Source organism: Scomber scombrus, chromosome 3, assembly GCF_963691925.1.
Source record: "Scomber scombrus chromosome 3, fScoSco1.1, whole genome shotgun sequence".
Classification (NCBI taxonomy): Eukaryota; Metazoa; Chordata; class Actinopteri; order Scombriformes; family Scombridae; genus Scomber; species Scomber scombrus.
This window is the reverse complement of record NC_084972.1, coordinates 31505939-31567671: the sequence shown is the minus strand read 5'-3', so window position 1 is coordinate 31567671 and position 61733 is coordinate 31505939. Positions and strand designations below refer to the sequence as shown.

The 61733-nt window shown below is 39.3% G+C and overlaps 1 protein-coding gene and 4 non-coding genes across 5 annotated transcripts; 4 read left to right on the top strand and 1 right to left on the bottom strand.

Moving 5' to 3' along the window:
* Positions 1-12302: 12302 nt before the first annotated feature.
* zgc:171566 lies at positions 12303-25327 on the bottom strand. The gene is made up of 9 exons (XM_062415899.1): positions 25120-25327; positions 23721-23835; positions 20682-20732; positions 19629-19713; positions 19111-19249; positions 17561-17667; positions 15447-15537; positions 14822-14959; positions 12303-13451 (listed from the first exon to the last, which is right to left on the bottom strand). Exons 1-9 carry the CDS (start codon positions 25229-25231, stop codon positions 13330-13332), a joined length of 960 nt encoding a protein of 319 aa, XP_062271883.1. The 5' UTR covers positions 25232-25327; the 3' UTR covers positions 12303-13329.
* Positions 17234-17305, top strand: trnat-cgu (transfer RNA threonine (anticodon CGU)). Its single transcript has one exon. It is a non-coding gene; the product is annotated as a tRNA-Thr (tRNA).
* Positions 18613-18669, top strand: LOC133978253 (U7 small nuclear RNA). Its single transcript, XR_009925013.1, has one exon. It is a non-coding gene; the product is annotated as a U7 small nuclear RNA (small nuclear RNA).
* Positions 21349-21404, top strand: LOC133978248 (U7 small nuclear RNA). The gene has a single exon (XR_009925008.1). It is a non-coding gene; the product is annotated as a U7 small nuclear RNA (small nuclear RNA).
* On the top strand, positions 22342-22398 carry LOC133978237 (U7 small nuclear RNA). Its single transcript, XR_009924997.1, has one exon. It is a non-coding gene; the product is annotated as a U7 small nuclear RNA (small nuclear RNA).
* Positions 25328-61733: the final 36406 nt, after the last annotated feature.

Here is a 61733-nt window from a genome sequence, read left to right as displayed (position 1 = left end):
CATATAACAAGTTCCACTGTTTAAGCTTAGACTCGGAATCTGACTTTGTGAGACAAAGATCAAGACTTTGAGGTATTTTTGGTAGTATGAGTTTCTATATAGTGGTGAACTTAAAGCCCCTGTCTATATACAGCTATTTATATTACTGGGAAGTTCTTAGAAAACTCTTTGTTACACAGTGTTTTGTTATTGGTTTTTTTAGGCATAGACTTTATGCAGCTTGTAAAATGGATAAAAGCAATCTACAAAAGGCTCAAAAGAAAGTGGAAATGTTATTTGACTTTCATGCTGAGCATCGGCCGGTTCAGTTCAGGCAATCAGGTTCTTGTTTTACTGTCAGCAGTGGATTCGCTTCACTCTCTCAGCTCCTACAAGTGCTCCTGTTTTTTGTTTATTTGATTTATTATTATTATTACTTATATTTGATTTCTTTCAGCATTCAAATATATTCACATTTTAAGGTAAGAAATGGACTAAAGGAGTTAAAACTGTAGGAGTGAGACTGAAAATCTGAAAATATCTCTACTCTGCACCACACACAATACACTGAAGATAACTAAAAACTGCGGTAAATGCGCTCACTTTGGACTTTAATTGTTCCAAATGTACAAAAGGAATCACAACATGGAATACAAGTTTCAAAATCCAAAGTTTTGTGAACCTTTTGAAGTCTGAATGAGGTCTGTGGGATAAGCAATGTCCAAATGTTTCAACTTATTTGGATTATTAAGCCCAAAGACAGCAATTATAAATGTTGATGTTAAAAAATGAATGTAATATAAGTGGAATATGCACGGAAACATAAAAGTAATAGCACACATCTGCTGAATGAGTTGCACAGTTTGACATTTAAAAGTTTGCAGCAATTGAAAACGTACGAAATGTGGAATAATAATAAGAAAGAAGTAGGCGGAATAATAAAGAGCGAGGAAAACAAAGTATGATTGCTTACAGCCATTTTTGCATGTAACTCTCTCCATGCATATATTAAACCAGTGTCTTTACATAAACTATTAATAATACGGGAAGATTTTGAGTTGGACATATTTGCAGTGGAGGAGAATCTGTCCATGATTGGATTCATTATACAGTTGAAGTTACCCGATAGAAAACAATGGCCTTTATATAACAGTACAAATTGAACAGATTGAGCCCTTGATGTTTATATCAGTAATATGTTGATTAAAAATTGAACCTATTTAATCTGTCCACTGTGTCCTTCACTTCCTGTTCAAATATGAATATTCTTATTAATAAAAAATGGCTGCCCATAAAGCATTAAAACTCTAGATTCCACTTTTCAAACATTCCTCCTGTAGACTTCCATTATACATTTTAATATTAAAAAAATTACTGGAATATGCTAGAGAAAAAGAAAAAAAAGTAATCTCCTGAAGAAGAGTTTCTACTCCAGACAGTGCTGAAAAATATAGATGCTTGTTACTGTATGTGCCGTGGTGTGTTGGGTGCTGTTTTTTCTTTTTCTTTCTCTTGACATGATCACCACAGCTGAGCCCCATTGCAATCAGCCTCAGTATGAAGGCTCCAGACTCTCCTTACCATGTGCCAGTGGGCCATCCGACAGTGTAGTTGTTGTTGTCTTGCGTGTTACTCTGTGATAGTGTTTAGTTGCTAGCAGTAGTGTTGTATCATATTAGTGGCTTTCTTTTTAACCCTCCTGTTGTCTTCAAGTTAAGGAAGGGAGGGAGGAAGAAGGAAGGAAAGGAGGAAGGAAGGGAGGACAAAGGAAGGAAAGGAGGGAGTGAGAGAGAAAGGGGGAAGAAGGAAGGAAAGGAGGGAGGGAGGAAGGAAGGAAGAAGGAAGGGAAAGAGGGAGGAAGGAAGGAGGGAAGGAAGTAAGGGAGGAAAGGAAAGGAAGGAAGGAAGGAAGAAAGGAAGGACGGAGGAAAGAAGGAAGGCAGGTAGGAGGGAGGGAGGAAAGAAGGAAGGAGGGAGGGAGGGAGAAAGGAAGGGAGGGAGGAATGGAGCAAGGAAGGAAGCTGGGGGGAGGAAAGAAAGAGAGAAGGAAGGGAGGAAGGAAAGGAAGGAAGGAAGGACAGAAGGAAGGAAGAAAGAGGGATGGAGGAAGGAAGGAAAGAAGGAAGGGAGGAAAGAGAAAAGGAGGGAGGGAGGAAGGACCGATGGAAGGAAGGGAGGAAAGAAGGAACAGTCAAAACAGACGGGGTCAATTTGACCCGTGAGGACGACACAAAGGTTAAGAGAAGTCCGTCCTTAGTTGATTATTGAGCCAGAGTTTTTGGTTTATTATCATTCTGAATTGTTAAATAAATCCTTGGTTTTGCCTTCGTAGTGCAGTTGTCCTCTTATATCTGTTATTAGTAATACCAGTTTTTACTTCCCTCCTCCCCTGGATGTTTTATTGGTCGTAACAATGCTGAAAAACAGCGACATAACAGCAAAGATAACAATATCACAAGTAGCTGAAGGCATGACAAACCCTGCTTTCCCTTCCTTGTATAAAAGTTGAACATGTTTCTCTGTGGTTTGATGTGTGAAGGTTGGAAGCTGGGCCTTTTAACATCTGTAGGAAACCAGTGCAGATGTTTTACCAGTCAGAAGTTGCCAGTGTTCTTGTCTTTGCTGTGCTGTGCAGGGAAAGGAGCATTAACGTGACGGGGGAAGTTGAGAGTTGATGCTCTGCTCTGCTTCTCTGCTTTCTATGATAGTCACTTTAATTACTGTCATAGTCACTTTATCTACTTTCAGGCACTTTATCACTTTATTTACTGTCATTGCACTGTTGTTTTTGCACTGTGGAACCATCCATCTACTGCATCTATAGTAATGTAACGCTGAGTGTATGTTAGCGTCACCTTAATTAAATCTACTTTGGGTCGTGGGTAAGAAACAACACGGAGACGGCTTCTTCAGAGAGCAACTTTTTAATATCTACCTGTAAGAAGAGAGAAGTGGCACCGACAACAAACTTGATACATGACTTCACTGTGCAGCGTATCACTCCGCCCAATCTAAACTAATGCATGCATTGTAAACTACAGAGGAGGAGGTAGTTCCCACTTAACATAAAAATACATCTTATCTTATATTAACCTTTACATACTATTCATGGTAAAATTTGACCCATTTTAACATTGTAAACCTGTAAAAACACCATATACATGTTTCCTCTAGGTGGATTTTTCCTAATGCGACCGAATTATATAAAATGGAAATAAAATGCATTTTTTTTGGTCAATTTTTGTGCAGCTGATACATAATTTTGTGTATAAAAATGTCCAAATTTGACTTGTTTAGTTTAGTTTAATTTATTTGCACATAAAAAAAGAAAAGAAAATACATAATACAAAAAAAATAATAAATAATACATGCAGATTTGTTGAGATTAGGAAAGTAAAACCCATAAACCCCCCTATTATAAAACCCATCAGGGCTTGTCAGGTGGCCTTCCTATAGTGGAAAAAACACCCTAAAAACGTAAAAATAAAGAAATACAGGAAAATACATATAAATTACTTGCATATACATTTGACTTGTTTTTATAAGAAAATTCAAACATTTTAAATTGTTCATATTCTATAAAATGTTTTCCTAGACCATAAAATAGTGATTGGAATAAATACAATCTTTCTATCTTATCTTTCTATTTATTGTAGTAGCTGCAGTATTGAAAGCACATCATGTTTATTACTATCATTCCACAGCACAGACACCATGATGTATAATGATGTTGATGGTGTGTTGACTAACTTACTATTATCCATGATATGGTACATGGATAATAATGGGTTGGGGGATTGCACATTTATGGATCGACACCGCTCTGAACGCTGCAGGTGTCTGTGTGTAGAAAGCTTTGGATTGTGTAGTCCACTTCATTTTTTATGACTGTGCATATGTGTTTCGCAAGAAGAGGTGCTTGTATACGTTACACATGTGTATATTGTGTATATTGTGCGTATGTGCATGTGTGTGTGCATGTGTGTGTGCACTCAGAAGGTCCTGACACCCTTGTCTCTTACTTAATGAGATGTGAAGATGTTGAAATGCTGCCAGGAAGATAACGATCATCATGATGATGGGAGGAATTACTCTGTGTGTGTGTGTGTGTGTGTGGTAGCGTGTATACGTATCAGGGTGGCTGATGGGAGATGCGGTATGTATGTATGTGTGTGTATCTATGTGTGTGTTTTGGATTCAGGAGGTAAAGTTCCAGCTGAGTGAAGCTCCGCTCTAATACATAAAGCATGTCTGATGAAGATTACCCTGCTTATAGTACCATCACAACCCACCACACTCAATCATTTAATAAACTCCAAATATTCTGATTGGATCCCATGTGTCCTTACGCTTCAATAATGCAGAGGGAAATTGAGTTATTTCATGAATTGATGAGAAGTAAGCTCTGTGTAATTAATGGGTCCCAGAGAACAAATATGAAGCTAGTTGCAGTCCTTGCTCCGATCCACTATTTAATTAAAAACACTGAGCATCATTCATCAAATACCGTAGTATTACATTTGTGTGGAAAGCATGTTTAATAGATACAGTACTGTGGGAGGGGGAGGGGGCGGGGGGGTGACAGAGCCTTAAGCCTCATATTAGACTTTGAGTCATTAGGAAATAGGCATAGACTCTTTTTCCATGTCCTAAATTCATTTCAGTTCAGTCCAAATATGTATTGAATTGTAAAGGACATAATCATGTATAATTTAAGGTCAAACACAAAGTCTGTCTCGATAGAGCACAACATTCATTCATCATTACAAAATAAGTTATGACTAAATCTCCAGAGGCAACGTGATTACATGTGCAAATTAAATCATGTAATTGCAGCGGGGGCTGAATGAGCTCATGGCTCTTCTTTTCGTTGTTGAATTTTTGAGTTTCAAAAGGAGCTCAAACTGCCCTGCAGGGAGGTAACCAGGGCAGTACAGCCTGACATTGTGACCCAAAGTCTCAACTGAGTTTGGACCCATAAACTTTTCAGACAATTTAGGTAAAAAAATTGAATTAATTCACAATAAATAAATCAATGGCTGAAATGTTGCTTACTAAATGATGCCTGCTGCCTGTGTAAAGGTGTGCAATGATGATTTTTTCATTATAATAATGAAAATAAGATGACCTGTGAGATGACTGTCTTGTATTCAATGTGTAACCTGTGATAATAGGCCTTAATAATGAGACTACTTTAAAGTTAGAGTTAAATTATTAATTATTTTTGCCAAATTAATATTTTGATAAAGGAAACAATCTAGGAGTTGGTTACGAACAAAATAGGACGCTATTGGCACTTTTCCACTACACAGCTCCAGCACGACTCGCCTCGGCTCGGCTCGCCTCGGTACGGTTCCAGAGCAGACCTTTTCCATTACAAAAAAGGACCTACTCAACGTGGGCGGGGTCGTCATAGCACGGCTCCGCGAAACTGCTGTGACTTTGTTTTATGAATTTAAAAATGGCGGGTTTGATTCTTGTGTGGGACGGCTCATGACTCTTCCAGCGACAACTACCAATCAGTGGCCAGCAGTGTGTCGACGTCACATTTTAGTACCGGCTTGGCTCGCTTGTAACCTCACCAGAGCAGGTACTTAAAAAGGACCAGGTACCAGGTACTTTCCCTAGTGGAAACGCAAAAAGAACCGAGGCGAGTCGTGCTGGAACTGTGTAGTGGAAAAGCACCATATGTAAAAAAGCAGCATTTCTGGTGAGGTTAATGTGCTAAGTGTGAAATATCAAATGTGTAAAGTTTCAGGTGACATTGGAGTGGAATCGCTCTGAAATCAGTAATTTCCTGTCATACACTCACAAAACTGGAACCACATACTTCACCGTCGTCAGAACCCTGCTTAATGTGTGAGTTAGCGTAGCCAGCTTTCCCCTGGTCTAGATTCTCCTGTTTTATAATCAGAGTCAGATGCATGTCAGATTAATTTATAGATTACACGGTCGATTACACAGAAGAACTTGACATTTTTCTCATTGTTTCAAAGCTGCAAAAGTGGAGAAATTCCTGTTTTTTTGGTACATTAGTCGAAAACCAGACATCGTGTGCAGTCATCCATGTTGTTGTGTGAAGTTAGATATTCAATTTGCTATCTCCTCTACTCCCATATCACCTGTCTTTGCAAAGTGGATGTCAAGTTTTACTGCTAATCATTGTGAGTGACTTATTTTGACGCATGCATTGGGGTTACAGAGCCTTCAGCCTCAAATTAGACTTTGAGTCATTAGGAAATAGGCATCGACTCTTCTGCCATGTCCCGAGCTCATCTCAGTTCAGTTTAATACGTATTGAGTTATAAAGAACATAATCATGTATAATTTAAGGTCAAACACAAATTCTGGCCGGATAGAGCACAGCATTCATTCATCATTACAAAATAAGTTCTGACTGAAGCTCCAGAGGCAACGTGATTACATGTGCAAATTAAATCATGTAATTGCAGCAGGGATAAATGAGCGTCTTCTTTACTCTTGCTACTTATTGCTTACTGCTTAATACTCATTTCGCCTGTGAATGAACCTACAGTCTCTGGCACGCTGGTCGATGTTGTTGCTGAGAGATGCACATGTCTATAGGAAGCTTGGAGCTGAGCCTGATCACATGTTCCTTGTGGCTGGTTGTGCGATTAGATGCATTTAGGAGAAAAGGGGGGAATCAACTGCTGATATAAATGTTTCAGTATTAAAAGGGTCAATATAGGTATCAAATTCAGGCTGGTAAAAAGTGACCAGATACAGTAGTTATGTTTACACCATAGTCATGACCAGAAAAATGCACTATGGCTTTCCAAAACTGAAAATTAAGAGTTTTATGACGATGGTGAGGTTAAGCTCTGGTTAGGTTTAGGTAGGTTAGGGTTAAAATGATTTTATACTTCCTTAACCCTCCTGTTGTCCTCGAGTCAAGGAAGGAAGAAGGAAGTATGGAAAGGAAAGAAGGAAGGGAGGAAGGAAAGGAAGGAAGGAGGGGAGTAAGGAAGGATGGAAAGGAAAGAAGGAAGGGAGGAAGGAAAGGAAGGAAGGATGGAGGAAAGAAGGAAGGAAGGAAGGTAGGGGGGAGGCAGGGAGAAAGGAAAAGAGGAAGGAAGGAAAGAAGGACAGAGGAAAGAAGGAAGGGAGGAAGGAAAGGAAAGAAGGAAGGGAGGAAGGAAAGGGAGGAAGGAAGGATGGAGGAAACAAGGAATGAAGGAGGGTAGGAGGGAAGGAAGGATGGAGGAAAGAAGGAAGGAAGGAAGGTAGGAGGGAGGCAGGGAGAAAGGGAAAGAGGAAGGGAGGAAGGAAGGAAAGAAGGACAGAGGAAAGAAGGAAGGGAAGGAGGTAGAGGGGAGAAAAGAAAGAGAGAAGGAAGGAGGGAGGGAGGATGGAAAGGAGGAAGGGAGGAAGGAAAGGAAGGAAAGAAGGAGGGGGAAGGAAGGACAGAAGCAAGGAAGAAAGGGGGATGGAGGAAGGAAATAATGAAGGGAGGAAAGAGAGAGGAAGGAAAGAAAGACAGAAGGAGGGAGGGAGGAAGGACAGACAGAAGGAAGGAAGGAAGGGAGGAAAGAAGGAACAGTCAAAACAGACAGGGTCAATTTGACCCGTGAGGACGACACAAAGGTTAAAGTTACTCCACCTTCATGAAACCCCATCTTTCTGTTGGAAACATGACACTCACAGCTGGAAACGGCACTATTTGTGTCTCCATTAACCCAACCGATCTCCTAATAAAATCATCTGCCAGTCATCTTATATTGACATCATCTTCCTGGGGTCAGGACTATTTTACTGGCCTTAATTTTAGATCTACACTGTTGTTTTCCTTGTGAGGACGGGCTGTTCGTGTAATGCAGCAGATATCCCACTTTCAAAAAATCAATTAGTCCTCACGTTAATGTAAGTGAACACAAACAGGGGCCCATGTGGGGTCTAAGGATCATTGCTCACACAGGCCCCACTTGTCACTCAGCTTAGCCCCATTAACCACCACATGGACAGACACGCATCATGTTTGTATGGAGCCAATGGATGAATCTGACCCATTAAACTCATGTATGTCCCATGTTGACATCCCGACTCGGTGCTTGATTCCCTTTCGCCTCATTCGTTCTTTCTTCCAACTTGCCTTTGTTCTCCTTTCTCCTTTACTTCTCTCTCCGTCTGCACCCTCACCTCTTGCTTCTGAAATCTACCCTACTTTTGTTTCTTCTTTCTGCTCCTATTCTCGCCTCTCCACTCAAGACATATATATAATAAATATATATATATATTTTAAAACCAACATATTTTTCTGTAGATCTTTGAAGCTTCAGCATCACAGATGAAAGAAAAAAAAATCCCACGACAATCCAACAAAGCCGTGAAACAGCAACCGAAGTGTGTGTGTGTGTGTGTGTGTGTGTGTGTGTGTGTGTGTGTGTGTGTGTGTGTGTGTGTGTGTGCGTGTGTGTCTGTAAGTCCATCTGGATATAAAAACTACCTCTCACTCAAGAGCTGCCTCGGGTGAGCATAAAACTGATCTCTCGTCTAGACAACTCCTCATATCTACAGTCACATATCTGAATAGCAAACACACACACACACACACACACACACACACACACACACACACGCACACACACACACACACACACACACACACACACACACACACACACACACACACACACACACACACACTCACTGTATCTAAGGACCAGTGTTCAAGGTTGCTATGTATAATGTATAAAGCAGTGGTGACCAAAGAGCAGTTTATGCCTCAATAAATATTTTATTTGATGTTCATGTCTCAGTGAAAAAGTTTCATCATCGCCGTTTCAACTCAGCAGAATATAACAGACTGACTCGCCAGAAACTGATGTATGAAGTGAGACATTGCTTGATGTTTGATAGCTTTTGGTTTTTATATTAGTTTATATCTCTTATCTGAAAATGCATGACAACAATAGTCAAATATTTGTGAACATCGGGGGGAAAAAAACACTTTAAAACTCAGCTAATCTACTTCATCAGGACTGTGTGGGTGTAGTTTGATTAGCTTTGACAGACGGTGGCCGAACAAACCCACCAGCTGTCATCAGATCCTGATTCACATTTTGCTGAACCCTGATTGGTGCATGAAAGTCTTTGACATCATAATATTTCTAATTGAATCCCAATACAATTCAAACCAGTCACAAGAGTGCAGATAAAAACAAAAATGTCTCATGTACAATGAAAAAAAAACTGGTCTAACTTTTGCAGAAAATACAGCGCTAATGTAGGATTCTCTCCCTCAGAGCACTTTCACGGCATTTAAAGAAACCACATGGTGAAAGTAGAGTTCATGTTTAATCATTTTTCATTATTAGGTCCCAAGCTAGTCCATCATTGAATATCTACACCATATAACTTGTTTTTGCACCAGTTGGTGGGCAAGCAGGCTCTCCACTGCCTTTAATTATCTGTGTACATTTAGTGGTATCATGATGCCATCTGGTGGATGTTGTGCAGAGGACAAGTGTATATTCTCAAAATTGTATTGATCAATCTCATTATACCTGCTCAAAGGTGATTACTGATGTGTATACATAGAAAATAAAAAGAGGAATGTGTCTGAAAACAAAATTATTCCAACTTTATGGGCGACCATGTATAAACTGGATACAGCATTGGAGGCAGGGCTCTATTTATTCATATGAAAGTTACTCAGTGTCCCATGAAGCCACACAAAAAAAAGAAGTTATTTTGCATGCTTCTGCATCTATAGGGCACATAGAGCAAACACATTTGAGACTTCTACCAGACTAACTGGCTACTTCCAGTTTAGCCATAAACTTTAACGGGGTTAAAACAGTTTAATCATACAACTCCTCTAGACTTTCCAAATGTTATTAGACTGAAAGGATCAAATTCTGATAGTGATGAAATGAGTCATTTCGTGGGGCATGTGATGCTTAACCCTCCTGTTGTCCTCAGGTCAAGGAAGGACAGGAGGAAGGAAGGAAGGAAAGAAGGAAGGGAGGAGGAAGGGAGGAAAGAAGGAAGGAAGGAATGAGGAAGGAAGGAAGGAAGGAAATAAGGAAGGAGGGAGGGAGGGAGGAAGGACGTAAGGAGAGAAGGAAGGGATGATGGAAAGAAGGAAGGAAGGAAGGGAGGAAAGAATGAGGAAGGAAGGAAGGAAGGAAGGAAGGAAGGAACGTAGGAAGGAAGGAGGGAGGGAGGAAAATAGGAAGGAAGGAAGGAGAGAAGGAAGGGATGAAGGAAAGGAGGAAGGAAGGAAGGAAGAAAGGGAAAGAGGAAGGAAGGAAGGAAGGAAGGAAGGAAGGAAGGAAGGAAAGAAGGAACATTCAAAACAGATGGGGTCAATTTGACCCGAGAGGACAACAGGAGGGTTAAAGAAATGTATCCACTGATTCAGAGATGTCTCTGGGAAAATAATTTTTGGGCCAAAGAGCATCATGTCATTTTATGGTTTGGACACTATGTCAAATTAGCTTCAAAACCCAAAGTAAATTTGACATAGTAGCAAAATGGTGGAGTTAAAAGCTTTGTATTTAGATCATTTTTTTTCCTTAAAGAAGAAACAAAGGATGTTGAATACTGAGGTTTACTTGACTTCCTTTATTGTCTGAACATCTGACACACGGTCGAACAAACATAACCTAAACAATCAGTTGTGCAATCAATGCATGTATCCAAAAGCCACTTAGCTGAGTCGGGAAATATAATACAGGAAATTCTGAAGCAGGATTTGGACAAGTATTTGGCTCATCATTTTAGGTTTCAATTAACAAAACAAAGCACTAAAAAGAAGGTGAAACTTTTAAAAATGGTGGTGTAAAAAAATCAATAACACACAGTGCCAGTCAAAAGTTTGGACACACTTTCTCATTCAGTGAATGGCAAGGTGTGTCAAAACTTTTAACATGTATAAATTGAAGTTTATAACATTGTTTTCATAGGTTGACTATGTTGATTATGAATGTTGGAAGGTGTGGAGGATCCAAATCGGGGGAAAACCAGTTCAAAACAAATCTGCTTTTGAAATAAACTTGGTATTTGTGGGGGGAAAATGATTAAAAACCTTAAATGATGAGCCTTTTTGGTTTGGTATTCTAGTTTTATAATGCTAGCTAATGATAAAAATGACAATTCAACACAGTCATGACATCACGCCACATCAATATTTAAAGTTACATTTTAAAGGCAAACAATCATACAGTGATTCACATGAAAATGATATACGTCATTCTTACAATCCTTCCCTTTGTAATAATGCCTACAAAAATATCTTACAGTGTAAAATTTGGAAAATGGGAGTAAATGTGAAAGCTATCGTTTCTTAAATCTTGATTATCTTAAGACATTAAGAGATCTGGCATTCTCTTGATAAACATGTTATACAAAATACTCCATTTCCCATTTATTTAGGAATAAAATGTTAAATAAAAAAAGAAATACACTGTATAGGAATGAATGAATGCTGTTACTACATATTGAGGAATGTGTTGTTTACTGTAGAATAAAGCCAAATATAAAGGAGAAGCAGCCTATGTTTCCATTTCTATACAAGGAAATGTTTAAACTCACATTCATTATTTCACACTGATACTGAAACAGCAGTTTGTTTGCGATCTCGCTGACGATCAAACTCAGCACGGGAACTGAGGCGAGTCAGTGTTTACTGGTTGTCCACGTTTAAGCTCAGGCTTAAGTGGCATTTCCGTCAGGCTTTGGCTATACTGACACCACAAAGGATTTTTTATTTCTCTTTCTACCCTCCTGGACTTTTAGGAGCCTAAAGGAGGTTCACACAATCCCTCCCTACGATGCAACGGGCGATTTGCAGTCCTGTTAAAATCTAAGCACACAGATTTGTAATGTATACCACAGAGAAGAAAACGTTTTTGAATTTAAGAGTTTTTAAAAGTGATATCTGCACATAAAGTTAGTCATCTCATAATAGAGAGATGGATTGTTTTTTTTTAAGGTATGTGATCGTGCTTAAAATTACATTAGGGAGAACTAAGAGGCTGGATCCTGATGCTGGTGTTTACTAAAGGGAACTTAAATGAACCAGATGTGCTGTTTCCAGAGGTTGGGTGTGTTTAACCCTCCTGTCGTCCTCCCGGGTCAAATTGACCCCGTCTCTTTTGACTGTTCCTTCTTTCGTCCCTCCCTCCCTTCCTTCTTTCCTTCCTCCTTCTTTCTTTAATTTTTCCTTTGTTTCTTTGCTCCCTCCTCCTTCCATCCTTCCTTGCTTCCTTCTTTCCTTCCTCCTTCTTTCTTTAATTTTTCCTTTGTTTCTTTGATCCCTCCTCCTTCCATCCTTCCTTCTTTCCTTCCTCCCTCCCTCCTTACTCCTTCTCTTCCGTCCTTCCTGCCTCCCTTCCTCCTTTCTTTCTTCCTTTCCTTCCTCACTGCCTTCTCTCCTTAATTCCTTCCTCTTTTCGTCCATACTCCTTTCCTTCATTCCTTCCTTCCTTCCTTTTTTCTTTCCTCCCTTCATTCCTTCCTTCCTTCCTTCCTCCTGTCCTTCCTTGACCTGAGGACAACAGGAGGGTTAATGTATCTGACAGCAAACTCAGAAGAATCTCATCACAAACAATGTTTACAGAGACATAAAAGGAATGGCAGTGATTTGGAAAATGATTGGATCTGGAGTGGGTGTACGCAAACTTCAGCTGTGATGTAATAGTTGCCAAAAAAAACAGCAAAGGTATCTATTTATTGTCATGGGTATGTCGGCGTTTAGACTTCATAAGTGCTATTATGTGGTTAAACTACTGCAGGTATCATGGGCACATACTGCAATGATAAGAATAGTATATTTGTGTCTAATTTAATTTAATTTAATTTGGCATAATCAGTCCCTTTCAAATCTTGGTTGAATATAGTCCTATAATGCGACACTGCAAGCTGATTTGGATTGAAGACAGGAATCAAACATAGGAGGACAGTATAGAAAGATATCCAATAAGGGAATAATATAGAAAGTGTTGCAGTTAATTGGAAGTGGGATCAGACTAAAACCTAAAAGATTCTGTTTTTTTACTCCTAAATCTAAACTAATATCTTACTTATTTCACCTATGAACTGAGTGATTTGTACTATTTTTAATTTTCCTTTTATATGATTACACTTAAAATCATTAAGATGTTTTAATTATATTTATTCTTACTTTCCAGTGCATGTTTATCTCTGTACTGTTGGCACTTCTCCAATTCATGTTACTGTGCAAATGAGCTAAGCTAAGCTGCTAATTATTGACTTGATTCAAGGCTACTGAAAGTGACTCTGTCAAGTTTGGTGTTGATCTTGGGCCTACCGATGACACGTTAAGACTAGATTGAGTCCAGGTCTGTTTTGTCTTCAGTACTGTGCATCAATCAAAGTAATAGTTCTGCACAAACACTGCATGGATGCCTCTGAAGACAGGAGAGAAGTTGTAGATGAGAGCCCTCTCTTCTTCCACAGGACTGGAGAAACGATGGTGGTTCTTCATGGCTGGATGAGAGAAAGAAGTGGAAGAACAAGAAAAAAGATGAAGAATTAAAATATAAAAAGACAAGGCAGAATCTAGTGGTGAAGATTCAGCAACTCTTTCTCTTTCTTATCCTCAATCGTTGAATTTAGCTTGTTATAAATTCAATGAACAATGATTAATTCAGCTCTATCACTTTGTCTCTCTGTCTTTCATTTGTGTGGAGCTTCATTGACGACATTTATTATACTATTTTATACTCTGTGTCAACAGCTTAATCATACTGTAGACTCATTTCAAACTTTAATCAGTGTCTGGATCTTGTTTCGAGACAATCATGCTGATTGGCTAATGGTGGTTTTTAAATAACAAATATGTAATGTCTGGGAGTGATTTTGGCTGTGTAGAAAGATGAGTTAGATTCATGACTTGTGAGTTAGAGTTATATTCATTTATCATATTGCTTAGGTAGAAATGCTAATTTTGCAGGATTGATCAGATATCAGTTACAGGAACATGCTATGACATCAAACAGACTCATTTATTTGTTTAGTTCATTTTGAATCAGCTCAAATGAGACGTCCTTAAAGTGCTCAGATATACAAAAGAAAACATTGGGCATGCACAAACCGATTACATCTTTGCAAACTCATTTGCTGATTAAATTCATGCGATATGATCATATATGAGTCTCCAGAACTACTAAATGAGATTTGGGGTGAGGTAGTTTTGGACTTTGAAACACAATTTTTAAGCCAAAACAGGCAATAAGTTAGGTAGAGAACAAAGGAATTATTAAAACGGAGCAAACTCTGTCTGCTAATGAAAACCATATGATCAAAAGCTCCAGAAACTACATTGATTGTTTGCAGGCTCATTATAATATGTAAGAAATCTGTAATTAAAAAGGTATCATTTAAATTTTCATTGTGGACCAAACTGAAAAGTTTAACCATAAATTATTTTTGCATCAGGAGCCAAACTACGGAGATCTCTGTCGGCTCATTGCCAAACTGTCTACCAAATGTTAATTAACCCTTTATTGAGCACTCATTGAAATACTTGGAAAATCAACATTTAAACCCTATACAGAGTCATTTGGGGGATATTACATGACTTTTTTCTTAATTTTTCATTTTTATGTTGCAAATCAAAGTCAATGAAGTTACCATATATGGTTCGGGTTCGGGTTCGGGTTCGGGTTAGGGTTAGGGTTAGCCTCACAGAGAGGCATGTGGAGGCAATTTTGGAAGTTTACAGAAGTTACCAAATATAGTTAATCGCCCCATAAAGGGTTAAATCAGTAACCTACTGTACTGTACATCTGCTGAGAAACATCACACATAACAACCTTAATATAAATAATAAAACATGAATGGACACCACATGTTACCTTCAGAAACAAAGAAGATGGCAGTGTAGAAGCTGGCTCTTACAGCAGAGCTGGAGTGAACCATGCCAGGCTTATCTATCCACTCAAAGGGGCTTTTCTCCGGATGCCACTGCACGGCGTAAAATGGGTAACGGTAGGCTGAGGATAATCAGAAATATTGTCAAAAGACAACTCCCTCATATAAACAAATAAGCCTAAATATATTATAAAAAAATTATGGTGTAAAGTCATGTTGAAATGTTGAGCTTTAAAATTCAAGAAAACACCAATACCTCACATTTTAAAAGACAGTTCACAGATGAAACCTTTATTTTATATTTTATCCACATCAATCAGTGTTATGTAGGGTGTTGAACAATCAAAGTAAGTAGGAGTCATTTTTATCAGGTGATTATTTTAGGGTTTAAGGGTAGGATAGCACTAATTGAGATGTCCTTGTTCAATGATGTGACTATGGTGCCATCTAGTGGAAAAATGCTGACATTACAACACTGTGCTATTTGTTACACTATAATATTTGCATCAAGCAGGGGGCGCTAAGTGAGTGAGTTTATGGAAATTGTGTATTGAACAATATAAATTATATGGCACTCAAACTGTAGAGTCCGTCAGTGATTAACAGTACCTTCCATGGTGGAGATGAACTCTTTCTTTCCATCATTGTTGGTGGATAGGATCTTGTAAAACCTCTTCAGCTTGTTATTCCGACTGTAGTTCTGTTGGTTCAAAGGCATTGATTTTATATTAGTTATCACACCATAAAATGAGATGCTTTGCTCACTATGCATGGAAAAAAAAACAATAGAAGTAACTGATGTATTGAGGTTTAATGCTAAATTTTGATATAAATTAAACTACCTTGCTTGAGGAAACTCAGCAGGACCTATACACAAGATACGTACACTAACCTGGACACACTGAATATCTTATGTACCAAACGGGGATCACGAACAGATTTTTTAAAGTCACAGGCACTTGAAAATTCAAGGCATAGATGGGGGGTCAAACCAAACCACTGTGCTTTGGTTCACATGATGAACGCCTTACCAACTGGTAAACAAACATCAATACCTCTGACATCAGTAACTGTAAGTGTAGTCAGATGTGGTTTGGTCAACGTGGAACAGCAACATTTGGGCCTTGGGCGTGCATTTACTCTTTAAAACCTTATGTACATAGATACTGTATATGAACAATGTGGAGATGCATTTTCCTCAATGGATGAACAAATGTTTCACTGCAAATGTTTCAGTTGTGAAATATTAAAGACAATGATATTAACATTGATTGATTATCAGTGTTATTAGTTGACATACTGTTGAAGTTCCCTTGAGAAATACCTTGTATGTTCAGCTGCTGTAATTACAACACTATCACTTTCATTTGCAAGGTGACGAAGATAGCATAGAGTCAACTATAGTTGCAATGCAATACAGTGCAATGAGTCTAACTCCCCTTGCTTTATGTGCTGTGGCACGGTGGCCAAGTGGTAAGGAATTGGTCTTGTAAACCAAAAACCATGGTTCAGTGCCTATCCATGCCTTTAAAAGTTTATGTGAGCACTTAAATAATCCAAAAATCTCATGTGGTTAATTTATCTCATTAGTTTTAAGGACCTGCACACCCACACAGGTGATCTCATTTATTCTGGCTTTTTGGCCTTTGGTTATGGTGCAAACAGAGTGAAATCCGCCTGTAAAACAGCATGGGTAGGGTTGTAAACAAACTGCAAAGGTTAGCGTGGTTAGTAACAACAACAACAGCCCACAAAGCTGTGAATTAGACACTTCACTGTCAGTATCGTCTGTCACTGTCCTTACACTCACTGCATTCAAACAGCATCTTGTCTTCTCTGTTGGTGATGTAACTTTGTGTGTAGTTATGAAACAAGAGAAAAAAAACGATATTTCTTGAATTAGGGGTCCGTCCCATCCCTCTCTTAAACTGGCTGGACAATATGGGGAGTCAATTTCAAAAGTCAAGATTCGACCACATTGAACTTTGAGCAAAGTAAAGGAGGTGGGTCAATTCACAACCGGAAGCAAATGTGTCTTGCTATTTATGGGAAGCAAATTATGGTCTGTCTTCACCAATAGATTGGAACACAATTAATGGCTTTATTTAATTAAGCAAAAAAAAGATACAAAACTGAACTAATTAGACTAATTTGTAATGATAATAATCGACCATTGGCAACCCTAAACTCTACACAATCTAAATTCACGTTTTTTTCACATTAGATAGAGTTTTGACGATTAAAATGTTAGTTTTTCATTTCAAAAGCTTTTATAATGTATAACTGCACCAGATGTTTGGGTTACAATCGCAATACCTTGCTAGTATATCAAACCACAACTTAATGAAAAGGTTACAATATATAGAGCGACCTCTCCCCTCATTGCCTTGAGTTGAGGCATGGTGGCCAAGTGGTAAGGCGTTGGTCTCGTAAACCAAAGATCATGGGTTCAACCCCCATCCATGCCTTTCAATGTTAATACAAGCTGTGAAATAAGAGAAGTATGATTTGACAAGTCATGGTTTTCATCTGAACAATGGCTTCGACAAATAGGGAAATGCTTTTGGACAGTCAGTTGTGGTGTTACACTCAGTTGAAAAATTATGATTATGCACGGCCCCACCAATTCTTACATCAGAACGGTGTCAAGTGAGTGAGACTTAGTTTTCGTTTGTTTGATGATCTGAAGAAGGGAAAACAAATCAAGTGGAGCAGAAAAATACCTGCATAGACAGACTCCAGCTGTGGAAGTTGGAAGTGATGTTTTCCTCAGCCAGAGACTGCAGCAGATCCTTCGGAAACCCTCGGAACAAACGGCTGGATTGGGCCGCTGGAGGGCAGACACACACATTTGTGGCAATGAAATAGTGATGTTCGGAAAATGTAGGAACACAATAGAGAGGTGGTAGCATTTATTGAAAAGTCTATGCAGGTCTATGAAGATCTACAAGATTTAGCATCATTAATGCTATACTGGAGTCTTTGGACAGCTGGATTAGAAGAGGACCAACTACACAGATTATGGTTAAATGATTACTCCTTCAATTTAATTTAAGAAATAACACAATTGTGGCTGTATTAAAAACTTAGCAGAACTTAAATTTACCCTGACATTTAGACTAGTGTGCTACTGAAAGTGATTTCCTTTCTCATTTGCATAGGATCCACCTACATTTCACCACACTGAAAACCATGAGTGAAACTGCTGTGCGTCCAATAGGAATCACTTTGTATTCTTGTTTGCAGAAGTTTGCCTGCAATGTGATCTGAGATATGCAAATAAGCTATGCAGAGATGACATATAACAAACTTGTTCCTGGTCTAGAAAACTGTTGCAATGAATGGATGTCATTACTTCCTTACTCAAGTTTTTGTAATGGAAGATTTTGAGCTTCTGCTTCTACTTATAACTTGTATTATGTGTGCTTTAACTGACAGGAAGATGTCGAGATAGGTGACCTTTCAACTTAATTCCCAAAAAATGTGGTCGTGCTATGCAGATTGTATTTATACTGGCTGACACTTGATCACAATGCAAGCCTGATGAGCTCCAAATGTGGTCTGACCAATATGATCCTGTTATAACTTCCATTTACACTTTCTATTGACATGCGTTTCTCCTTGTCCAGATAATGCATACAACAATGAGTGAATGAATTAATACCAAATTCCCCTTGTTATTTGCATGGGATCCACCCACATAGTCCTACATTGAGCACCATGGGTGATACTGCTGTGAGTCAAAAAGGAGTCCCAGTTGTAAGATTAGGCAGTTAGGATTATTTGCTCTTTTAGTAATTTTCTAGGAGGATTTCTATAAAAGAAATCCCACAACAAATGTCAAAAGTAAATACTATTATCCTATGTTACTGTTTTCTTTATGTTCGTCAGAGAGATATATTCAAGTTGAGTCTAAAAGCTAGTTAGCAATTGGTATCTTCCACAGTTTCAGGTCAAAAATAGTTTATCTGCAAAGCAACATCAGTCAGACAGGCTTGTTGCAACAGGTTTCTGTGAGAAACAGACTTATCATCCAGGAAGTCTGAAGGCTTGTGAAACCTCTTTGAGCCAAGAAGTGGAATAAGAAGAAAAAACATGGGTTTGCTTAAGAATAGAGAAGGAAATGAGTGTAAACTGAGAAAATAATCCAGAAGCAAAGAGAATAGGAGAAAAGATGAGAGGTTGCTGGGGAGGAAGAGAGAAGAAAAGAGCTGAAGAAGTAGAAGAAGAAGAAGAAGACGAAGGAGGAGGAGGAGGAAGAGGAGGAGGATACCTGTTGTGAGTGTGAGAGGTAGAGCCACAGCCTTGGTATCAGTGAGGGTCAGCAGGTTCTTGTTGGCTGTGAGGACAGTCAGCTGCTGGAAACCTTGACAAGTTCCCCAGATAGGAAAGTAGTCCCCAGCATCGTTGGCCTGCAGGGGGGGAAGAGAGTGTGAGCATGCAAAGGTACTGCCATTTTTTATACTAAACTTTCACCTACAACCCCAAGTGCTTCACTCTCATACAGTTGCACACAATCATTCCCTCCTCTTTTATACTATCTCTCCACTGTAGCCCGTCAAGAATCACTATCTGGGAAACAAAAAAGGGATTTCTTTTTTTTAAAAAGGGCTATATTTGAAAGACACCCACTTATCTAACTTCGACTGCTGAAGCTTTAGACTGTATTACTACTTCTGCACAGTGGATTTTCTCCCCCATCACTTACATTGGAATTACATCAGTAAAAAAAAAAAACCCACTCATACTGAGATGTCACTTCATCTTGTAAGTCGGTTATCCAAGTCTTACCTTCAGAGCGAGGTTATAAAAGATCTTTGCGGCTCGACTGAACTGGGATGTCTGAATGTCTACATCTCCTCCCGGCAGCAGCAACCTGAGCAGACATGTTAAACATTTAGTTAGCAATGCAGGGAAATGCTGCTAGGAAGCTAATAGTGGTTAATAGCACTTTTTCACATCTTAAACACGTGTCTTAACATGACATATATGATCGTTATATGAGATTTAGGTTCTTGTTCTGTGTGAGCTCGCCAAACCAAATTCCTATCAATTATGTTGAAAGGGCAATAAAGTATTTAAACCCCATAAATACAACATGTTATCACCCTCTTTGCCTGATAACCACTTCAATCATCCATTAGCTCATCAGCTAATTATATTGTTTTGTCTTGTATAACACCAACTAATGTAGTGTGCCTCATAAGCTAACATTAGCATCACTTATGGCAGACATATAATATTTATATTAATGCTTCCTCATGATGAAACATTGCTGATTGACTGCGTTAGCCTGTCAACCTTTTAGCTAACAACCTATGCTATAACCTGCTGTTAGAGTGTGTACATCTACACACCCTCCCGAACTCTCCGATCCTCCTCCGTCCACCAGCTCTTTGCCCCATCTGCCAACTTAACTACCATCATGGGGTCAAGAGCTTTCAGCCGATCTGCCCCCCGCCTTTGGAACCCTCTCCCACCAGACATTTGCACTTCGGACTCTGTTTCCACCTTTAAATCCCGCCTGAAAACGCACCTATTCAGAGTGGCATACTCTGTCTCACACTAACTATGCAATCACTTTCTTGCTTATTGTTGCACTGATGCACTTTATAGTCAAGTGTTTTAATCACAACTTTTTATCTAACCGATTTATTATGTTATTTTTCTACGGTGAATACGACTAAATGCCAAATGAATGAAAACCTGTAGAACAATGTAAAGCAACAGCCTGGCAGAGACTTCTTGATTTGTGTAATTTTTGGCTTACGGCAGCAAAACACAGTCAGTGTGTCATAAAAGAGCTGCACAAAGCAGAAAACCAAAGAACCTTGGTGAACTCACCCATTTATTGAGTTGAATATCTTTGCATATTCTTCTTCTGTGCGATTGATTCTGGTGAGCAAATAATGAAGAGAAAGACAGAACATGGTTAAAGCCATTAAGTATCCAAGACAATGGACCATGTAATTAATCACTCTGGTTTGAAGCAGAAGATAAACGTCTACACACAGGGACATTTCATGCATGGCGGACAATGAAAAATGATCATGCATGAATGGAAATTAAGACATTTTTCATCTGAATTCATGTAATCTCAAAACTTCACAGGTATTTAGTCTGTGGTAATACTCAGGTCTAACACCATTTTATATTAATAATCATTATTATGACACAGACAAAGAGGAATGGGACTCATGGTAAGCTAAGACACCTCTTCTATCCTTAATGTATTACTGTGCATACATTATATCTAATATGTCTCTCAAAGTACCTTCACAGATATATGACTTTAATATTTTAAGAGATGTAAAAACTTTTTTTTTTTTTTTTACATTAACGGACAAAAGGTGGTTTTAATATAACTCATTCTATTTCGTTCTAGGTGAACTACTGACAGACATCCCTCTCATTTTCACAGGCTCCCATCAAACCACATCAGTTGTTGGGCACCATGACTGACATGGCTGTGAGTCAGATAGGGGATCACAGTTCAATTGAGTTTTTAGTTAGGATAAAATGCTCTTTTAGATTTTTCTAGCAGGATTCCTATAAAAGGAATCCCCCTCTCTGATGTTAAAAAGTAAATGTTGTTCACATCCTGATAGATATGAGTTGTACCACACTTAAACAGCTCATAATGTGCAAGGGTATTACAAGTGTGCAGATGACTTAATGGACACACTCTGACTCTTCATTTCACCTCTAATATATATTAAGGAAAACGTAGATTCAATGTGACTCATATAAGCCTTTATATTCAACACTGGCCTCTGTAACTTCTCTTCAGTAAAAATAATGCAGATCTTTATGAGCACACATTTCTGTATTTATAATCCTTAGATTCTTATGATGAATTTGGGCATGAATATTCAAAAAATGTATGAACTATATTATTGGATTGCTAGACTGCTTTGACTCATTTTTAAGGTTACAGTTGCCTTTTGAAAATGCCCATATTAATTAAAACAGATAATTGTCAAATCTGTAATGAGTATTATACTGCTACAAAGTGAAGCAGAAGATAAACGTCTACACACAGGGACATTTCATGCATGAATGGAAATTTAGACATTTTTCATCTGAATTCATGTAATCATAAAAAACTTCACAGGTATTTAGTCTGTGGTAATACTCAGGTCTAACACCATTTTATATTAATAATCATTATTATGACACAGACAAAGAGGAATGGGACTTATGGTAAGCTAAGACACCTCTTCTGTCCTTAATGTATTACTGTGCATACATTATATCTAATATGTGTCTCAAAGTACCTTCACAGATATGACTTTAATATTTTAAGAGATGTAAAAAAAACATTTTGCATTAACGGACAAAAGGCGGTTTTAATATAACTCATCATATTTCGTTCTAGGTGAACAACTGACAGACTTCCCTCTCATTTTCACAGGCTCCCATCAAACCACATCAGTTGTTGGGCACCATGACTGACATGGCTGTGAGTCAGATAGGGGATCACAGTTCAATTGAGTTTTTAGTCAGGATATAATGCTCTTTTAGAATATTTCTAGCAGGATTCCTATAAAAGGAATCCCCTCTCTGATGTTAAAAAGTAAATGTTGTTCATATCCTGATAGATATGAGCTGTACCACACTTAAACAGCTCATAATGTGCAAGGTATTACAAATGTGCAGATGACTTAATGGACACCCTCTGATTCGTCATTTCACCTTTATATATATATTAAGGAAAACGTAGATTCAATGTGACTCATATAAGCCTTTACATTCAACACTGGCCTCTCTAATTTCTCTTCAGTAAAAATAATGCAGATCTTTATGAGCACACATTTCTGTATTTATAATCCTTAGATTCTTATGATGAATTTGGGCATGAATATTTAAAAAATGTATGAACTATATTATTGGATTGCTAGACTGCTTTGACTCATTTTTAAGGTTACAGTTGTCTCTTGAAAATGCCCATATTAATTAAAAAAGATAATTGTCAAATCTGTAATGAGTATTATACTGCTACAAAGTCACATGTTGTGTATGCAATCAAAGATAATCCCTAATAACCATTAGCAGATATGTTGCTTTCACATTCACAATGATAGTTAGACCCTCTTTAAAGGAATTCTACCATAAAACCACTAAATGTGCATTAATTCCTTATTTCACTCACAGCAGTATCAGTCATGGTGCTGATTTTGTGGGCTGGTCTGATGTGGGCGGTCACCATGCAATGAGAGGGGCATGACTATCTTTAGCTTGCCAAGAATGAAGTATGATGATGAGATATACTATGACAGCCTTCTACGATGTCTTTACTGAAAGCAGCTGTGGTTGACAATTGATGAGAACACTGTAGTAGCTCTCTGTAGTAGTCGAGTAGAGTAAAACAGTAAAGTTGGTGATAATAAAAGTGATAAAAGCCTCTGCAGAGTTGAGGATCTGGTGATAATTCTCCGTGGCTTTGTCACTATGAACAACCTCTTACACATCACACAGAATCACTATCTACTGATACTGTACAGATTGAAGTCGCTGGTTTTAATCCAACATTCAGAAACTCAATGTTCCCAACTTCCTGCACTCTTTGTTTGTTCTAAACATGAAACTTTTGCTGACAGAAAAGTCTTTTAAATGTGATTATTTAGTGTAATTGTAAGCATTTTTAACTCTAGCTAAAACTACATGGGTTCTTTGTTGTTATACTTCACACTTTACCCAGGAAAAAGGGGGCACAAAAGGAAAAGGGTGCTAGTTTACATCATAATGCAGTTGAGGGTTCGGTCTAATTACTGGTGGGGACCCACCGACAAGAACCTTGCCCCAGGGCCCCTCTGACATGTTAATCCAGCAATGCTCTTACACAAAACAGGTATTACTGAGGGGCTTCCACCTGGTCCCTACCTGATGGGAACAACCCTGGCCCCAGCCCCCTCCAGGTATTTGACGTATGAGGCGGCGATGTAAGAGGAGCCACGGGCAAGCTGGTCACCTGGAAGGTTTTCCTGTGCCAACACACCTATAAGAGACAGAAAGCAGATAACATCATAACACAGAGATTCATTTGATAGATACATACAAACGTTAATGCAGCATGGTTGAAGAATTCTTTACATTCAAATGTTTTGAGGAGGAAAACGCCAAAGCAGTTTTCAAGAGATCAAATGACTTGCAGGTATTGACTTGTTCAGTCTTGTGACACGTGTGTCTCCCTAAAGAGTGTGTGCCTCCTTTTGGGTTTTCCAGAAAGGTCTCTAGAATATTACATCATGATTCATATTCATTGTAAATGCAGTGCTAACACAAATAGCCAACTTTGCCCACACACACAATAAAGAATTAATATAACTATACAACCAAAGAAAGAGTAGAGAAGACGGATTCAGCATTTAGTGCATTTTGATACTCCAAAACTGCACAATACACTGAGTTTAAAGAGTGTTTTTAATCTGAATTAGAACACAGTGAAAGATACTCATGAGATACCACTTTTTTTCTGGATCAGTACAAGGTATTTTTAGACATCCTGCCGCCAAACAAACAAGTTAGCAAGGTGACACACTGAGTCCAGTATCACAGTACAATGTAACACAAATGTACTTTACTCATTACCACAAGTCATGAGTCACGGCCTTGGTTTTGGGAACTTTGTTGAGTTCTTCTAACCACAATGATTCAAGTAGATTCACTCAAGAAAGCCTGCGTGTTTCAATGTAACAACACCCTGATGCTTATAATGAAAGTCCTTTTTAATGTGTCTACAGGCCAGAAATAAGGTTCAAATAGTCTACAGTCTCACTGCTCACAGAATTTACTCAAAGGTACAAAGCTATGCAGGCCAACCTGAAAACTCCTGTTCGAGCATGGGTGATAAAATAAACATACGTCATCCTGATTGTAAACATACCTGACCTGTTTATCATGACACAAATACAACATAACTGCACCAGCCTCCCATTCCATTCATACCTCTTCTTCTGCTCTAATCTGCTCAAATATATTATTATATATGTTTCTTGTGGTATTTTTGGGTTGAAACACATCCTTAATAAATATAGGAACAGGAATACACACCAGGAAGCAGAAGACATGGAGAGAAACGTCTGTTTCTCTCATGTTGCCTAGTACTCGCGCACGCGCGCACGCACGCACACACACACACACACACACACACACACACACACACACACACACACACACAGACACCTTTTCTCGAACATTCCCAATGATAGTTACATAAGTGCCATCATAATCCGACACGCACAGCCGGATACATGCAGCTGTTAATGGGGTTGAATCTTACCGATGACCGGCCGGTAATTGAGGTTCTGGCTTCTCGCGGCCGCGCACAGAGGCGGACCGTACCAGAGGCAGGCGGACAGCACCGCAAACACCGCTGCAGCCGGACGACACATCCAAAAAAACACAGCGTGCAGTGTTATAAACCGCTTGAGATGAAGGATTGCAGGCTGGGTTTTTGTAGGTAGATGATGGGCGGTGTTAGGTTTAACAGGCAGATAAGATCAGCAAATAGCACGCACGAGCAACGGTGTAATAAAAAGGTGCAAATGGTCCGCTTCCCTCTGGGTGATGATGCTGCTGCGTAACTGGAGACTGCTGTCCTCTTCTGGTCTGTGTCTCTACTCTCTGCCTCTGTTCAGGCTTATGTAGCCAGACCTAATCCATAGAAACAGATCAGACAGATCAGGCTTCTGATCCCAGTCTACAGAGAAGCATGCAGCACACGTGGTGGAAGATATAGGCTATTCACATTATTTGCTTGAAATGATAAAGGTACAAATTAATGTAAAAACGATTCATTTTAAGTAAAAGTCGAAAATTCAAGATTTTCAACTATTATTAAAGTGTGTATTAAAATAAATACTTAGTTTAGCAGAAAAAATGTTTTGACTTATATATTATTAATATATATTACACATATATTACATGTTAATACTGATGCATTAATTTTTACTCCATAAGGTGCATATAACTAGTATTAGGGTCAAAGACGAGACGTGGGAATTTAGTGTCCGAGGATCATTAATGTAAAATAAAAATAAATAAATATGTATGAATGTAATATTAAAACCTTCTTTTCACCCAGAACTATGTGTGTGTCAAAATAATAAATTAAAGGAGTTATTGAGCTGTAAAGTGTTAATATGTCATTCAGTGTGATTGTCATGGTTACAATTATTCTAATCACAAAAATGTTTTTAAAATGTAGAAAAATCATCCTAAAATGTAAATGAACATTTTGGTACTGTAAAATATACTAGTGTATTTAAATAAGTACTTGTTCTGCAGAAGAATGGTTCCCTTTACTTACATTACATTATCACATGTTAATACTGATGCATCAATGTATATCCAGTGTTTTATTTTTACTCCATAAGGTGCATAAATCAGTTTCAGGGTCAAAGACAAGACAAGATTATTTTTCTTTTATTTATTCCACTTCCTTTCCCTCACTTCACTTCCTGTCTTCACCTTTCCTTCTCACTGATTGGTTGGTTGGTTCACCCCTGATTATCTTGATTGATTTCACCTGAACACTCAAGCCTTATTTAAAGACAGCCCTCCTTTTCACTCATTTTCTTTCACCTTCACTTGGGGAGGCAGATCTAATATTGACACCCATGTGTGTCTTTTCTTTTCCTTTTTCATTCACTGCAACAATCCAGATTATTGAAATAAACCTCATGAGAGGGAAGTCAAGTTTCATGGTCTTGTTTCCATGCATCCTGACCGATGCCCATCATGATAATATATCTCCTATGAACTTACTGTTTTACAACCATTAAGTAAATTAACATTAACTAACATATTTTACATTGTTATAGTAAGATTCACTGAGTACTAGAATTAGTAAAGAGTAAAGTAAAAATGTATTTTTACACATTTTAATCTTACAATAAATTAACTCTGGGAAAAGTTTCATAGCAGAATTTCTCAGTCACATCCTTCCTGTCGTTTCTGTTGTTAGTTCCTGTCTCATTTTGAAAGATTTTCTCCTTGTTTTTTGTGGTTAATATTTACTTCCTGTTTTTTCCCGCCTCAGTTGATTTCCTCATGTGTTTCACCTGTGTCTTGTTTCACTCACCTGTGTCCTGTTTGTAATCACCCCTTGTCTATATAGGTTTTGGTTTTCAGTTCAGTCGCTGTCTGAGTCTCTGTTTACTTGCATCTTTGTTGAGTTCCCCCTTTGTTGGCCAATAAAGTGGGTCCACCTGCTCCACCATATGTGACATTCTCATACTGTTTACATGATTTATCATCACTGCACATAAACCTAATACAGTTTGACCGTTTGTACAAAGGCAAATTAGGGCCGTATATGTAAGAAGAAAAAAACACTGACCTGGAGGAGGAGGGGGGGGGGGTATATTTTGAGAAAAACACTCGAATTTCTGAGCATCCAAATAGACTTCTACTCCTTTAAATTTATGGGTAACGTTTGTATTGTAATGTAGTGTATCAGTTATTATCTTTCTAACGTTAGCTAACTGCCAGTAGTTGAAAATGAACAAGCTGAACATAGTAGCCAAGTTAACAACTACACATTGATCATTTCTGTTAATATTAAAATTGCTGGTTGTAAAACCAAGATGTCTATCAGAATATCTTTATTGTCATTGTAACAGGTACAACAAAATTAAAGACTGTGTAAAGTGAATTCAGACATTTTCTTCTAAACACATTAAATAAGTCATACATGTATTTCTACAAGAGGTGTAAAAAGCATTTCAACCATTTAGATTTGAATTGTGGAGCTAGGCTTCACAAACTGTGTTTCAAGATTTCTGTGTCTGGATTTAATGGGCGGGTCTGAAAACAATAGCAGGGTTACACACCGGAGCATAAACCCGCCCCTGCTGCTGTGGAGGTATAAATACATTCAGCGTACACTACTACTACAGTCTACAGTTAGCCAGTTAGCTGAGTTAGCCGCCGAGTTAGCCATCGAGGTAGCCGCCGAGCTAGCCGCTGAGTTAGCAGCAGAAAGCTCTCAGACCTAGCATCCATGTTTCTGGTAGAGGTGGTGACTATGATTGACAGGTGACACTTGGTAGGGGGCGGGGTTTCAGCGAACTCAGCGGGCACTCCCACAGCGTTTGGGATGCTAACGCTAGCTTCAGCATAATCCGGAGCAGCGTTAATAGAGGAACCCTCCCCATCACACGATTCCTCCCCAAAACCCACATCCACTCCATTGCCGGCGACGTTTGTCGGCAATGGTCGTCCTCCCATAATTTCGTCCATCACCTCGTAGAACCCTCGTAGTTCCACCCGCCAGCTCCTGGGCCAGGAGGCCAGAGCAAAAAAAGGAGAGAGGCATTATTAACCTCTGTTGGCAACAAATACAAATTCCCACAAAACACTTTAAACAATTAGTGCTGGCACAATATAAACGATACAAGATATCGGAGGAGAACTGTATGGAACTATTGAATTGATTGTTCCAAAGTATTGTACCCCTGTATTTTAAGGAAACTTGACCAAGGGTAGTACGATACTGAGGAGGGTGAAGTCTTGTCAATTGTCTAGTATTGTACTTGTAATTGTGAGTTGACTTGGAAATATTTACTGAAAGGTTTAGGAATGGAATTTGGAATATTCATGTACTTAAAGATAAAAATGCAAATTTGGTATATATTGGTCTGAAAATGTGGCAGTTCTAAACTAGATAGATACTAATGATGTTGGAGGCATATGTACTGGCCCAAACAACGTTGCAGTATATGAGGTGTGGATAAATCAAGCAATAATATAAAGTGAGTAGACAGTTCTGATTAACCAGGTCACACATTTTCCTGATGACACCAAGCGATCTGGTAACTTTACCACCACATACCAGGTTGATGTGCTCTTACCTGCTCTTTATAATACGTGTTTCTTTCTCTGCCCAAAAATATCGACACAAAATCAGCTCTTTGAACATTTATGCTCTTACAGTGGCAGGACTTACATACAGTGTATGAATATGCAAATATATGTCATTTTAAAAAATGGGTCTTATCTATTTGTTATATATTTTTTTAGAGCTACAACTAAGTAAGTATTGTTGTAGTCAAACAGGTCATTCTCATCCCCTGACTGTATGAACTCTGACAGCTTGGAATAGATTAGAATAAAACTTTATTGTCCACAATGTTGGAAAATTGTCTTTTGCTCACCAATAACAGACATACAGTAGACAGAAATGACATAAACACCATATAATCCATAAAATGACATAAAATCATTCTTAAAAAAACATAAAGTACATAAATAAAATATGTAAGGTATAACAATACAAGTGCATATCAGTTCCTGTGTGCATCTTGCCCAGATGCTATGGAGCCTCCTGCCAGATGGTAAAAGTTCAAAGAGGTGGTGGGATGGATAGGAGGGGTCAGGCATCGTGTTGGAGGCCTTTCTGACACACCTTTCTGTATAAATGTTCTTTATGGAAGGAAGAGAGACACCTGTGATCTTCTCAGCTGCTCTCATTGTTCTCTGCAGGGTACCAGACTGTGATGCAATGTGTTAAGATGCTCACGATGGATGGATTGGAGTTTACTTTTCTTAGTCTCTGCAGGAAGTGGAGGTGCTGCCGGGTTTTCTTAGTGAGGCCAGTGGTGTTAATGGACCAGTTAAGAGTGTCTGCCATGGGCACTCTCAGGAACTTGGTGCTGCTGGCTCTTTCAGCAGTGGTCCCATTGATGGTCAACGGGGTGTGCACATGACGGCCTTTTCTGAAATCAACAACCATCTCCTTAGTTTTCTTAACACTTAGGTAGAGGTTGTTGTCGATGCACCACATGATCAAGGCTTAGACCTCCTCTCTGTAATGTGTTTCAACATTGTTAGTGGTAACACCAACCACTGTCGTGTCATCGGTGAATCTAACGATGTGGTTGGAGCTGGACTCGGCAGCACAGTCATGTGTCAGCTGGGTGAGCAGGAGTGGGCTGAGCACACAACCATGGAGGAGCTGGTGATCACTGTGGTGGTGTTCAAGGTTTTGTTTCCCATCTTGACTGACTTTGGCCTGTATAAAGTAGCATAAAATGGAAATAGTAAAATACAAGAGCTCACATCGAATATGCATTTGTTCCAGCTTGAACAGATCAACTACAATGGCTCTGCAGCTCATTAAGGCTAACTAGAAGCAAGTACAGTAATGAGCTATGGGCCTCTCCTTGTTAGGCCTCCTCATTTTCCATAAAAAGACTAGAAATGTCTACTGTCTTCACCTCATCTCCCTCTCGATCATTTTTCAAATGTAACACCAGAAAAAGAAGCCAACACAGGAAATGTTTGATCGTCTCAGGTGTGAAGGGTTATGGTTCAAAAAGACAAATTTCAGCTGCAAAGTTAATCAACCTTTTAGGCCTTTTGTGAGACTGAAGCAACAACACTCTTCTTGTTTGGTGTCATTATTTTCCAGCTTATCATAGTGGTGCAGATGTGGCGAGTATACAAAGCTGTCAGCTCTCATGTGTGATTAGACCTGCCATGGAATTTGTTTTGTACATACAATGTTGAACCTGCAACATGGCATGTTTCATCATGTGGGAAAAGTTGTCTTAAAAAAAAAAGGAAAGAAAGAAAGGAAAATTACTTTGTACATTTTTGCTTGCATTGCACATCTGCTGCATTCTGTAAACTTGTAAACTTCTGCTGACCTGCACATTTGTCATCGAAAACACTCTGCTTATTATTTGTTGTTATGTCAGCAGGTCCTTTCACTGTAATTGCATGTTATACTAACGGAAATGCCCTTTCTTTATCTATATATCTCTCTGTTCATAACAACTGTAGTACAGTATGAGTATGTTTGTGTGTGTGTTATCTTTTCACCTCTACAGCATGCACTCATATAGCTTATCCTCTACATTTCTCCTTTTCACCTTATCTTTAGGCAGCAATGGGACAGAGGGAGCAAGATAAAGGCAAAGAGAGAGTAAGAGAGGCTGTTGAAGTGATAATAATAATAATAGAATGGGTGTGAAGTAATGTGCTTAGAGTGAACACTGCAGTATAGGAGCAGGTGTTTTTTATACAGTGTGTGTGTGTTAAATTGATGATGTCAGCCGTTTGTAATGCAGGTAGCCCATGGATCAGTGGCTTTCATTACAGTATATTGCAGTGGCACAAATTGCGCTGCGCCGCTACTGATTAACCACAAGAGGTCTCACTCCTCCACCAAACAGCCCTCTTTGTTTTGCAGTGTTTGTGTGAGGTTGTGTGTTGTGCAAATGTGTGTGTGTGTGTGTGCGTGTGTGTCCCATGGACCATAACTGCGCACGAGTTTATCACTGTTAATTCAGCTGGATGGTTTGTCTTTTTTATAATAAATTGGATGTCAGCCTCTAATGTCCTACTCCATTGTGACTCAGCTTTAGTTGATGGTTGAGTTTTAATCTGTCCAGTGCAGCAGTCAGATATGTCTGTATTATGTGCTATTTTCTATGTTTGTATATCTAATATAATTATCTCTGTGGAATATTGTCTCGTGGTCTAATGTGGGTTTTAAAACACTCAACTTAGCATGCTGGTCTGAGTGGAAATGTTAGGTGAAGGTTGTCAGTGGTAGTCTATATGTTTATTATCAGGGGGTAAAACTGAATATCTGCTCTAAAATACAGGCTGATGCACCCTTGTAGGTCCTCTTAGTAAGGCCTGCATGTGGAAATGAGGGTGTCCCCTGTTGGGCCAATGCTTTTTTTAGTTTTGGCTTGTTGCCTCCTTTGTTTTGGTCTGGCACAGCCTTGACCCTCTTCTGACCACCCCCCACCTTCCACCCCTATGATGCAGGTGACATTTGCTTTTAAGGACCAAGGCAAGAACAGGATTGCTATCCAAAATGTATGTGTATATAGTACCTGTGTGTAACAGCACCTCTCTAGATAGTAAAGGCTGGTAAATATCTGCCAATCTGTGTGGTTAAAGATGGTATTACACCCACAGTGAAGACAACGTGCCAAAGACAAGAATAGCGAAGTTAGTATTCTGCGATTAAACAGTCAAGCTAATTCGTCACGATGCAAAATAGCACTTAATACTAAACGCTAACATTAAAAAACAATAAAATGTGAATATATATATAATATTTGACCATGCATCACAGGTGTAATGTTCAGACAACCTTTCACGTGTTAATAAAATACCTAAACAATGTGTGTATCATGTCATGCTATTTATTCTTCTGTAAAGCACTGGTCCACTGTGGTTGTTTTAAAGTGCTTTACAAATAAAGTTGGACTGGACTGACCATCCTGCGGTGGGCCTGCCTTGACAGAGAGTTGTCTTGTGATAAAAGGCTGAAACACCCAAATGACGTTGGCAACAATGGTGGCTGCATCTGGCATATGGATCTGTCATATCCAAGAATGACTCCATGACGTAGTGTCCACTCACAGGTTGGTGAGCTAACGTTAGCCAGACAGGAACATGCTCGGGTTAGCCAGTCCTGATATTTTGGTAACTTTTCTGTAAGTGTATTTGTACCATTGACCTCAGTCTCATAACTGTCTAAAAAAACCATGGCTCTTTACTTTGACGAGGTTACATAAAAGTGGAAAGAGAAAACAGCTAATAAGCTATGACAGCTTCAATTTTGGACTCTGCGGCTCTCCGCTCCAACAAATGTCAGAGCTGTTAGTGGTCAACGCTGCAAATGTGTGTGTGTGTGTGCGTGTGTGTGTGTGTGTGTGTGTGTGTGTGTGTAAAACTTCACCAGTGTTGAACTCAAAGCAAAATATATGTGACATTTATTTCACTTTAATGATGGGTCTCCAAGCTTCTGAAATAACCAAGCGGACATTGTACATGAGAGTTTTAGACTGCTGTTCCAAGGTGAGGAGTGAAGAGAGAGAGTGAGAGCCTTGAGCGTCAATTTAAATGTCCGTGTTTGTAAATTACACAAATTACGAAAATGACATCGGGTCTGAGCTGATCTCTTGACCCCGACTCTCTTATCCGACTCTGCGGTAAATGCAGCTCAGGCAGGCAGCTTTTCATGTGAGTAGAGGCTAGAGAGAGCGAGGGAGAAAAACAGTGAGCGGGAGAGAGTGGAAGGTAATACTTTCAAGGACAGCTACAATCTATGTGACTGTGTGTGTGTGTGTGTGTGTGTGTGTGTGTGTGTATGTTTGCCATCTTACACTAAGATTGCAGTCTATTAATGTGCATTCAAATCTTCTCTTCTACGCCTCGGGGAAGTTCAGTTTGTGCTCACGAATACTCTCTCGTCAGTCCACTATCACCAAATTAAGGAGAAAAGTCTGTTCTACCTCCTCATCTGTGATGTCGCAGCGATGTACAACGAAGCCCCGCAGAGACCGAATTAGAGAACATCCAGTAAATGAGTGTGACAGTGAAGCTATGGGAGGTGATTTTCCTGATGATGCGTGCACGCTGTTCTGCGTATGAATACTAACTGAGAGAAAAAGCTTAAAGTATCATCAATACTTTCTAACATCACACACAGTGAGATGAAATGACTGTGTGTGATGTTAAAGGGGTTACTCCTACTGATAAAACCACTACAGAGCTTTAACGTCTGGAATCGCTCATTGTTTTGGTCGAATTTGATGTATGGTTTAGTCTCACAGCTCTCGTCAACCCAATTCCAACAGCAGCAGCAGCAGCAGCAGCAGCAGCAGCAGCAGCCATCTATTGTCTATAAACAAGCTCTGATAAGAATCCTAACGTTAGATAGACAGAAACACGACTCCAAATGATGATATTTATCTTATTATTATCATTCTTTAGTTTAATCTTCTTGTTATCTATTGTATTTGTCTTATTCCCATTCTCTTTAATCTCTTTCTTAACCTAGTTTAAGTCCAGCTTTTATTAAAAACTTCATATATTCTATTTACTTTTCTTTTATCTTTTTAATCTATTTTAACCTATTTTGACCTATTTTAACTCTAAATTTTAATAAACCTTTTCTCTTATTCTCTCTTATTTTACTTATGTATTTAATTATTTATTTTAACTCATTTTATTTATAATTTTAAGCATTTTTATAATTTTTATTTATTCTCAAGTCTTTTCTTTAAATTGTTATTTGTTTTTATTCCTTTTTTTAATTTGCATTTTATTTAATTTATATTTTTTTAAATGTTTTATTTGTTCTCTTATCATCTTGTCAATCATCTAACTGTAAAGCACTTTGAACTACACTAGTCTGTATGAAAGGTGCTATATAAATAAAGTTTGATTGATAATGTTATATTTAAATAGGTTGTATTATATATACATACTTTGCATTTGAAGTTATCTTTGTTGGATTATCAGTTAGTTGGAATCAGGGATCATGATGTATAGATTGATATCTTATCTTTTTAACAGTTTAAACTATTCCTTTATCAAAACAATGGACTGGATCTCGTTTGTCTTTGCTTTTCTAATCTAACAGAAAAGGAGGTTGATTGATATTTATGAAGCCAGACTATCCTCACAATATCAGTATTTAATCAAATACTTCACTGTAATGTGGAAAAAAACTCAATTTTTATATTATTGTTGTTTTGTGAGAGCACAGATGATCCAAATCAACTTTGGCAAAGCACACAGTACAGATTCCCAGTTTTAGAATAACAACAGGCGAAAAAAACAAGTTTTATAGAGTAATTTGTGGTTCTGTTTAAATGCAACTAAAACCATCTAATTACACATGCTGCTTCTGAAATCACTCCCTCATTCACCACTCACTATACAAGAGACACTCGATAGCTTATTCCAGTTGTAAAAAAAACAGTTTTAACCCTCCCTGATGAAAGCTGAATTAGATCATGTTATACAAATCTGTAGCAGATAACAAAATAAATATATAGAGGGTTGAGTAAATGTGCTCAAACACAAAGAGAGGCATTAAAACCACGGCTGCAACGCCCATTTGAAAGAGTGACACAGTTGAGAGATGACAGTAAATGAGAGGAGAGAGAGAGAGAGAGAGAGAGAGAGAGAGAGAGAGAGAGAGAGAGAGAGAGAGAGAGAGAGAGAGAGAGAGAGAGGAGAGAGAGAGAGAGAGAGACAGAGAGAGAGAGAGAGAGAGAGAGAGAAGAGAGAGAGAGAGAGAGAGAGAGAGGAAGAAGAGAGAGAGAGAGAGAGAGAGACAGAGACAGACAGGGAATGACATGCAACACTTTGTCCTTTAAGCTGTCAGACAGAAAGCAGGCATGATCATTTTCACATCTATAAAATGTGGTGCGTTGTATCGGGGGACTGTTGGCAGAAAGCACCTTTTTCAGAAGAAAGTATGTAATGGATAAAGTTTTACATAGTAGATATAGTGCATCATATTGTGCAACCACAGGTGTTTTAACTTTGCCTGATTAGACCTCTTTTCAGGGACTGTGTGTGCAGCTACAGCCTGATTGGTTGACACTTTTTCTACCTCCCTTTCCACTTGTAATATGGGACAAAATGCACATCATCGTTATTAATACATCAAGTTTTATGATCTCACACAAGTACCAGCAGAGCTCTGCTCCAATGCAACCTGAGATAAAGTTTAATAGACCTTTTATTTTTTGTACCCCAGCAGCTATTTTAACTTGTTATAGCAGGAAATGCACAGGAGGAACTAATAACACTAATGAAGCCAGCCAGCTCCATTTGTTAACCACTAGCAAGCACACACACACACACACACACCACACACACACACACACACACACACACACACACACACACACAACACACACACACACACACACACACAGCTGAGGAACACTTTAAATGATGCCCACTGGTGGCTGCTGCTTGTTAAGGCATTTAGATATGTGTATATGCATCTCCCACTATGTCCTTATATGCATTAATTCTTTAAATTACACGATTAAACTTTAATTAGTTAGTTAATTACTTTGTTAAATATTGATAAACCCATTTTGTTCATTTTTAATTGCCTTGGAAATAAAATATTTTGTCTTTTTTGTTTTTTGTGTGTGTTCAAATAAACAACCTTTGAACTGAAAATGAACCCAGAGAGGAAACGATGATTGGATACAGAGAGAGTGGAGCAGTAGAGGGGGTGGGGGGGTGTAAAATAGAGAGAGAGGGGGAAGAGAGACAGAGAGGGTTTATGAGGGGGGGAAGAAAAAAAAAGTAGTCCAAAAAGTGGAGATAGAAGCTGAGGAGAGAAAATATAGAGAGACCGAAAGAAAGTATGAAACAGGGGTGAGTGGACTGCGTTATTAGCGCGCGCGAGAGAGGGAGAGAGAGGGAAAGAGAGAGAAGGGGAGAGAGAGAGAGAGAGAGAGAGAGAGAGAGAGAGAGAGAGAGAGAGAGAGAGAGGAGAGAGAGAGAGAGAGAGAGAGAGACATTGGTGCCGCAGCGGGACCGACTGTCACACGGACTGTCAGCGGATCGTTACCGGATCGAGCAGCCGCTACTTGCCGCTAACCGAAAGACTCACCGGGGGGAGAAACAAAAGGGGGGAGAAACAAGAAAAGAATAAGAAGAAGTAGAGAAGAAGAGAAAAGAAAAAGGGGGATCGTTATAATTGCTGTCGCCTGCGTGTCATCACCTCCACCGGACAGGATCTACTGCCCTCATCATCATCATCATCATCACCATCATTCCTCTTCATCATCCCTCCTCATCATCATCACTCTCATCCTTCTCCTCATCATCGAGACCTCTTCCTCATCTTCCTCCTCTCCTTCATCATCATGCCGGGTTGGCGGAGAAACCTCACTTTCTGTCTGCAGCGGATGCACGAGGAAGGTAGGAAGGCAAAACAAATTAATGTGCGCGTGTGTTTGCGCTAGCACGTGAGTGTGTGTATGTGGGTGCGTGTGTGTGTGTGCGTGCGCGTGGAGGATGTGGGTTTCTTGCTGCTCAGATTTGTGCTGAAATGTGAGCAGTTTTGTTTCTGGAGACACTTTGAATCTTTCCAGTTTCTGCTTCATGTGTTCAGAGTTTTCTGGATCGCTGGAAGTGTGTGCACGCGCGCGCGCGCGTGTGTTTTGTTGCGCATGTGTTGTGTTGGCTGATTGAGAAGCACCTGCAGCTTTGGTATGTGTGTGTCATTGTACATGTCTTTCTATGTTTGTGTGTGTTTAGTGTAGTCTATGTGTGTGCGTGGACACGCTTGGTCTGTTGGAGCTGCGCGCTGTGCGCACACGTGTCACCACGGGTTTGTTCCGCCGTTTCAGCAGAGATTGCGCGAGGCTACTGGATGCTGGCAGGTCAGAGTGTGTGTATGTGTGTGAGAGAGAGAGAGAGAGAGAGAGAGAGAGAGAGAGAGAGAGAAGAGAGAGAGAGTAGAGAGAGAGAGAGAGAGGAGAGAGAGGAGAGAGAGATGAGAGAGAGAGAGAGAGAGAGAGAGAGAGAGAAGGAGAGAGAGAGAGAGAGAGAGAGAGAGAGACTGCGTGTTGGTCCTGCAGCATGAACACAGGAGGAGGCAGACAGTGATGATGTTGGTCAGCCAGTGTGCACGTGCGTGCAGCTGAGAAAGTGGCCTATGCGTCGCATTTGAAACAGAGACAGAAAATGGGTTGTTGACAATTGTATGGATGAGAGAGAGAGAGTTTTTTATTCAGGGCACTGTGTGTGGCTTCTGTGTGGTAAGGTCATCTGTGAGAGAGCTGAAGATGACCAACAACTTCTTTTTATTGGCATTTTGTGTAAATGATGTTAAATGATGTTGTCTTTTTGTTGTAAGTCAATATTTACATAGAGTCAAACCACAACATAAGTTATCTCAGGGCACTTTCCACATAGAGTAGGTCTAGACCGTTCTCTTTAATTTACAGCATGAACAAGCATTTGTGGATGAAAAAAAAATCCCCTTTAATGGGAAGAAACCTCAAGTAGAACTGAGCTCTATAGGTGGGCAGCCATCTGCTTTGACCAGTTGGATTGAGAGAAAGAAAGAAAGAAAGAGGGGAGGAGAGACACAGAGAAGCACAGCAACAACAATATTGACAACATTAATAGTAGAATAATAATAATAGAAATATGACTAATAATAATAATCATAGCAAGTAAGAAAATTCATATTTAAATCAATATGCTTATTTTGTCAGGTGTATTTTGTGTTTCCTCCACACCTGCTTTCTATAACCCTATACACACGTTTCTCTGCTAATTGTGTAATACATCCACTGTCCACATACTTTTGGTCTTGAGCTGTTTTGTTTACAACTTTGTTTGAATAGTGTTGGGAAGTTTCCATAAAACTTTCTGAGCAGAGTGTGGAATAACTTCACCTGCCTGCTTAAAGCCATGACCCCAACCCCCATCCAACACTTCTGGGATGAAGGAATGTCTTTCTTTTTTTGCCCAATATCAGTGGTGGTCGATTTCACGAATGTTGTTGTGGTCGAATGTTAGGAAATTCCTTTTAAACACGGCACCGAAATCTGCTGGAAACTGAAGAAAAGTTAAGAAGATTAGGCTTTTATATAGCAGCAGATTAATATTATGTAAAGTTAGGGCGTTCACATACTTTAAAGTCATTTAATGCATATAACACTTCTAACAGAAGACGATAGATTTGGTATCACGTGGATAGAAGTTACAGAGATACCGATGTTGAATAATGTCTATCTTCAACACTAACTCACCTCAGCTACACTTTCAAAAACCATCCACCTGCCCTTCTGACTGTATTCCCACTCGGTTCATTAAATCAGTGTTTTAGATGCTTCGTCCAGATATTTTATTCATTATCAACTACTCTCTTTATACTGACATTACTAATAGTTTCACTCCAGTTTTTAAACATGCCACAGTTTAGTCATTTGTGAAAGAATCCCATTTTTAGGTTTTAAGATGTCTACACACGATTGATCTCTCTCATAAATACCAATTCAATTTTCACCTCTTTACACAACACTGAGACCGCTCTGGTTTAAGGTCAATGGTTTATGCCTTACCGCTCCCTACAGATGCAGGCCCATACTTCATTTTAATTCTCCTTGACCTTAGCTCAGCTTTTGACACACTGGACCACATATGTCTTAATCTGCTGTGTGAAAAACTATGCTGGCATCCGGGGTGTGGCTCTATCTATCAAATAGTTCCTTCCGTCCCATTTGCAGATCTAGAAAAGGTGATATATGCTTTTATATCCTCCAGACTTCACTACTGCAATGCACTTTAATTTAGGTCCAAGTAGGCGAAACACCCAAAGACTAAAACTAATACAAAACGCTGTTGCCAGCCTTTTAACACGTTCCAAGAGAAGCAATCAAAGCGTACCGATCGTTGCTGCCCTTCACTGGTTGCCAGCGAGTTTTAGCCTTGAATTAAAGCCTTGCATGGTCAGACTCCTGCCTATATCTGTGACATATACTCACTCCATATGAGCCTGATCGCTGCTTGAGTTCCTCTAGCAAGGCCGTATTAATGGTTCCTAAATGTCGCTTTGTCACAAAGAGTAACCGGGCCTTTCTCGTCCGGGTCCTGCAGCTGTGGAACTGCGGATAAAGCACTTTTTAACTTTGTTTAGAAAGGTGCTGTATAAATAAAGTTGTTATAATTGTTATTATAGTGGTATTTTATGGGTATGTGTAATGGTGGAAACACTGGAGACAGAGGCTGCTGCTTTCACTTGAACGCATCAACTGATTTATTCTGTCATTGTCCCAGAGAGTTCAAGGATGTGTCATGTGTACTAGAAGACCTTAAGACCTTTAACCCTGTGAGGATGTTTATCCTCTGAGTGAAAATCCTGAGTGTTTACTTAAAGTATAGGTGTGTGTGTGTGTGTGTGTGTGTGTGTGTGTGTGTGTGTGTGTGTGTGTGTGTGTGTGTGTGTGTGTGTGTGTGTGTGTGTGTGTGTGTGAGGGAAAGAGAAAGACAGGCAGTGCACAGCTAAGTGAGAGTAGGTGTAATGGATGGTGTGTGTGTTGTGTGTGTATGTGTGTGTGTTTGATGTAAGGATAGTCTGTATTTATGTGTGAGCGACGATGCGAATAAGGTGTTTGCTCAAGATGAGTGTGTATGACAGAGAGATAGATGGGGTGACAGAGAATTATGTTTGTTTATGTGCGTGTGTGTGTGTGTGTGTGTGTGTGTAACAGAGAGGTGCAAGACATACGGAGAGATGGTGCTAAAATGAGTGTTTGCTCATGGTGTGTATAGCGATGGGTGTGAGCGAGAGATGGAGCTTTTTAAATTAGTATGCTGGATACACAATGACCCTGCTGTCCAATGATAACTGCCTTATGGACCCATGAATGGTTATTTAAGGCCCTAATTGTACCAGTCCTTTGCTTTTTAATGGCGGGCACTCCACAATAAGCAGTCAGTAAAAATATGTGTCAGCAAAGTGAATGATTATCATGATCCCCTAATTTATTACTATAAGTTCTCCAAGCTGCCCTTCAGCGAAGCACTGAACCCCGAGCTACTTGAGTGGAGCTTCTCAGCGGACACAAACAAGAGTAAAAGTTCGCTCCAAGGTTGGAATTTTGAGTGCAAAGAAATAAATGTAATGTAAATCACCAGTAAAAGTTCCTTGAATACATTAATCAAGCTGTCGAAAATGAATGGCATCAACCTTGATCTTCTTGATGAACACATAAAAGGTTTTTATGCAGACTTTTACATTAAAAACAAGATATAAGTAATCCTAAATGTGTTTGAAAGACTGGGATGTCTGAAATGAAGATGCATATCATCCAAAATAAAGGTGTAACTGTAGTCTGGTCCCTTGCTTTGGTAGCCTTAATCATTTGTAGTTGTCCAATCAGACTCTAAAAGATGTGCATTAGCTTTGCTTTACATAAAATGACTATTTGCGATGGACAGTGTTTGGCAACTCACAAGAAAAATTCAATTAATTATTCATTACATACAACAGTACATTAAATAACTAATTACTCATCAGTGGAAGTTATCAGTCATTATATTATTTCCCATTACTCAGCACGACTCCATTAAATATGCTTTTAAAACCACTTAAAACCTCTCATACCTACATATTGCATCGACTGTATTTAACACATGTAGAAATAAAAAAGGAGATGTTGTTTAACAAGCAGCCAACTTACAGTTTTGGGGGTATTTACTGACCATCGGCAGTTATCGTAGCCACGGCGACCGCATGCAGTTCTCCCAGAAATCCTCATAGGACAACTGCTATATTTTAACATCCTGCAACTATCAACAACATGTCTGAATCTAGGCTACAGCACCTACCAAGACTCAACATGTAAAGTTAGACAAATGTGGAATTAAGTTTGTGTTCCTCCTCTTCTCACCTGCCCACTCCTCCAGCCTTTGCTTCAAATGAGACAAAACTGATATGTATTGTTTCCTCTTACTCCTAACCCTGATGCACCAGATGGTTTGTTACACAGAACCATCTGAGACGTTGTCCTTGGTAGCTTGTTTGGATAAGGGAGAGCACTTTGGAAAAAACATCTTGGCAGGTGATTGGATGAACCATCTGTCTATCGCCGCGTATCACCGTCTTACCTTACGAGGCAGCGGGATTCACCAGATCCTGCGAGAATCCTCACGGGACGCTGATTTACACAAGCGAATAACTTTACACCTGGCAGGATGGATTGTCTCGTGATCTTGTGATGTTGTGATGTTGTGATCACGCAAATCCAGCTGCCTTGCAAGGTAGTCTTAATCCTGCTAAGACAGCAAACAAGCTGATTAGTAATTGTAATTAAAAATATTGAATTTCAAATTATAATTGCATGTATGGAAAAAAGAAAACATTAGTCACGGTGCTGCAATGCATCATTCAGAAGTGCATCACTGCCCAGATCACTGGCAACAGACAATGTTATTTTTGTGGTCACTTTTATTGTGTTTATTAGAGATTGTGTCAGTAGAGTGACGACAGGAAATGACGAGAAAATGATATACAACAAGAGAAAGATAGATGGATTATGAATATATTGATAGAAAGGACACAGTACGTGTGCCCGTATGTGTGTGTATGTGTGTGTGTGCAGTTAAAAGGAAATGACCACAGTGTAATGCATTTATAAGTAGCTTTGCCACTGACATGTAACAGTTGTTTGATCAAAACATCTCATTCCCATGTTGAAGGACAGATTATGGATAAGCAAGCTTGTCAGCGTGTGTGCGTGTGTGTGTGAGAGAGAGAGAGAGAGATAGAGTGTGAGTGAAAACCCAGTGTGAGAGAGAAACTGTTTTTGTGTGTGCAACATTCATCAATCAAGCGGACGATGGGGAAGAAATTTAAGGGTACAAACAATAATGGCCTGCGTGTTCTGCATGAAAGACGGGAGAGGGGAAAGAGGAGGAAACAAGCATTAAAGAGGGACAAAAAGCAAATGAGAAAAGAGAGAGAGAGAGAGAGAGAGAGAGAGAGAGAGAGAGAGAGAGAGAGAGAGAGAGAGAGAGAGAGAGAGAGAGAGAGAGAGAGAGAGAGAGAGAGAGAGAGAGAGAGAGAGAGAGAGAGAGAGAGAGAGAGAGAGAGAGAGACCTGAGAAGGAACGCCATACGAGTGAAACAGATAAAAACAGAGGAGAGTGTGAAGGAGAAAGATAGAAAGCCTGGTTTCTAGTCCTTATCAGTTATAGGAGGAGATCCCATTAATCAGGACACTAGAAGATCAAATAATGTGCTGGTTAGTTGAGAGAGAGCAAGCCTGCGACTATATGTGAGTGTGTGATTGAGCTCCAACCCCAAAAAAACCCCTTTTTAATAAGGCTTAGTTGTGTTATCGCTGATTTGAAGAGGAGAGGAGTGAGAAGGCAGGAGAAAATAAGAAAGGAGGAGGTCAGAGGAGGGGAAGGAAGACATGAGTCAGAGGAGAGAACACAGCGCTGAAGGTGCCACTGGCCACATGTAACATCAGTGGGCGATTAGTGTATTTATTTTAAGACATCAATTACCAAATGAGACAGTCAGAAAACAACAGTGTCTACCAACCTGTACACTGTGGGAGGAAGGCCAAAAAAGATAAAAACATAATAACAATAATTTTCCTTTAGCAGCAAGTTTCTTTTATATTTAATTAACTTTTATTACTCTGAGAGAATCTGACATCTTACTTAATACTGCACCAATTGAACATCTTTTCAGCAACCTGGAGACAAACCACAGATTCTGGGATCTTGTGGGGAGCATTATTCAGTATTATCTGGCAGTCACAGCACTCAACATGACAGTTCAGTCATTGAATATGAAAGAGGAAAATGCCCTCCAGAGGCATGAAGTTTGAGTTCTAGCATATCCACACCACTATATTTTTTTTTTTACAAAGAGTAAAATAACACGGCACAAAAGTCACCGAATTGATCCAGATCAATCCACAATCTGAAAGTGAACTGATTCAAGCTGTTGAACTAATTGACTCCAAAAAGGTCAACCTCTAATTTTAAGCTCCCCTTTCTGTCACAGTCAGCAGGTGCTATGGATTTTTCAATGCAGTCACTCATTGTTTGCAAAGGTGATTTAACTAAGAGTGTTAAACTCTCATCAATCCTGACAATTGCTCAATGACAGTCACCTAAAAAATGTCTTTTGGACTTTTGCCTGCACAATAAAACCCCTCCCACTTCACTATTCCATATCGCTGGTTTAAGATAGACATGTCTAATTTGTTTACAGTAATCATTGCTCAGCTTATGAAAAATACATTTTCAAGTGATATATTGATATCTGAAAATGCCACAGGCGACACCTTTTGAAAAAGAAAAGATCACACGATTGATCCCTGCAGCCGCCAACGAACGATGGTGTTGAAGTGTTGTTGAACAAGAAACAGACCTTAGAACTGCTCACTGATTGTGAAGTGGTCTGAATGAGAGCTCCTACCGCATGTAAGCAAATAAATCCACCTGTTCCTCCGTCTGTACTGTCTTTAAAATGAAGGAATGAACCTCTGTAAAACATGCAATCTATGAAGTTATTCGAGTGACTTGGAGTGGCTTCAAATTATTTGTGCATGCGATTGGTTTCTGGTTCGTTCTTAAAAGGCAGGATCTCAAATGCTGCAGTGGCAACACACACATAATGTTCCCTGATATGAGATAAGCAGAGGACTTGAATACCAAAGAGAGACCGGTGTTATACACAGTGATACTCAAAAGGAATAAAGTGTGTATGTGCTTGATTCTCAAGCATCCGAGAGTAGACAGAGAATACTTGTCGGGGTCTTGTTTTTGTGGAGGTGGGTTGATGAGGGTTCAAGATAGTTTACTGTCATTCCTCAGTAAACAAGTGCAAAGGAGAAGAAAGTGGTACTTGCTCTTGTATCAATATGCACACAGCAAAATATAAGTGTTAGTACTGTATAAGTGTTTTCCTGTGGAGAAAGAGGTGATGCTAAATCTTTGGAGAGCACTACACTGGGTGTTGCACAACACTCACATTTCACACCTCACTAGTTCACTTCCAGTTCAAATGATCTGAGCTTTAAAACTGTTTTCTTCTGACCTTTCACGGGGGTGCACAGTGAACCAAGAAACCTACAAATGTACAAACCATCTCAGATTTCCATGGATTCATTGTGCAGTGTAATGGCTTTTTCTTCAGCAGATATGTATCCAATCTTGTTTACAAGTTACACAATGACGTGCTGGCTTTGAGCTGAGCTTACTGACTCTGCCCTCTAAACTAGTGAGGAGTGCAGCTCAGACCGCCTGTCATGTGTAGCTAACCTCAGGCTCATTGTTTCATCTTGTTTGTCCCCGTGGTGTCTGTTCAGTGAAATAGCATTTGGAGAGCATCTTGTGTTCATGCATTTGCTGAATGTCGGTATGGGACATAAACCCAAAAGGGATTGTGCAAATGTGCAAATTTTTAACTAGCTATTAGACTGTGGGAGTCAAACTATTTCATTTTAAAGGACGGAAGAACTGTTCCCATGTCTTGTAATATAGAGCAATGGAAATGTGTATTTCAGTGTGACTTTAAAACTATACTGCAGTCAATTTTGATTGGAATCTCCTTTCAGTGCCCCTGTGATAATCTGCACCTCTCCCTTGCAGTGTTAAAGCTTGAGTTTATCTGAGTGATCTATGGATTACTTCATAGGTCTGCATCAACTATGACACTACTACTACTGCTAATACTACTACTACTACTACTACTACTGCTACTAATACTACTACCACTACTACCCATGATCCTGATATTAATACATTTATTTATACGGCATTTTTCAAAACAAAGTTACAAGGTGCTTTACATGGTTAAACCAGGATTCAAACATTTCAGGAATTAGTGAAGTAAAATCAGGCAAAAAAATAATAACAATTAAAACTATGTTGGAAATAAAGCACAGTGCCATAATTAATTTTTAAAAAAGCGACTTTAAAGAGATATGTTTTGAGTAGTGATTTTAAAAGATGTCACTGATCCTGCAAGCCTCAGATTCTCGGACATGGAGTTCAAGAGCTGAGGGGCCCTGAGCACTAGGAAACCCAGTCACCTTCAGTTTGAGCAGGGACAGTGCAACAGCTCACAGAGCCCTGCCCGAGGATCAGAGGCTGCGCTCTGGCTCATAGGGGAGCAGCATTTCAGCAATGCAGCTGGAAGCTGAACCGTGAAGTGCTTTAAATGTGATCAGTACAATCTGAAAATCATTTTTGAAACTTACTGATGCTAAAACAGGGCTGATGTGATCTTCTAGTATTTGTAAAGAGCAGGTGTTAAAAGTCAAGCAGCCGTATTTTGTAGCAACTGAAGGCTCGAGATCGTTTTTTTGGCTTAACCTTGAATACAATGAATTACAGTAATCTAATCGAAATGAAATAAAAGCATGGATGACCTTCTCAAGATAAGTCAGTGAGAGAAAAGATGATTTTTGAGTGCTCTTTAATTCATAAGAACATGATTGGAAGCCAGGTTTCTGGCTGCGTATTTGATATTTGAAGACAAGGATTCAGCACCCAGTATGTCATTTCTGTCAGACATGATTTTTTTTCTTAATTGGTTTTTAATGGGACATACAAATATGTATAATCTGCATAAAAATGGTACTGGATTTTGTGTTTATGTATAATAAGTGATATGTATGGTACAGAACTGGAGAAAATAACACTGTCTTTCAGTGCCACTAAAAACTGGGTTGCAATCGAGTTGAATTGTTCCATTACTAACTCAGCTCGTACTGGAGTTGAAAAGTCGTTGATGCCAGCAGGAACAACAACAGGACTCACAGTGGGATATGTTTTGATGAGAGCTGGTAGCTCCCGGCAAAAACAGACCAACACACACCTCACCATGGAGAGCCTTACAATGATTGCAGGTAACTCAGCTGTCCAGGGGGAATGAGGAAGACAGGTGGACTAGGAAGCTCTCTCATCCTGCTCCTCGCTAGCTTTTTGGGTAACCCCTAACCTTAATCCTAACCCTTAACCCTAACCCTCCATTAGTATGTACAGCTCGGCTCATAGAGCGGTCCAGCAAGCACCTGGCAGTCCTTGCATGAAGGCGGCCGGCTGGAAAACCCCTCCTTACGGACAGCAGGAAAATCTGTTTCCATCCTGGATCAGTTGACGCCATTATAAACAGTCTATCTTGTTGTGACCTGTCACTCAAGTGCAGACTGCACAAAGAAAAAAACAAAGTCTCATGGTAAGGATCTGATTACAGTTGCTGATTGCAGTTATAATATGGGTCTCAACAGTTATATAAATGATCAAATCTGTAAAAGCTGGTAAAGGTTGCAGAAAAGATGGCAAGTTAAGATGGTAAGAACTGAGGTCAAGCTCCAACAGACACAATATCACAGTCTGTTTTTGGTACAACGGAAGCAGAATAAGATTGAGTATTTCACCAAATAGGTTGTTTGTCAGTGACTTCCAACCACTCCAAAAAAGATTGCGGTCATGGTTAAAAGAAACCAATATTTTAAAGCACACTCCCTTGTGTGAATAGTGTGCTTTTTTTGTGCCAACAATCCACCCAGAAATCCTTCTGAAGAGGAAGGAAAGAGGTTTTTCAACCATATAACAATGTCATGCTGTGTAGCTCTTTCTTGCTACTGAGAGAAGATGATTTCTCACATGACCACAAGAGGATGCTTGTCATGGTCGGTTGTTCTGAGGTTTTACTTGAGCGATTTAGTGTTGTAATTCCATGAACTTGATGGACTTGCAACAGTCAGATTAGAGTAGATGAAGCAGAGGTTGAGATATCCCGACTTCCAAGAACGTTGAGTCCTACACGCCTACGCCTCCAGTCTATAACAGAGGCTCTCCTTTTAAAAGTCAAGGTAAGCTTGATGACATCATTAGAGTTACTTCTGCAGACTTTAGTGTCGGTAAATGGACTGCACTTATATAAAGCCTTTCTACTATAATTGACAAAGTGCTTTATCATTTTTTCCTCTCATTCACCCAGTCACGCACACATGCACGCACACACACACTCATATATCGAAGATAGTGGAGCTGCCATGCAAGGCACTGGTGGGAGCAACTTGGGGTTCACTGTCTTACCCAAGGAGGAGGATTCAACACATGGACACCAACCCTGCAGTTACTTGATGACCAGCTCAACCTCCTGAGCCACAACCACCTGTAGAGTTCTTCCTCCAGACTGATATCACAGGCTGAGTAGTAGTGCTCTCCATGATGAGTAAACTGACCTTTTATGTGTAAAATTGGTAGAGTGTTTCTTTCAGTGTTTGAAAATCCCCACAAGTAATATAATTTATCTAACAAATCCTCCAAAGTAAATGACCAAATATGTTGTTTGACTGTGTACTCCAGAGTGACGCAGCATGTTCTATGTCACTATTAGCGGGGCAACATGAGTTATCTGTGCTTTCCAAAACAATTACAAATCACTGTTAAAAATAAGGTTACTGTCTGGTTGGGTTTAGGCACAAAAACAAACAAAGAAACCCCCAAAACACTTGGTTAGGTGTAGGGAAAGATCATGGTTAGAGTTTATGATCACTTTGTTAGACTAAAGAAGCATGCACATTTACTACATCCTTAAAGTTAGGAGACCTTGTCATTGTAGCTATAACAATAACCACAGGGCTAAGGTAAGGGGACAATCGTAGCTACATTTTAAAAAACCTGCACATACATTCTTCATCTGAGCTGCACCATTATTAATATGGCCACTAGATGGCGTCTGTCACTCAAGCATATATATGTTGTTTTTTGGGATACTGATATTACTATTACGACCTGTTTTCGACCTATTTCTATGTGTACAATTAAAATTTACTATGTCCTTAAAGTCAGGTGACCTTTTCATTGTAGCTACAACAATAACTACAGGGCTAAGGTTAGAGGACAGTCATAGCTACATTTTTTAAAACACTGTCCTGTTGCTAGGTCCACCATTAATGCCTCCATCCACCCCACCTCCTCAAAAATGTGGAAACTTGTTGACCTACACGTACATTCGTCATCTGAGCTGGACCATTATTACTATGGCCACTAGATGGCGTCTGTCAACTCAAGCATAATTATATATTGTTTTTTCGGATACTTATAGGGGTGGGCAATTAATCGAAACCGACATTTAGAAACTAATCGACTTAATCTTGTTCATGTCAATTAATCGTGGTGTTCACTGTTGCCATGACAGCAAAGGTTGCATATCTTTAAGGAATTTGAAAACTTAAACTAGACATTAACCACAGCGTCACACCTTAAAACATCCTTATTTTCACTCCCTAAAGATCGTCATGTGTGAGGGCAGCGGTTTAAAATACAAAACAAAAGAAACTGTGAAAATACATTCATTGAGGGAGGAGATAATCGTTCATTAATCGTAATCAAGGTTAAAAGTTAAATTAATCATGATTTAGATTTTTGCCATAATCGCCCAGCCCTAGATACTTATATTACTATTACGACATGTTTTTCGACCTTTTGCCATATCTGACTTTGGCGACTCCTTGTGGTCAAAAATATCATTACAGTAATGCATCAACAGTCTTGCACCATAACAGCAAAATTACTATTTCCAGTAATGTAATGCTGTTAATTTCACAATGCTTTTAACTTGCTACAATGGCAGAATGTCAGTGTGTAAGGTTAAGGTATTGATTGGATTGTGAGTGACAGGGAATATTTTAGTGTCAAATGTTAGAACAATGCAATGTATTATGGGTACTAATCTTATTTGTAGTCGGTGTATTTGCAAATTGTAATCTTGTTAATGTCTGTTTGTCGACCTTAGAAGAAGAAAAGCCATTACCTTGGTATTTTATGATGAGAAAAAAAAAAACGGTCAAAGAATGTCCTCGCAAAAATAGCAGTGGCGACGTCTGTGTGTGTGTGTGTGTGTGTGTGTGTGTGTGTGTGTGTGTGTGTGTGTGTGTGTGTGTGTGTGTGTGTGTGTGTGTGTGTGATGGGTGTAGAAGGCATGTAGCCGTAGGTTAGCAGTGGGCGAGAGCAGTAACGCTGCTTCAGTCATAATAGGATCTGACGATGACTCATGCACAGCAAAAACAACAAACGCTCTTCTCTTTCCTCCTCTCATCTTCTCTTCCTCTTTTTCCTTCTCATCACAGTCTTCCTTCTTATTCTCTCTTTTCCAAGTCTCTTTTGATTCCATTCTTTTTTTTTTCTGTCTTCTCTCTTATCATCTTTCCACCTCTTCATCTTTCTTTTTCTTATCTTATCCTTCATCATTCCCTTTTGCATCTTATCTGTTTGCCTCAAATTGGTTTACTTTGCTGTTCTTCTCTTCTCTTCTTTCTTTTTTCCCTCCTCTTGTGTTTCCTGCCTTCTTCCTGTCTCCTTTCTACTTCCCACGTTTTTTGGAGCTTTCCCCTCCTGTGGCAGCTTACTTTATTTTCTCCTCTCCATTTTCATTACTCATTAAATCCCTATCTTTTTTATTCCTTTCTATTCTCTTCTTTCTTTTTTTCTCTCTCTCCTCTTCTTGTCTCTCCCCTCCCAACATTTTAATCTTCTGGCACCTTTCCCTCTTTCCCTCCACTACTTTTCAATCTCCTTACAGTATAATAGTTTCCCTGCCGTCATACCGGTTCTTTTCCAAAAATCTGATGGGCACTTTATGTAGTTCATCAACCAAATTCATTTAGAGAAAGAATGGCCAGATGATGCCTCCTTTCCTGCCAACGTGCCCGAAGTAGTCATCAGAATTCATGAAATCTATATCTAGTGACAAATAATGAATGATAGATACACTGATGGGTAAAGTCATCCAAGGAATCGGAGTAAATCACTGTGAACAAAATCCTCTGTCGTCATAAAACATGCATTTGATGCTGTACGCTGCGTCATGTATACAGTATAACTATATGGATTTTAAAGTTTTATCAGCCTCAAATCCAAGAGCTCCGAGTGTTTCTGCTGTCTGCTACATCCTCGACCACACCCAAGATTTTCTACCATGATATATTATGAGTTTTTTCGTAACACATACTGGCATCCTGTTTCTAGATATTTGTGTATTTCTCACTGTGTCATAAAGTAAGCCAAGTATAGAATATCCATTGGACCATCTTCAATAGACTAGTATTTTGAAGCTGTCACACTCTGCTCTCTCTTTTACTCTGGAGTAGGACTGCTGGACTCTTCTGTAACGTTACTTAATTACTCCCTGTGGAAAGTAATTACACTACTAGTTACATTACTTATGCATTACTCCTTAGCAACGCCTGCGATGTCGTGTACAAATAATATATCAACAGATAGATTAATAAGAGTCTTGACCATCATAACACCATGTTGTACAAATAATAGCTGCCTCAAAATATCATATAGACAACCTGTTTCTCCTCGGAGTCAGGACAACACTGAGCACGCTGAAGAGCCTCTCCACGGGCGAACTAGCTGGTGTTTTACATTCTGACATAACATCTGTCCAGATAGCCCACCAAAGTGTTCCTGTCTTATTTCGGCCGTCCGTTCATTATTATCGGTACTTTGCCGAGTTTGTTTCTGAAAGACGGAGATTAACCAGCAACACACAAGCTTTGGCTGCTTGGTTGGGGTCTGCATGCACTCGGCTTGAGCATCACTGTGGGTCCGTGAGCGTTTCACTATTAGCTTTGTGTTAGCATGAGCGGTCAGGCAATTGTACTGCAAGCGTGCATGAAACACACCTTTGATTATGTTTTTATCCGCCCAATGTATGCATAATTATTGAAGTACTTATGTAATGCAAGTAACGCCATATTTGTTTGTTTAGTAACTGTAATGTGATCACAGTAAGTATAGAATATCCAGTGGACCATCTGCAGTAGGCTGGTATTTTGAAGCTGTCAAACTCTGCTGTCTCTTTTTCTTTGGAGTAGGACTGCTGGACTATTCTGTAAGAGTTGTGGTGTTGTTGCTACTTCTGCCATCACCTCTGTTGGTTTTCATATAGCTTCTCCTAAGTCCAAAGTCTGTAGTCTCCGTGTTTTAAGTTATCCTGGCAGAGATTTAATATGATATATATTATCTATATATCTATTGAGCTGAGCTTGGTGCATGCTCGTGGGGGTTTGAAAAGGTCATGGCCTATAGACTCAAAATGTCAGCTCTATAGATATTTGCATTTTAATCTACTCCACTTGACTGAATGAAACATTTCTTACAGGTTCTTGTGCTTATTTAAACAACCTGTTGCTGATGTGTGAAGGCATCATGAATGGATGATGGTTTTCTTTCTGCATCACTAACCCCCTGATAATCAGACTGACCTGCCATTGTGTTTCACTTCATTCATTCTTTGTGACAAGATCTCCCCATTTTCATGTTTGAAATGCTTCGTTTTGCCCTTTTCATAGAAGTATGCTTTATCTTCCATATGGGAGCATCAGACAGTGTTGTTCAACTCTGCTTCTGATTGGTCCAATTTGAGAGCAGCTTGACTCTCAATCATACAGATCACAATCACCTGTGAAATGAATAGAATAGAATAAAATAGAAAAGAAATGTATTGTTCACCATGGTGGAAAATTGTCTTTTGCTCACCAATAACAGACATACAGTAGACAGAAATTACACAAGATCCATAGAATCCATAAACTCCATATACATTGTTCTTAAAAAAACATAAAATACATAAATACATGGGTCAACAACTCAATTTTAAATAATAAAAACAAGCATATCTAATGCAGTAGTTCAAACATTCAGCATGTTGTGTACCTGACAATTCATATTACAATTTGAAAGTGATTTTAGTGGGTTTTTCAAGATTAATTGGCACTGGCCTTAAAAAAAAGTCATGTGGTGCGACCATGATTCATCTTGAAATATCTTATATAAATAAAAGATCATCATTTACAAAAAATTTAAAAAAATGCAAATACTTTGTTTCCAAACACTTTATATTACTGAAAACTCGTAAAAAAGAGATGTGAAGCGTGTTAAGTAAATTCATTTATTTCAAGATGAATCATGGTCGCACCACATGACTTTTTTTTCAGGCCAGTGCCAATTAATCTTGAAAAACCCACTAAAATCACTTAATTTCACATTTATAATATGGATCTTCAGGTACACAACATTCTGAATGTTTGAACTACTGCATTAGATATGCTTGTTTTTATTATTCTACAATTGAGTTGTTGTAAATCCTTATACGTCATTGACCCATATACAATATTTAAAGTATAAAATATAAGTGCATATCAGTTCCTGTGTGCGTATTGTGTATTGATCATTTCGAAGTGTTTAAAATATGAATTGCACTTTAGATAAAAGACTTCTTATAAGTGTTCTTGGTTTCAAAGGAACTCCTTAAAAAAGCTCAAATTGGCCAGAGAGTGTCCTGAACACCTGGTTCAAAGAGGTTTGAGGTGAACCAACTATTGTACTGGCCAAGACTATTATCTTTGAGAGTTTCCCCCTGAAATTGGCAGCTTAGATGACCGTACCAGGCTGGGAGATGAAAGGTTAGAGCACTCTCTACAAGACTCTTATACACAATTTCTAATATCTTCTGGCTGATACCGAGGCTGCAGAGTCATTGTGAACGTTTTTAAAGAATATTTTTCTGTATTTACAGAGAAGTAAATACTTTGCTTTGTGATGGTTATTTGACAATGCCTGACGAAGATCTGTGAGATTTGAAATGTTGCTTTTATAATTAAAGTGTCTGGGAGCTTTTAATACAGTGTGCGGATCCTTTTTCTTTTCTGTTTTCATCCCTAACCAATCAGTAATAAGTGACTACTTTCCAGTCTCAATGGAAGCTGTGGCAGCGACAGTTAACTTGAATTTCAGTCTTTCATTATTGAGCTTTCAAGCTTCCGGCCACATATCTTGGCCTTGTGTTTGTTGCACAGTGTTGATATCATCTATTGTTCTGGCTGTTTTTCTGTAGTTATTTTTCATTGATGCTGCAACATAGTTAGTTAATCATTACGACTTCCTGTTTTTTTTAATCCCTGCTAGAGTTCTTAGATTGGTCCTTTCCAACTAGGAGGAAAACAGCCACCAGTGAGCACAACACTAGACATACTTAAATCATTGAACAAATCTGTGTGGCGATTCAGAGGTTCGGAAGGAGGCTGTGGGTCATCTATTCTTACTATTTCTGCTGATCTTATACAAGAAATAATTAGGGCATTGCATCACAATTTGTCCTACCCAAGCACCATCCAACATAATCACATATCCCTCTCTGTAGAGACCAAGATGAGTCAGTCATCTGCTCTCAGACATATCTCCATCTTAAAGTATTGAATAACAAACTGTGCCTTCTGCTGCGTTAGATTACCTGCATCTTTTTACAGTGGTTGTCAGCATCGCTCAGAATTGTTATATATATATATATATATATTCGAGAAAGAGCCGCCACAGATTGTTTTTCACCTTGTAGACCCACACATACATTCTCACTTGATGTAACCGTACAATTGACCTGCTGTCTGTCTCTCTGCTTCGATCTTGATTAAAGTCTTTTGTGCTTGTCCCGGGCTGATTGCTTTCTCAGGCACTCCTGCGTGTGGCTGTGCTGCACACCTTAGAGCCCCCTTGTAGAAATAGCAGCTGCAATTTTCTTGATTTGTTTCATGATCCTTGGGCCCCCTTGAAACCTATTCGAATCATATTGTCGAATCTCACAAACACATTGGCGTTGGCAAGTTTTTCTTTATTTCCAGTAAAAAAAAAATAAAAATTGCAGAGGTATGTGGTTTCCTTCGCCACATCGAGATGAGCTCTTTCCCTGCTGAGGAGAGATTTGTGAGCCCACAGAGTGAGATTTTTTTTTTTTTTTTTTTTTTACAGTGTATGACCCAGACGGCAGATTTTTCGAACATTTCAAGTCTTTGGATTGGTGCACCATTAAGTCTGTAGAAGTCTCTTGTTTCCCATTATCACCAAGGTCATCAGCTTATCAATCTCTTCATCTCTTCACCTCTGCTTTTGTCTGAGCTACTCCCCTGCCCTTTTTCTTTAGACGGTTTTGCCAATAACAGTGACAGGAAATAAGTAGATAAAAAAGAGGGTGACATACAACAAAGGTTCAAACCTGGGACTTCGAGGTTACTTGATACATGACACAACTGCCAGGCCTTTGGGACGACTCAATTAATCAAACATCCTTATCTTTTCTCCCCTTTTTGTCATGTTGCCCTCCCTCTCTACCTCTACCTCTCCTTTAATGTAACTCTGGTGCTCTCACACACATTCCCTATAGCTTTCCCTCTCCTAGTCTTTTTTCTTCTTCTGTTTCTACTGCATATGCACAACAAACACCCAATGCTCTATGTACACACACAAACACACACACACACATACACACACACACACATTCGGTCTTATGCTCTCTCCGACAGCCCCGTATATCTGTGTGCTTTTCAGTCTATCTGCATCTCTGCTGTCATTATCTGCTAGCAGAGGCAATCATTTGTCTTGAGCAGGGTGCTTCATCTGCGATATCGGATCATTTGTCCTCGCTGCGTCCTAAATTTAAATTGCTGCATGCCCTACTACACCAGACTACGCTATACCTCCAAGCGCTGCCCTTCTATAGCTGCTACGTCCACATCGATTTTTCTGCAGTGCCCTCTATAACACATTTCCCTAGCTCTGTCATACTGTCTGATCCTTCACTGTTCTTTCAAGTCCTTTTCTACACCCTATAATGATCTGATAAATCCTCTATTCTTTTGTACGCTTTAAATGTTCCCCTCTAATCTGCTGCATGCTCTCCTCTGCTCTGTTGTACTCCTCTGATATACCCACCCACTATACTCCACCATATACCCCCCCACTATACTCCACCATATACCCACCCACTATACTCCACCATACACCCACCCACTATACTCCACCATATACCCCCCCCCACTCACTATACTCCACCATATACCCACCCACTATACTCCACCATATACCCCCCCACTATACTCCACCATATACCCACCCACTATACTCCACCATATACCCACCCACTATACTCCACCATACACCCACCCACTATACTCCACCATACACCCACCCACTATACTCCACCATACACCCACCCACTATACTCCACCATATACCCCCCCACTATACTCCACCATACACCCACCCACTATACTCCACCATACACCCACCCACTATACTCCACCATATACCCACCCACTATACTCCACCATATACCCACCCACTATACTCCACCATATACCCCCCCACTATACTCGGCCATATACCCCCCCCCCCCACTATACTCCACCATATACTCACCCACTATACTCCACCATATACCCACCCACTATACTCCACCATATACCCACCCACTATACTCCACCATACACCCACCCACTATACTCCACCATACCCAGCATGTTTAATTCATTCTCTTTTGACAAGTCATGACATGTTTTTGCGATGGTTGTTGATGGTTACTGACTCAATAATGGTGAGGGCGAGAAATGGTAAATGGAAGTATACAAATGTTCAACTCAAAAATACAAAAATAAAATCCCCAAAAAGTGACAAACCTATCATCAGCTGTGTGTGTGTGTATGTTCAGTTTTTTCACAAAGCAAAAACCCTGCATGTGTGCTTTTATAAGAAAAAAACAGTTGATGGTTTAAACTCATTCTTGCATTGATTGGATGTTCAGGAACCGTCACGTCTTTGTGTTTCCTGTCAAATGTCTCCTCCACGAATGTAATCATGTTTTTTTTTTTTAATAAAAGACACACAGGAGTTAAAATAGATTTCCAGTCTCCCCAGATGAGTTTTTCTTTCTTGCGGACAGTCACTTAGTTTACCCTCACAAAGAAATCAGTCAGACTTTGCTCACAGTAAACCTGCCCTGGGGTCACATTTCTCCCAAAATCAAATGATAGAAGATAAGATAAGATCACACTTTGGTGATCCCCAGGGGAGATATTAGGTGTTACCGCAGCGCAATAATAAACAGACCATGTACAGAAGGTACAAAAAGGAACGAGCAAGCAGGTAATACAAATATCAAAATGGTGAAAACTTCCAAATTAAATTAAATTGATATACAAAAACAAAAGGCAAGTAGAGAAGAAACTGTAATACAAATTGAAATTAGAAGCTATATGCAGAATAATACATAAGTGTGGGTTATAATGACATGAAATGGAAAGAAAATCAACCATTGGAAGACACTTTCAATTTCAACTTTATTTATATAGTGCCTTTAACACAGCATGGTTGATCCAAGGTGCTTCAAAGAAAGGAAGAACACACACAAAAAGAAAACACAGTAAAAATGTTTTAAAAAAATACCTGGTCATAAAATACATAGTGACAGTTGTACACAGTTAAAAGCTACGGACTAAAAGTACGTTTTAAGGTTTTTCTTAAAACTTGGTTTCCACAGTTTGGGGGGCAGCAATGTCCCCATAACACTTAGTCCTGCATCTGTGGACAGACAGGAGTCCCTGGCTAGATGAAAATGTAATCTAATATTATTGTGTATTTAATAACTATGTTTTTAGTGAACAATACTGTTTCCCATAAGCCCACAGACCATCGTAGGTTAAGATGTAGTTCTCCTGACTGCAGGTAGGGGGAGTCTGCACGCAGGCAGATCTCTCAGAGTCATTCGCTGTTAGGTTTATTTTTGTTTTTGTGTCTATTTCAGATCCGCCTCCTGCACACGACATCCACACATTGTTGAGATTCATGGTTATGTTAAGGGCAATCAAAGCGCTTGATTAAAGTTTGGGAAAGATCACGGTCTTGGTTAAATCAACTCTTACTTTTAAGCCCCAAACAGGAAGTGCCTGTAACTTGTGTTGTAACCTAAAATCTAAGCACACACTAAACTCAGGAGGCAGAGGCTGGACTTTGGTGTCTTAATCCCTAAATCTCAGTTTGACTTCTATGTGGTACAAAAAAAAAAGTAGCATCACCTTAACTGGATATAAAACTTTGCCTGCAAACTTTTCTCCTTTTAAAAAAAAAGCATTTTGCAGAACAGGAAGTCACTGCATGGTCTGTTGTACCCAGCGTCAAGTGAAGCATTAATATTGATTCAACTGTAAAATTCATTGTTAGTTTTTATTGAGTTATGACAGTCAGATACTTAATTCTGCTCCATAAAAGGTTTATTACACAACCAGCTGGTTCGGACTCACGTACACCATCGACTTTCTAACAGCAGTTCGATCCAGTCAAATAATTTGTAATAATAAATGTTTGGTTTATGAGAATAATGTTAGCAGACCTATTTATTGCCACATATCCCCTCCACTCTTCTGCTATACCATCTCCATTACACTCCCAAATCCTGCTGCAAGTTCCACTACATAAGCCAGAGCTCAGCAATATCACCGCGGATAAGGGAATTGATTAAAGATGGGGGCGAGTAGAGTGCCAAAGAGAGCCAGGGTGAGATGGGGGAAAAAAAGAAATGAGCTTGAGATAGAAAGAGAGAGAGAAAGAGAGAGAGAGAGAGAGAGAGAGAGAGAGAGAGAGAGAGAGAGAGAGAGAGAGAGAGAGAGAGAGAGAGAGAGAGAGAGAGAGAGAGAGATGAGAGAGAGAGAGAGAGAGAGAGAGAGAGAGAGAGAGAGAGAGAGAGAGAGAGAGAGAGAAAGCTGTGAGAGAGAGAGTGTAGGGTGTAGCATGAGTCGGGAAGAAGGAAAAAAAGATAATTGAATTTTAAAATGCCCTTTTATCGATCAACTAGCAGAATGATGCAGCTTCAAAACATCAGTCTTCTTCTCCCTTGATAAAGACAAGAAAACAACAACATTAAAAACTTTGAAATAATAAACAGAGAAGGGAACAGAGGGAGAGAGAAAGATATCAAAAGCTGGCAGCGGAGGCAGAAGCAAGAGGAAAGAGATACTAACTATCTCTCTGCAGCTACAGGAGAGACAACAGGGAAATTAAACCCAAATATGATATACTTATATACTGATTAATAACAATCGTACATTGTTTTATAATCCATTTATTAACTACAAGTATAGTCACAGGCAGGGTTGCGTGTAATGCGTTAACTTAGAGTACTTGGATTACTTTTTTGATGTAATGAGTAATGCATTAGATCCGCAACTACTCCTGTACCTTTTGCCATAAGAAAAGAAAATGTGCCACAGTTTTGCACCATTACTACTTTTTTGGCATGAAGGCACCTGGCTACGTGCTACGTGTTATATCACTGCATGTTTACGGCAGTTGGGTGAGCAAGATGAGACAGCTTTCACTTTGTGGAAATCAGTGGGCGATTTTAAACCCTTTTTAGGGGTGTTTGAGCAAAATTTAATCTCAGCACCCCTAAAAATAAATAAATTACTATTGTATTATACAACTTAATTATTTTTTACGAGCCCCGTCTGGGACAAATAATTATGCTACAGGTTCAAATGGTTTTATTTTAACAGGTTAAATGTACCTGCGATGGTTCTGTCATTAGTATTGTCTTTCTCTCAGGGTTCATTAACTAACTTAGGGTCCTGTCTGTATTCATATTTCTTGTTGTAATTTACGTTATCCAGTGAAATGAGTAATTTAGTAAGGCAAGGCAAGGCAGTTTTATTTATATAGCACATTTCATACACAATGGCAACTCAATGTGCTTTACATAAAACAAACATTTAACAGAAAAAATTGGAAATAAAAAAAAACATAAAAACATGCAATTTGAGAAATAAAAATAAAAACCCAATAGTAGAGGGGTTAAACATTTGCAGGGCATTGGATGTCACCTTCTCATTAGGAGCTGAGGTCTAAAGCTAAAGGTCTGATCCTAGAATCGCCCCTGGTGGAAATATTCACATTATTTTAAATTTGTGGGAGGAAATAAAGGAAAGAACATTACATGAACATGCAAGTTGTGCCTGAGTAACAACAGCTTGTTTCCCTGTTGCAATGATGTAGGGATGTGTTTGAAAAGCCTGTATGAAGCTTTATAACTTGTATGAGGGCATATGTTTGAGAAGCCACTTTAGTTCAATAAAGAGCTGTAAATGGGACATTGTGTCTTTTATTCCTGCCATTAGTGTAAAGATTTACAGATTATGGGTCAGACTTGACTGTGTGATGATGGTAGAGTCATTATATTTAAAGGAGGTCTGGACTAAAACAACATGCACGAGGAATCATGTACTGTAATGTAACAAGGTACTTTTTAATGGCAGTAATTTTGTAATGTAATTAGTTACTTTTAAAAGTAACGTTCCCCAACACTAGTGGTTTTAAACTAATCCAAATCATTCATTAAGTGTTTATACACCAGCTGTGCTTCATATATGTTTCTGGACATACTGTTGATGAATGCTTGATATCTAAACAATGCTTCATCTTCTTAGAACATCATGATAATGTGATATGTACACAAAAACAGCCAAAATGATGAATTAGTAGGTAAGTAAAGTGTTATCAAAAATATTTCACAACTCTTTGGGTAAAATAAAATCTATGTGTGCTGAGAGGCACAGAAAATAATTAATGATCCCTCTCATATTTTTCATTGAATATGAGCGTTTACCTTCTGGCAGACAGTTTAGAGTTTCAGAATGAAAACTGAACCGCTACAAAAACCCATTTTCCCCATCGTCCGTTACGATTTAAACAGGAACACTTACAGTAAATGCTGCATTGTTGGTCGGAGCACTATACAGCCACAGAGCACTTTACAGATGGTTTAACTCTCCTGTTGTCCTCGAGTCAAGGAAGGAAGGGGAGGAAGGAAGGAAGGGAGGAAGGGAGGGAGGGAGGGAGGAAGGAAGGAAGGAAAAGAAGGAGGAAAGAAGGAAGAAGGAAGGAAAAGAGGGAGGAAGGAGGAAGGGAGGAAGTAAGGAAGCGAGGAAGGAAGGATGGAAGAAAGGAAAAAGGAAGGAAAAGAGGGAGGAAGGAAGGAAGGAAGGGAGGAAGAAGTAAGGAAAAGAAGGAGGAAGGAAGGAAGGGAGGAAGAAGGAAGGAAGGAAAGGAGGGAGGGAAAAGGAAGGAAAGGAGAGAGGAAAGAAGGAAGGAAGGAAGGAAGTAAGAAAGGAAGAAGGAAGGAAAAGAGGGAGGAAGGAAGGAAGGGAGGAAGAAGGAAGGAAAAGAAAGAGGAAGGAAGGAAGGGAGGAAGAAGGAAGGAAAGAAAGAAAGAAGGAGGGTGGGAGGGAGAAGGACAGACGGAAGGAAGGGAGGAAAGAAGGAACAGTCCAAACAGACGGGGTCAATTTGACCCGGGAGGACGACACAAAGGTTAAACATGTGCACTGCTTTAGATTTTGGTTGTATGTTCAACAACATTCAATATTCTGGTACAATGTGGAATTATATGCAATTATCCTATTATCTTACTGGTTTTACAAGCCGCAGTGGTCGTGTTTTTCTCTCTTTTATGTATAAATGATGTAAGGTATGTGTCTGATTCAGTGGTGCAGAGCCCAAGAAACATTTCCCCTACTTTAATTCACTTTGCTATCAAGATCAAGAAAGGTAATAATTTGTCCTGTAAGTGTGAAATTCCAATAAAGAAGCAGCACAGCACGACTGTGAAGCAATGCTCAGTGAACATCGTCTGGATCAGAAAAGCTTGTAAAGAAGAATTAAATCAACCTGTTCCCTCCTGATAAAGACAAGAAAAAACAGCAGAGTAACTCCCATGAGGAAAGATCGGCGGAATTAGACAAATAAAAACCTCCAGAAATACACAGAGGAAAAGATATTTACCGTTCCGACACAACCGTCCTAAATGTCAGAAAAATAAAAAGTGAGTCAGGTGAGGTTCAGTAGAATTAATCAGCTTCGTGACTGTCAGGAAACATGAATCCACGAGACAAATTGGAAGCGTCTGAAGAATTTATTACTGCTGGGGAAAAGAAAAATTTGCATTCAGATAATGTCGGCCATAATTCACATTTTCATCTGTAAACAAAACACATTTACTAGTTATGGTGTTAATGCCTCAACTATGGCCATACAACCGCGAGGGAGACGGATACCTCACATTTCATTAGGGCCAGTGGCACTTCTGTATGCTGGCACTAAATTGAACTATTCATCAAATGCATATTACACTATTACATGCATTATTTATTTCAAGCTAGCTTATTTGATTATTTTTAATTTCGATAAGGAACATTTTATTTGTGTTTTCCATTGAAACTTAGCTTTCTAGTTAAATGAATCATGTTGCGTGTGTGTGTGTGTGTGTTTGTGTGTGTTTGTGTGTGTGTGTGTGTGTTTGTGTGTGTAGTTGGTTTACTCTGCAGAGCACACAGTCTCCAGCCAGACAGTGTGGATTAGCTATTTGTATCCTTAGATGTCCCTTTAACTGTGTTTAAACTTTGGTTTATCTCAGTGGCTGCAAAGTAGCACTCTTATTGTATTATTTGTGTGTGTGTGTGTGTGTGTGTGTGTGTGTGTGTGTGTGTGTGTGTGTGTGTGTGTGTGTGTGTGTGTGTGTTATTGCATGTGACTGTTGCTCTCTTTGGATGAGAGAGTGTGAGATGAGAGTGTGAATGTGTGTCTGTCGCTCTGCGATTATGTGTATTTGTGTTTGTGTGTGTTTGTGTGTGTGTGTGTGTGTGTGTGTGTGTGTATGTGTGGCCCCTTCTGCTCTGCAGTTTTAGCTGGCTGACCTACAGACAGACAGGGCAACTCCACAGAGAGT

Excerpts from the sequence above, each read along its gene's own strand:
- zgc:171566 (XM_062415899.1), bottom strand. The coding sequence starts at position 25,231 with ATGTGTCGTCCGGCTGCAGCGGTGTTTGCGGTGCTGTCCGCCTGCCTC. Across the intron at positions 20,733-23,720 it reads GCCAGGGTTGTTCCCATCAG|AATCAATCGCACAGAAGAAG; the intron begins GTAGGGACCAGG and ends TTTGCTCACCAG. Across the intron at positions 17,668-19,110 it reads ACCTCTCACACTCACAACAG|CGGCCCAATCCAGCCGTTTG; the intron begins GTATCCTCCTCC and ends TCTGCCCTCCAG.